The 69,034-nt window shown below is 42.6% G+C and overlaps 1 protein-coding gene across 1 annotated transcript; it reads right to left on the reverse strand.

The window, feature by feature from the left end:
• Positions 1-3,869: 3,869 nt before the first annotated feature.
• Positions 3,870-49,591, reverse strand: MCOLN2 (mucolipin TRP cation channel 2). Its single transcript, XM_065873785.1, has 13 exons — positions 49,436-49,591; positions 42,447-42,620; positions 40,531-40,684; positions 33,138-33,222; positions 32,937-33,033; positions 31,094-31,193; positions 26,053-26,165; positions 24,715-24,864; positions 23,443-23,544; positions 23,214-23,336; positions 8,273-8,479; positions 6,781-6,902; positions 3,870-4,417 (listed from the first exon to the last, which is right to left on the reverse strand). Exons 1-13 carry the CDS (start codon positions 49,586-49,588, stop codon positions 4,381-4,383), a joined length of 1,617 nt encoding a protein of 538 aa, XP_065729857.1. The 5' UTR covers positions 49,589-49,591; the 3' UTR covers positions 3,870-4,380.
• Between the last annotated feature and the right edge of the window lie 19,443 nt (positions 49,592-69,034).

Consider the following 69,034-nt stretch of genomic DNA (forward strand, 5'->3'; position numbering starts at 1 on the left):
CCCTAAGCTGATTCTCTGTCAAGGGAAAAACATGAAGTGGAAATTCGGAAAATGAGGCTCTTCATTGATGGGGGGTAGGGGGCAGGGTGGTGCACAGGGAAGGGGGTAAAGGTGAGCAGCCCAGCTCCAACCTGCCAGCATGACATGGAAATGATATTGGCCAATATCACCAACTACAGTCGTTTAATCTGTGAAACAAAGATGTGAGATGAGAAAAGAAGCCCCACAGCCACTTACTTGCGAGAATAGAAACTGAGAAAAATGGTGCACCCAAAAGTCTGTTAAAAAGTATTCCCACTCAGCTTCACTCTTTCCTTTTGTTACATTTCAATTGTTTTAAAGAAAATGTACAAGGCTGGAATCCTAGTCTTTTCCTAAAAGGCCATGCTTTAATCATTTTGTTAGTCGCTGAGTTACACAGTCCCATCATCAGAATTTGCTACATCACTTGTGAGGCTCTCTGTTAAAAAAATATTGAGAATTTCAAGACTCTGAGGGCAGAGCATTAAACCTTTTCAGATGCACAGGTCACACAGCCACGAAGCTGCCTTTTATCAGTACTGAGAGCTCGGAACCTCTCAATTAGAAAAAAAACAAGGAGGGGAGGCAGAGGTGTTCAGCACGAGCTCCAGCACCAGTTCCCAGGCCATCATTCACTGTCCTTCCTAAAGCGCCTAAGATCCAGATGCTGCGCTCGGGGTTTCGCCTGTGAGGTCCTCAATCATCCTGTCACACAAGAGCGACTTCGTGCATGTTCTACAGTTATGTGAAATTCTAGATCTTTGTCAGAGGAAGACTCTACGTCATTGGAATACCGTGGTCGAGATGTTCAAACTTCAAGTCAGGGGTAGCAAAACAAGATTTGCTCAAGTTACATGAAAATAAAGGTGAACCAGTGAGTAGTAAAATGGGGTCTAGTTATTCAACGTTATTGGAATAAGTGGCCAACACACATGAGTGATACAGATACCTGGAATCGTATCTCTAAGCATCACGGCTCTTTATATCGTCAGGAGCAATCCATGGCCAAGACCATAGTAGCAGGTCGGGAAACATACTTTCCCAATGACTCTAGGGTCCCTGAACCTCAATGATAGTGCTGGGCTATTTTTACAGGGAGGCCCTCGGGCACGATAGGGTGACTAGCTAGTAACCTCTAAATCAAGAGTCCGGATCACTGTGCTTTTCATAAACCTTAGATGCTAAGCCTAGGCCTCCTCGGGCAGGAGAGTGGGTCAGGCAACCCTCCCACGATTGTTATGATGTGAGCCTTCAGCAGGGGTTGGGGACGGTGACTGGAATCTCTTGAAGACCTTTTCCTAAATACCCTTTCTCACCTTTTCACATTTGCTACCTCAGATCAGCACCTGTACCTGACCTGTACTTCACACATTCTGACAAATTTGGTTGAGACAGTGGGCTCCTAGCTGAGGACAGAGGGTCTCACCCAAGGTGAAGGACTGGGGATTCGTGACACTTGTACACCTTGGGGAATTTTACCCTCTCATCAGGACTGACAGCTTTGCCCCTGAAGGCAGGGCATTTAGGCTGTTCATGTCCACAGGCTCCTGTACAACTGTGTGAACTTTAGACACTGAATTGATCACTGCCTCCAGGACAGGGCTGGATATGGGTGTCTACACACTCAGAGTCCTAACAAAGTCCACCAAAAGTGTGTGATGAGCTCACTTCAAAGCAAAGATCTTCCTGGCTGGCCCAGGTGATAGATTTGTACATTTGTAGACCGTGAAAGAAAAGCTTTTTGAAGATCTAACATTCACTGAGCACTTATAAGTCATGCCCTGCTCTACTCACTTTAAATTTGACTCATTTAATCCTTGCAAGCCCCACTTTACAGATGAGAAAACTGAGGCTGGTATGACCTGTCCAAGGAGACTTGAATAGTAGGAGGACAGGTACCCAGGCAGACTAAATGTCTTAACATCTTCACTCCTCCACGATCCCATGGAACCTACTTACAAACGTGGCAGAAAATCAAAAGAAAAGAATGGCTCAAGTTTCAATTCAGTGCCAGGCTTTGCATGAGTTACCTGACTTAAATGCCAATCCCACAGTTTAAGGTTTGTCATCATCACTTAGAAGCAGAAAGTAATTTGCCCACGGCCCCAAAGCTACAGGATAAACTGGGATTTTGACTCAAGTCTGTCTAGATGTCCTCCACGCCCATGATCTTTTCTACCACCCCAAGTCAACAGGCTTAAGGATGCCGCATCTGGCTTTCAGCAAGTCACTGCAAGCCAAGGAGGTACGTTCGAAAAGAACAGGAGATCCCATAATGAAACCAATAGGCAGAAAGAATGTGTCTCCTAACTTTCACAGTGAACTCTCCAAGTGGAGGCCTAGGGAAGGAGAGAAAGTGGATTGTCCCAGATGTGTCTATTAGCGGAGTTATGAGAAAACATTGTTCAATAAAATCCAAATAGATAATACAGTTGGCAAGGTGACAATTGTTTAAAATTATTAGAAAGAGAGAAAACAATGTTTCCACAGATACAGGGTAAACTTGAAAAAAGATTTTTCTTCCTGAAAGGGTTTTGTCCAGTTGGAAGGAAAAGAAATAAAAGGAAACATGAAAGCCAATAAAAGAAAAATATAAGCATAGAAGACCGTCATTAATCTTCACTTCAAATGGTAGTCACAGCGGCATCACAGCGGCAGATTACATAAAAGGCATTAATAGCAATTCTATTCAGAGATAAACGATGTACTGGGGGTATACTCAGAGGTGAATAAGTGATCTAACTGTACACTGATTTTGGAGTCATGGGAATGACCCTAGAACCACGGGTTAAATGGTTCTTAATTTAAAAATTGAGGGCTTCCCTGGTGGCACTGTGGTTGAGAGTCCGCCTGCTGATGGAGGGGACACGGGTTCGTGCCCCGGTCCGGGAAGATCCCACATGCCGTGGAGGGGCTGGGCCCGTGAGCCATGGCCGCTGAGGCTGCGCATCCGGAGCCTGTGCTCTGCAACAGAAGAGGCCACAACAGTGAGTGGCCCACGTACCGCAAAAAAAAAAAAAAAAAAAAATTGAATATAATTCTTGACATTTTTGGTAAGTAGTTTATAACTAAAATGATAATTTTAGCAAAGTGTTTTGTGTATAGACCTGAGTCACCCACCTACAGACTTTAATGGCCTTAACTGGAAGACTTTCCTGGCCTAGATTTGGTGTGGGCACATGAAGAAAGTATGGGGGCATGGAGAGAGGAGTGGGGCACCAGAGGGACTCTGGCAGGGGCTTGGTGGGGAGGAGGATAAAAAGAGGGAGAGCCCTGGGATGAGAGTCCTACTTAATTCAAACCCTACTCTTCACCAGTAAATTTAAAATAGGTGACCCCTAAAATAGCTCAGGTATGAACTAAATCTATGCATGAAGTGATCTTAATCTGAAGTCATTCTCATAAATATTTCTTGAATAACTAGCCCCTATATCTCCTTCACTGCTTTTAAGAAAGTGGGAAATCCCTTTTGGAGACCAGATAGCTGATAGAGATGTGATCCGAATTTTTCACTAAGTAGATGTTAAGAGACAATGCATTTTTAAAAAGTAGTAGGAGTTCCATATGTTATGATAAAAGTTAATTTAATTTATTTGGGAAAAAATACCATCTTCCTTGCTTGACAAGGGTAAATCCCCACCACGGTGGAGTTTGGTTGTTAAAATGAGTGACCACTGCTGTAGTATAATGTCCACATGTCATGTGTGTATAATCAACAATTAGCACAAGTTGTAACAAGGTGTCCAAATGACTGTTTCCAGTTTATCCCACTGACTTTGCCGATAGTTTCATATCATGCTGAGAAGACCACAGGAAAATAAGCCAAGAAATGTCCACCGCAAGAGGTCTTTTTGTTGATTTAAGTGTAATCTTTACAAGGCTTAACAGTTCTCCAGCTTTGAGTGCCTAAATCGTTACTGCACCAATTTCAGTTTTGTGCAGACCATGAATTAACAAATGTCTTCTAACCCAAGAATCACTTTTAAGACAAACCCGTATTTGATGATAAACTCATATCTTCAAATGCATGGCTTTAAATACCGTTGTTTTGCACGCTCTGAAATGTGATTTTTTTCCATCCCAACATTGTGATGTCATAAATTAAAAGACTAATACAGAATTTCACCGGCACTGCTCTATTACACCAATGCCCAGTAGTTGACTGTGGTCTATTCTTCATCATCCAAGTTTATAAAAAGGAAGTTTGAAACTTCAGTTCTATTCAGACAGCTCAGAGCCAGTCCCCTTTCCCACTCCGCAATCAGTATTTTTGGAAGTGCTGGTCCAAGCCATTTGGGGTCCCTCTTCATTGTCACTTGATACGGAGACCTGAACTCGATTATCTTCAGCAGGAGAATTTTAGTTAATAAGCATCAAGTGGTCATCGCTTCCATTCCTGTAATAGAAAGGAAGACAAGGAAAGAGAAAAGAGAACAATGGCTTGAAAATCTTTGAGACAGAACAGGAATACATACTCTATCATGTAGGCATACATAGGTTATTGACACGCTGAGTGTGACATTTAAGAGGAAGAAAACTTAAGAAGGACAATTTACATTATTGGGAGTTTGACTAGACGCTTTTGGTAATTTTGAGGAGTTGTCTACCCTCCATCTCCCTTTGACAAAGCTTCTCAATGGCTAGAACTGCAGATTGTCCTCCTTGTGGTAGAGAAAGGTTAACTCTGCATCTGCTCAACCAAGCACATCTCTCCCAAGAACCAGATCACATTAGAACTAGAAGAGGTTGCAGAGGCTACCTGTTCCACTCTGATGACACTGGAGGAACCAAGAGGTTTAGGAAAGGTCAGGGGACACATTCAGTAATTGGCAGGGTTCAAAACGAAAACTCAGGTGTTCTGACCATCAGGCTAGGGGCTCAGTCAACTATTCAAGGGAGAATCAGTCTGTGGGAGATTGAATCTGTGGTGGTTGCTGGACTGCTTGGTTGAAAAAGAGCAACCCGGCCATACTCCAGAGTAGGTGGAGCTGTGATAGCTGGGTTGTGTGTCATGGGCACTGGAGAGGGGCCCAGACACCAAGTCTTATGATGCCCTTATTCCCCAGGTTCCCTCAGTGAGGTCTGTCTCCAATACGTACTCTCCATTCATAGCCTTCCTCAATTTTATTCCATTCTTAGGTTTCCGGCTGTTAAACACATCCAGGTGTATTTAATTTTTGGTGATTTCAAAGCCATCACTTGTTCCAAGGCCCCAGTACAACCCATTTCCTTCATCAGGCCCTATGAACCTCATTGACTCTCTGCAGGGTCCATCCAGACCACCCTAGGTTCCAGGCTTTGATCTGATTATTCAGCTAAAACTGATCTAGCTGACTTCACCCATGACCACCTTCAGCCACTTCTGTTTTTGTTTTTGATATCCTCTTTTTTCAAAACTTTCAGCATCTTAGTTCTTCAGCTGATTTCCTTTGGTGGACTCTTCTGTTCCATTTAATCCTTTCATTCCTCACGATGGGCAGACCTGCCTCCGCACCAGGCACCCTCTCTACAACCCTTAGCATGTCTTAGGGAAGACTGTCTACTGACGTTGCTCTGTTCTTCTCACCGCTCAGGTCCGATCTTATCACTCAGTCTTCCAAGTTCACTCCTTAAATCTTTCACTCATCCCATATGGCTGCAAAGAAACCATTTAACAACCTCCCAGGGCTTTTTGTGAGGCCCAAAAATCAAACACCAAAACCTATCCATTACTTTCTAGAATTCACAACTACATTCTCAAATGCTTTTTTTTTTTTTTCTTTACAGTTAACTACATATTAGAAAAGCAACTTTGAGAGACTTTCCTTATAATACAAGGTGCCTCCTAGGAGGCAGCTGCCTATAAAGAAAAGTAATTTCCCTTTATCCTTGCTTCCATGGCAACACTTCAATGCTCTGAGAGGATAAACTGTGATTGTAAAAAACTTAACTCTTCTCAGAAGACCTCATTTCATACTTACCAGACATTCTTTGGAAATGCTCCAACATACCATTTCAAATCCCAAGTTGCAGTACGAATTGATTAACGGAAAATACATCCTGCGATTTTAAGTAGCAATTATGTTCTCCCATCTTCCTTCAGGAATCTGGTTTAGAGAATCCTTCTCGAAACACATGAGTAGGGGGGACTTGCAGTTAACAACCCCTACTCCTGACTTCAGATGAAAACAAACATGGGCATAATTAAGAAAATTATCCTCATCTGACCCCCTTTCAAGTCCCCAAGCCACTATGTGGAGGCTTTGCCACTGAGGTCCAGACTATTTTTGCACGTGCACTGATGAATGGCGAGCAAACAGCAGGTGATCAGCTGATTTGTGTTTGCAGCCAAGGACACGTATGGCTTCCTCTCAAGCGGGTTTCCTGCTCTGCTCAAGGAAGGTTATTTGTACTACAGATTGCGAAAAGGGGAAAACACCTTTGACGTTTCCAGAACTCCATCTCTAAAAAGAAGGGCTTTGACCTCTTCCTTTGGCCAGCTCAGTCTCTCGACTTCAGGGACATAGCTCATGCCTTCTCAAAACACTCTCATAATATTCCCAAGAGATTTCAACCATGTCATGTACCTTTCTACCTTGTTCTATAAGAAACAATTCATTTCTAAAGTCAATTACAGTGGGAGGAAAGCAAGGAGGGATGCATTATTTCCTCCAGTCAGCTGATTCCTGAGTGTAGCATTTGACCTGGGAGGACCCTTTGTTAAGGCAGCAGGGCGTCTCATCCCGGGAGCACAGAGACCCGACTGAACACAGTACTGACCTCCTCAGACAGCAGATGCAGGACAGGAAGGCTGATGACTCTTTCTGACACTTCTCTTTGCTACCACACTCCTTCAGGAATTCCTGAAGATCCGTGACAGGAAACCCATTCTGTTGGTATTTCTTTAAAAAGTACACAGTGTTGTTACCTTAGTTACACTGAGAGAAATTGCTTCTTGTCAACAAACCAAATCCATCTCTGCTAAAATAAAACTCTCCCACGTTGCTAGCACAGATCCAAGAACTGACATTAACAATGATCAATCGTCAATCAATCTATCAGTCCCTTGAAAGCCAAGCCAGGGTCACCATGGCTTGAACAGAGAGCCATCCAGAGGAAAACTCCAGAAATCAAGCCATGGTGGGGCAGGGGAGAGGTGTGTTAATTAAAGGAGTGAAGGAAATAGAAGTCTAAAGCTTTCATGTTAATTGCAAGACCAGGTAAGACCTTCTCTTCCCCACACTGCCCATAGAGTCTGGCTGGGAAGTAATCCCTATTTCCTCTACTTTTGTAGAAGTTGGTCACTTAGTGAGGTAGAAGGCAGTAGGTCCCTCCAAGCAGACATAAAGACCCTGAGAGACCCCTCCCCTCACACTTAGTGAGGTCATCCACCAGGTCACCGAGGCTTGGCGCACTCACGGGGACACGGCCGCGTCAAGGACAGGCTCCCACGGTGAGCAGGGCACTGCTCATCTCCCCATGGCCAGCCCCGCTGTGGAGCCAACCACCCATTCCCACAGGAACACGCATCTCCTTGCGCACAAAGTGCTCAGAAGTATTTTCAATGGACTGGCTTCTTCTGAGATAGTCTGAGAAGGGTTCAAGAAGAGGACAACACCCCAAGACATGGGACCCCTGGTTGCTCAGATGCTGGCCCCGAAACAGGATTTTCTGAGCATGACCATCTGCTGCGGAGACACCACTGCCCCCGAGGCAGCAGAGCTTCCTTTGTGCTACACATAAGTTAAATGGACCTAATCTGAAAGGACACACAACCCACCAGGTGGCTTAGGAAGGCAGGAGGCTAAACAGCCACAAAAGCCTTGGCTTTTAAAATGTAAAGGAAACCTGCACCACACGAGCGGCATCCAGTGTATGAGGTATGCCAATATCTGGACATTTGTCAGGATGACGGTCACCCCTTATCACTGAAACTTACTACTCAAAGTCTAAGTTCCGGGACAGGCAGGTACACCTGTCAGTGCCAAGACCAACAGCCCAACTACTTGATTTACCAAACTCAGCCCGTCTTTACCCATTTCCTTTCTCTTTCCCACCACACCTCCAAACCAATCCACTGGGCACCAGGGACAATGTCCTAAATGCATATTTAAATTAACCTCCAGCATCTAAAAAGTTTCTTTTCTACAAAACCTCAAAATCTAAGTAAAACTACAGTATTTTAAGTAAGTAAAATATTATAGTATTTTCCCATGTTCTGATCTATACAGAATTTGCAATCGTTTTTTGGCAGGAAATAATAACTGCTTACCTTAATGGTGTCATAAGAATCTGTAATAATTGCAATGAAAAGGCTGAGAATCATATATATGAAAAGACTGATGAAGGAATATAAATACAGGCGACTGAACAGCCACACCAAGAGGCTCTTCTGCTGGATGTGAGCAAAGGTCGCATACATGTCATCACCGTTGACCAGAGAAAACAAACACTCAGCAACTGTGTTCAGATTTTCAAACTGTGCAGGGGAGACCAAAAGTAGCTTTTGAGACATATTAGCCAAAGAAGCAGAGAAGTATCTAGTTAGCTGGTTTTGTTAAAGATGTTGCTGCCATTGTTATTAACATTCACTTTAGGGAATCTGGAATACCACGCGTAGGAAAGCGTTACTCAAAACTTTCCTCCACACTCACAAAGATCATCTCTTGACACTTCCCTCAGTTTTCTTCCTTTGCACGTTTTATATATTTGTGGTCATATCATCTAACAATTCTGGATCCAGATTCTTCTTTCTTTTCTATTTAACATAGTCTTATGTTATTCATACTTAGCATTTGTTAGATAATGGAACCACTCCTTGGAAATGTCAAATTTAACGATTTCCCTGTTGACATGCCAATCATGTTTGCTATTATAAAGAACAATGCAATGCACGATTCTTAGCATAATGTTTTTTTCCTATTACTGGGTCTAAGCAATTAACTTTTTCTTTTTTTTTTTGGTTGTGTTGGGTCTTCGTTGATGCATACAGGCTTTCTCTAGTTGCAGGCTTTCCCGAATCAGCTGCTCCTTTAACCCTGTCCTGTCTGAGCAAAGACCAGATGCCCTCAGGTGAACTACATGCAGAGGCGGGGTCAAATCCAAAGCTGAACCCCGAGAGCTGTGCGAACATAGAAGAGAAAGGGAAATCTCTCCCAGCAGCCTCAGGAGCAGCGGATTAAATCTCCACAATCAACTTGATGTACCCTGCAACTGTGGAATACCTGAATAGACAACGAATCATCCCAAACTGAGGAGGTGGACTTTGGGGGCAATGATATATATATATTTCCCATTTTCTCTTTTTGTGAGTGTGTATGTGTTTGCTTCTGTGTGTGATTTTGTCTGTATAGCTTTAGTTTTACCATTTGTCCTAGGGTTCTGTTTGTCCATTTGTTTTTTTTTTCTTTCTTTTATTACTTAAAAAATTTTTTTTCTTAATAATTATTTTTTATATTTTATTTTAATTACTTTATTTTATTTTATTTTATCTTTTCTTTCTTTCTTTTTTTCCTCCCTTTTATTCTGAGCCATGTGGAGGACAGGCTCTTGGTGCTCCAGCCAGGCATCAAGGCTGTGCCACTAAGGTGGGAGAGCCAAGTTCAGGACACTGGTCCACAAGAGACCTCCCAGCTCCACATAATATCAAATGTTAAAAATCTCCCAGAGATCTCCATCTCAACACCAAGACCCAGCTCCACTCAACGATCAGCAAGCTACAGTGCTGGACACGCTATGCCAAACAACTAGCGAGACAGGAACATAGCCCCACCCATTAGCAGAGAGGCTGCCTAAAATCATAATAAGGCCACAGACACCCCAAAACACACCACCAGACGTGGACCTGCCCAATAGAAAGACAAGATCCAGCCTCATCCACCAGAACACAGGTACCAGTCCCCTCCACCAGGAAGCCTACACAACCCACTGAACCAACCTTAGCCATTGGGGACAGACACCAAAAACAACGGGGACTGCAAACCTGCAGCCTGCGAAAAGGAGACGCCTAACACAGCAAGATAAGCAAAATGAGAAGACAGAGAAACACAGAGCAGATGAAGGAGCAAGATAAAAACCCACCAGACCTAACAAATGAAGAGGAAATAGGCAGTCTACCTGAAAAAGAATTCAGAGTAATGATAGTAAAGATGATCCAAAATCTTGGAAATAGAATGGAGAAAATACAAGAAACGTTTAACAAGGACCTAGAAGAATAAAGAGCAAACAAACAGGGATGAACAATACAATAAATGAAATTAAAAATTCTCTAGAAGGGATCAATAGCAGAATAACTGAGGCAGAAGAACGGATAAGTGACCTGGAAAATAAAATCGTGGAAATAACTACTGCAGAGCAGAAAAAAGAATGAAAAGAATTGAGAACAGTCTCAGAGACCTCTGGGACAACATTAAATGCACCAACATTCAAATTATAGGGTTCCCAGAAGAAGAAGAGAAAAAGAAAGGGACTGAGAAAATACTTGAGGAGATTAAAGTGGAAAACTTCCCTAATATGGGAAAGGAAATAGTTAATCAAGTCCAGGAAGAACAGAGAGTCCCATACAGGATAAATCCAAGGAGAAACACGCCAAGAGACATATTAATCAAACTATCAAAAATTAAATACAAAGAACAAATATTAAAAGCAGCAAGGGAGGGCTTCCCTGGTGACACAGTGGTTGAGAGTCCGCCTGCCGATGCAGGGGACACGGGTTCATGCCCCAGTCGGGGAAGATCCTGCAGGCCGTGGAGTGGCTGGGCCCGTGGGCCATGGCCGCTGAGCCTGCGCGTCCGGAGCCTGTTCTCTGCAACGGGAGAGGCCACAACAGTAAGACACCCGCGTACCGCAAAAAAAAAAAAAAAAAGCAGCAAGGGAAAAACAACAAATAACTCATAAGGGAATCCCCATAAAGTTAACAGCTGGTCTTTCAGCAGAAACTCTGCAAGCCAGAAGGGAGTCACAGGACATATTTAAAGTGATGAAGGAGAAAAACCTACAACCAAGATTACTCTACCCAGCAAGGATCTCATTCATATCTGATGGAGAAATTAAAACCTTTACAGACAAGCAAAAGTTAAGAGAATTCAGCACCATCAAACCAGCTTTACAACAAATGCTAAAGGAACTTCTCTAGGCAGGAAAAACAAGAGAAGGAAAAGACCTACAATAACAAACCCCAAACAATTAAGAAAATGGGAATAGGAACATATATATCAATAATTACCTTAAATGTAAATGGATTAAATGCTCCAACCAAAAGACATAGATTGGCTGACTGGATACAAAAACAAGACCCATATATATGCTGTCTACCAGAGACCCACTTCAGACCTAGGGACACATATAGACTGAAAGTGAGGGGATGGAAAAAGATTCCATGCAAATGGAAGTGAAAAGAAGGCTGGAGTAGCAATTCTCATATCAGACAAAATAGACTTTAAAACAAAGACTATTACAAGAGACAAAGAAGGACACTACATAGTGATCAAGGGATCAATCCAACAAGAAGATATAACAATGGTAAATATTTAGGCACCCAACATAAGAGCAACTCAATACATAAGGCAAATACTGACAGCCATAAAAGGGGAAATCAACAGTAACACAATCATAGTAGGGGACTTTAACACCCCATTTTCACCAATGGACAGATCATCCAAGATGAAAATAATAAGGAAACACAAGCTTTAAATGATACATTAAACAGGATGGACTTAATTGATATTTATAGGACATTTCATCAAAAACAACAGAATACACATTCTTCTCAAGTGCTCATGGAACATTCTCCAGGATAGATCATACCTTGGGTCACAAATCAAGCCTTGGTAAATTTAAGAAAATTGAAATCGTATCAAGTATCTTTTCTGACCACAACACTACGAGACTAGATATCAATTACAGGAAAAAGTCTGTAAAAAACAAAAACACATGGAGGCCAAAAAACACACTACTTAATAACCAAGAGTTCACTGAAGAAATCAAAGAGGAAATCAAAAAATACCTAGAAACATATGACAATGAGAACACGATGACCCAAAACCTATGGGATGCAGCAAAAGCAGTTTTCAGAGGGAAATTTATAGCGATACAATCCCACCTTAAGAAACAAGAAACATCACAAATAAACAACCTAACCTTACACCTAAAGCAATTAGAGAAAGAAGAACAAAAATGCCCCAAGGTTAGCGGAAGGAAAGAAATCATAAAGATCAGATCAGAAATAAATGAAAAAGAAATGAAGGAAACGATAGCAAAGATCAATAAAACTAAAAGCTGGTTCTTTGAGAGGATAAACAAAATTGTTAAACCATTAGCCAGACTCATCAATAAAAAAAGGGAGAAGACTCAAATCAAGAGAATTAGAAATGAAAAAGGAGAAGTAACAACTGACACAGCAGAAATACAAAGGATCATCAGAGATCACTACAAGCAACTGTGTGCCAATAAAATGGACAACCTGAAAGAAATGGACACATTTTTAGAAATGCACAACCTTCCAAGACTGAACCAGGAAGAAATAGAAAATATGAACAGACCAAACACATGCACTGAAAGTGAAACTGTGATTAAAAATCTTCCAACAAACAAAAGCCCAGGACCAGAGGGCTTCACAGGAGAATTCTATCAAACATTTAGAGAAGAGCTAACACCTATCCCTCTCAAACTCTTCCAAAATACAGCAGAGGGAGGAACACTCCCAAATTCCTTCTACGAGGCCACCATCACCTTGATACCAAAACCAGACAAGGATGTCACAAAGAAAGAAAACTACAGGCCAATATCACTGATGAACATAGACGCAAAAATCCTCAACAAAATACTAGCAAACAGAATCCAACAGCACATTAAAAGGATCATACACCATGATCAAGTGGGGTTTATTCCAGGAATGCAAGGATTCTTCAATATACGCAAATCTATCAATGTGATAAACCATATTAACAAATTGAAGGAGAAAAACCTGATCATCTCAATAGATGCAGAGAAAGCTTTTTTTTTTTTTTTTTTTTTAAATTTATTTTATTTTATTCATTTTGGGCTGTGTTGGGTCCTCGCTGCTGCACGCGGGCTCCCCCTAGCTGCGGTGAGCAGGGGCTACTCTCGTTGCAGAGCATGGGCTCTAAGCACGCCTGCTCCAGTAATTGTAGCTTGTGGGCTCCAGAGCACAGGCTCAGTAGTTGTGGCACATGGGCTCAGCTGCTCCATGGCACACGGGATCCTCCCAGACCCAGAGAAAGCTTTTGACAAAATTCAACACCCATTTATGATAAAAACCCTGCAGAAAGTAGGCATAGAGGGAACTTTCCTCAACATAATAAAGGCCATATATGACAAGCCCACAGCCAACATCATCCTCAATGGTGAAAAACTGAAAGCATTTCCACTAAGATCAGGAACAAGACAAGGTTGCCCACTCTCACCACTCTTATTCAACATAGTTTTGGAAGTTTTAGCCACAGCAATCAGAGAAGAAAAGGAAATAAAAGGAATCCAAATTGGAAAAGAAGAAGTAAAGCTGTCACTGTTTGCAGATGACATGATACTATACATAGAGAATCCTAAAGATGTTACCAGAAAACTACTAGAGCTAATCAATGAATTTGGTAAAGTAGCAGGATACAAAATTAATGCACAGAAATCTCTGCCATTCCTATATACTAATGATGAAAAATCTGAAAGTGAAATCAAGAAAACACTCCCATTTACCATTGCAACAAAAAGAATAAAATATCTAGGAATAAACCTACCTAAGGAGAGAAAAGACCTGTATGCAGAAAATTACAAGACACTGATGAAGGAAATTAAAGATGATACAAATAGATGGAGAGATATACCATGTTCTTGGATTGGAAGAATCAACATTGTGAAAATGACTCTACTACCCAAAGCAATCTACAGATTCAATGCAATCCCTATCAAACTACCACTGGCGTTTTTCACAGAACTAGAACAAAAAAGTTCACAATTTGTATGGAAACACAAAAGACCCCGAATAACCAAAGCAATCTTGAGAATGAAAAACGGAGCTGGAGGAATCAGGCTCCCTGACTTCAGACTATAAGACAAAGCTACAGTAATCAAGACAGTATGGTAGTGGCACAAAAACAGAAAGATAGATCAATGGAACAGCATAGAAAGCCCAGAGATAAACCCACACACATATGGTCACCTTATCTTTGATAAAGGAGGCAGGAATGTACGGTGGAGAAAGGACAGCCTCTTCAATAAGTGGTGCTGGGAAAACTGGACAGGTACATGTAAAAGTATGAGATTAGATCACTCCCTAACACCATACACAAAAATAAGCTCAAAATGGATTAAAGACCTAAATGTAAGGCCAGAAACTATCAAACTCTTAGAGGAAAACATAGGCAGAACACTCTATGACATAAATCACAGCAAGATCCTCTTTGACCCACCTACTAGAGAAATGGAAATAAAAACAAAAATAAACAAATGGGACCTAATGAAACTGAAAAGTTTTTGCACAGCAAAGGAAACCGTAAATAAGACGAAAAGACAGCCCACAGAATGTGAGAAAATATTTGCAATGAAGCAACTGACAAAGGATTAACCTCCAAAAATTACAAGCAGCTCATGCAGCTCAACATTGAAAAAGCAAACAACCGAATCCAATAATGGGCAGAAGACCTAAATAGACATTTCTCATAAGAAGATATACAGATTGCCAACAGACATATGAAAGAATTCTCAACATCATGAATCTTTAGAGAAATGCAAATCAAAACTACACTGAGATATCATCTCACACCGTTCAGAACGGCCATCATCAAATAATCTACAAACAATAAATGCTGGAGAGGGTGTGGAGAAAAGGGAACCCTCTTACACTGTTGGTGGGAATGTAAATTGATACAGCCACTATGGAGAACAGTATGGAGGTTCCTTAAAAGACTACAAATAGAACTACCATACGACCCAGCAATCCCACTACTGGGCATATACCCTGAGAAAACCATAATTCAAAGAGTCATGTACCAAAATGTTCATTGCAGCTCTATTTACAATAGCCAGGACATGGAAGCAACCTAAGTGTCCATCAACAGATGAATGGATAAAGAAGATGTGGCACATATATACAATGGAATATTACTCAGCCATAAAAAGGAACGAAACTGAGTTATTTGTAGTGAGGTGGATGGACCTAGAGTCTGTCATACAGAATGAAGTAAGTCAGAAAGAGAAAACCTAATACCATATGCTAACACATATATATGGAATCTAAAACAAAAACAAAAATGTCATGAAGAACCTAGGGGCAAGATGGGAATAAAGACACAGACCTACTAGAGAATGGACTTGAGGGTACGGGGAGGGGGAAGGGTAAGATGGGACAATGTGAGAGAGTGGCATGGACATATATACGCTACCAAACGTAAAATAGATAGCTTGTGGGAAGCAGCCGCATAGCACAGGGAGATCAGCTGGGTGCTTTGTGACCACCTAGAGGGGTGGGATAGGGAGGGTGAGAGGGAGGGTGACGCAAGAGGGAAGAGAAAAGGGGATATATGTATATGTATAACTGATTCACTTTGTTATAAAGGAGAAACTAACACACCATTGTAAAGCACTTATACGGTAATAAAGATGTTAAAAAAATAAAAAATAAAAATAAATTCCAGAACAACAACAACAAAAAGACAAGGGACAGTATCTAATCTGGGTTTCTAAATGGTAACCACGGCTTGTGAAGATCTCCTAGAATGAGAACAGCCCAGGGCCTGGACGCCAGTGAGAGTGAGTGCAGGGGCCCAGGACTGCAAGGAATCCACAGGAAACTGAGGAGGAAACTGGAGAGAAAGTAAGTCCAGAAGGGGGCGGGGGAGGGATCTCTGCTGGACTCAGTTCTAGACGAGGCGAGTTTGAAGGGCCAGGTAGAAGCGGTGACATGAGGTAGTTAGCTGGAGGCTGACTGAACACGTGACAGCCCTGAAGGGCAGAGCTGAGCAGGGGCCGGTGTGGAATGTCCCCGGAATCCCTCAGCCCCCATCTGGCTTACGTGGTTGACAAATGACTGCCACATCGACTAAAAGCAAACAGCAGGTGCTTAATGAATGAACATCTCTGGGGTCAGAGGGTTAAATATTAGATGAATGCGAAAAACTTCTATGTAAAGAATGATAATGACTTAATAGGCAAAAGGCAATATAGTTTTCAGAAACGCAGATGCAACAAGTTACTGTAGAGTTGTGAACCAATTCTGTCCTTAGTGGTGGGGGCCTATACATCCATCAGGTCAGTAAGTGTGGCTTTGGGGGCAGCCAAGTCCCTCATGAATGTCTCTGGGACATTTCCAGTTGGCAGTCGTGCTACTAGTTCACATGCAACACAATAAAACCTCCTACCACCTGAACCCAGAAAACGTGCTGTCCTTCCAAATTTCCCTATTTCTGTCAGTGATTCCAGTCTCCTACCAAAGAAAAATTACTCCAAAATAATCAAGTGCTTAAAACTGTGTGTCGCTTATATGTGGAATCTAGAATATGACACAAAGGAACCTATCTACAAAGCAGACTCATGGACATAGAGAAAAGACTTGTGGTTGCCAAGGGGGAGGGATGGAGTAGGGGGTTTGGGTTAGCAGATGTAAGCTACTATATAGAGAATGGATAAACAAAAAGGTCCTACTATATAGCACAGAGAACTATATTCATTATGCTGTGATAAACCATAGTGGAAAAGAATATTGAAAAAAGAATGTATATATATGTATAACTGAATCACTTTGCTGTACAGCAGAGATTAACACAATATTGCAAATCAACTATATTTCAATTTAAAAAACACAAAACTGTGTGTTGAATCCATTTATCTTCGCTGCTCTACAATCCAATAAGTTCTGTCTATTCCTATGATGCTTCTCTGACCCACTCTTTCTACTCCATAAAAAAAAAAACAAAAAGGGACTTCCCTGGTGGCACAGTGGTTAAGAATCCGCCTGCTAACGCAGGGGACACGGGTTCAAGCCTTGGTCCGAGAAGATCCCAAATGCCGTGGAACAACCAAGCCCGTGTGCCACAACTACTGAGCCTGCGCTCTAGAGCCCATGAGCCACAACTACTGAAGCCCGTGTGCCTAGAGCCCATGCTCTGCAACAAGAGAAGCCACCACAATGAGAAGCCTGTGCACTGCAATGAAGAGTAGCCACCGCTGGCATGGACTTATACACACTACCAAATGTAAAACAGATAGCTAGCGGGAAGCAGCCGCATAGCACAGGGAGATCAGCTCGGTGCTTTGTGACCATCTAGAGGGGTGGGATGGTGAGAGTGGAAAGGAGACACAAGAGGGAGCAGATATGGGGATATATGTATATGTATAGCTGATTCACTTTGTTATAAAGCAGAAACTCACACACCATTGTAAAGCAATTATACTCCAATAAAGTTGTTAAAAAAAAGAGTAGCCCTCGCTCGCCGCAACTAGAGAAAGCCTGCACACAGCAATGAAGATCCAACACAGCCAAAAATAAATAAATAAATGAATTTATAAAACAAAATACTGTACGTTGAATCCATTTATCTTCCCTGCTCTACAATCTAATAAGGTCTGTCCGTTCCTATGATGTTTCTCTGACCCACTCTTTCTACTCCACTCTGATGTCAACACTTACATACTTATTACAGAAACCTCCAAGGAAGCCTTCTTTACTTCAGCCTCTTCAGCTTCCAGTCCAAGCTGCAGTAAAATCTAAACTTCAGAGAATATAGCCTTCAAGGTCATGTCTCTTGCTTAACAATATTCAAAGTGCGGAGGCAAAGCAGAAATCCAAACCAAGAAGTTTGGAGTAAGGTTCCTCCTTTGTGTGGCCTCATTCCATCCCTTCATGGCAGTATTAACATCCTGTGTGTGCCCCCCTTCTCTCACAACACCCAGACATCTTCTCTGTCTTTAAATCATGGGATTTATTCTCTTCATCTGGTATGTTCGTTGTTGTCTGTGTCCGATGAAGCCAACGTTGAAGGGCCATTTCAAAGTCTGCATCAAGACAGACTGCCCTGGCAGCTCTAGTCTGCTCTCTGTGTCAGTAAGAACCACAGAGGAAACTACTGGTTGGTCTTCTGTTTGTTCTCTACACGCTTCTCTGTACCCCAACCAACAAGCAAACACCAGGTCCTACCCTCCCTACTCCATGGCTGGATGCATGGGGTAAAGTCTGTAACCAAGGGAGAGTACATAAATGTACCCCAAACAAGGATCATGCCCATGGTCTTGCATCAGCAGCAACTCTGAACAGCAGTACTAAAGTCGCTCTCTACAGAGCTCTGGAGGGAACATCCATCCGAGCAAATCACTTATTAATATGCAGATAATTTACCAGTAAGACAGCCAGTTCCCAGACTAAATAGTTTCCATCCCCACCACTAGCCTTAAGACAATGAAATTCAAGTTGGTTTCTATGGATGTCAATTACAACTCTGACAGCACCATCAATAATTCATATTTCTCAGAGTTTCTTTTGGAATCTGGCCAATTCCTTTCTGTAGTGTCAAGAACCCCTACAAGTCTGTGTTTCGGGTTCCAGAATTGCAAGTTGGTGGGCACAAAGCAAATTCATCCCTTAGTTTCCTGTGTAGTTACTTAGAATCAGTCTAGATACAAAATCCATCTCAGCATTAACGTTATTCACCTCCCTCTCCTCTGGGCATGGGAGATTTATTTTAACCCACCAAAAAGTTAAACAGAGACCCAATAAGGTAAGTAATTGGAACATACTCTTATCATTTCGTCCCACAAGAAGTGGCTGTGAGCCAGTTCCAGTGGCCAAAATCCATAATAGAAATCAGCTTTTAAAATACCCAAGGTGGAGAACAGTATGGAGATTCCTTAAAAAACTAAAAATAGAGTTACCATATGATCCAGCAATCCCACTACTGGGCATATATCCCGAGAAAACTCTAATTTGAAAAGACACGTGCACTCCAATGTTCATAGCAGCTCTATTTACAATAGCCAGGACATGTAAGCAACCTAAGTGCCATCAACAGATGAATGGATAAAGAAGATGTGGTGTATATATATATATACAATGAAATATTACTCAGCCATAAAAAAGAATGAAATAATGCCACTTGCAGCAACATGGATGGACCTAGAGATTATCATACTAAGTGAAGTAAGTCAGACAGAGAAAGACAAATACTACATGATATCACTTATATGTGGAATCTAAAATATGATACAAATGAACTCATTTACAAAACAGAAATAGATTCACAGACACAGAAAACAAACTTATGGTTACCAAAGGGGAAAGGCTCGGGGGCGGGGGAGAAATTAGAAATTTGGAATTAACAGATACATGCTACTATATATAAACCAGATAAACAATAAGGACCTACTGTATAGCACAGAGAACTATATTCAATATCTTATAATAATGTATAATGGAAAAGAATCTGAAAAAGAATACGTGTGTGTGTGTGTGTGTAACTGAATCACTTTGCTGTACACTTGAAACACTGTAATCAACTATACTTCAATAAAAAAAAATTAGAGACTAAAAAAAAAATACCCAAGGTAAGGAGAAATACGGTCCTAATGCGCTTCTGGTCTAGAAGGACTGCATTCATAGGAAATTGTTTTTTGGTTCTTACAAGCTTGTAAGTCCTTGGAAAGCAGATACTGTTGTGTCTCTGTTTCTGGTTCATTCAGCAAACTTGCTGAGTCCTTACCATGCTCTATGCACCACACTCAACACGGGCAATACAAAGAGCAATAATCCATGGTCCCTGCCCTCCAAGAACCTGGGCTAGAAGAACCCGACAGAATTTGGTGCACAGTAGACATTTAATAAATATTAAATGAATATCTCCATAAAGGGTCCTCCCAGGTTCCAGAGGAACACAGTGAGAACCCAAGCATTTGTTCCACAAATGATAATTTTGCAGTTGAGCCAAAAAGAACTTTCATTTGAATGAAAACATAACCTGCAATGGCTTATGTCAGAGAATGACATAAAAATTTGCTTCAAGAGCTGGTGCTAAGAACCTCACGCAGCCTTCAGATGAAACGTTTTAACCAGCTAATAGTTGTTTTGAATAAGAGAGGTGCTTGGCTAAAAGCAGAGGCCTTGAAAGCACAAATGTAACACGGGTGCTGCTGAACTTTTACCAGGGGCATCAGCCAAGTCCAACGATTTTTCAGTGCTTTGCCTTCTCATCTGTAAAATGGAGACAATGAACGCAAGACAATGATTTATTCCTCGGAAAGTCCTCGGGGAAACGTCAAAGCCACATGAGAGTAATGTTCCTCCTTTCCTCATCTTGAATTATTAAACATCAACAGTCTCCAGCCCGCCGTGCCCAGACATTTTGAAAGGGCGCTGTGCCAACACCCATTAGTGCTGGAGTCAACATTGGTGGGACACTTCTTGTATTTTTATACTCTTTCAGTTGAACCATTGAAATCCGATGTCTAATCGGAAAATTCGAAGCTGAAATGTGAGATTCCTGCTGCCATACAAACAGCAGAGGGTGAAATTCTAGTTTTCCCGATACCTCCTCTTTAGAGTTTTTTGTTTGTTTTTTTAAAGAAAGAGTTAGCTTCCACACCCAAGCTAGCTGTGGTTCTAGAAATTCTAGAAAATGCTCACTATGGTGCTGTTTTTCAAGGCTCCAGGCAATCCTGAAGGTCCTCTGATTCAACAGATACTGACTGACTGGCAGAACCTGAAAATTCCGACAAGTTGGGTTAATTTGGAGAGGGACGTGCAGGGGCAGTAAACATTTCTAACTTCAGACTCAAAGAAGAAGTAACACAGAGAAGAAAAGCACATAAGTCCGGATCCAGACTGAAGGTTTTCTCATCCTACTGACGAGTGCATTCACTGAATTAACTCAACTCTGCATTTCCGCAATATATCAGCCTGGCTAGAGCTGGGAGACAGAAGCCATAAACAGACCTGCTAGACAACCCCAGAGATACAGTTCTTATCTCTCTACTCCTCGGGGGGAGAAGTGAAAGGCTGGCATTAAGTAAGAGACACAAGTCAAGAGGTGAAACGTCCAATATGGCAGCCACCAACTACAGGTGCTTATGGAGCATCTGATTTGCAGCCAGTCCAAAGTGACATATGCTGTCGGGATAAAATATACACCACATCTCAAAGACTAAGTACCTAAAACAAGGAATGTAAAATATCTCAATGTTTTATATTGCATACAGGCTGAAGTAATATTTTAATTATATTGGGTTAAATAAAATATATAATGAAAATCAATTTCATTTGTTTCTTTAAAAAATTTTTTTAATGTGACTACTAGAAAATTTACAAGGATAGACATGGCTCGGACAGAACTGAACATATGAAAATGCAGTCAGACTCACAAAGCAAACAACATCGTTGTTCACAAGGTAACCTTGATGCAAAGAAATAAGACTGATTACTTGGCTTTCCTCTCACGGCTGATCTACTCTTGAGTCAGACTGAATGCTCTCTTGTAATGGTCTGTTTTAGATAATACCAAGAAAAGAAGAAAAGCCCTACAGGGTATTGCTCAAAGCATGTGTATTAGGGTCAAGCAGACCTGGGTGTGCGTCCTATCTCTGCCATTCACTAACTATACAACCTCAGGAAAATTAACATATTAAGATCGCTATTTTCTGTCAAAGGATATTTCCCCACAGGGCTACTGGAAGGGTTAACCTCGCAAGGGAGGTAAAGAACATGGGCACCATACCTATCTAGCACACAGCACTTCAGAATGGTAGCTAGTTTAGTGAAATTCAAGCAACATTTTCTGAGCACCCTCCAAAATAATGATGGCGTAGGGAAGGCGCAGGGCCACGGAGATAAGGACCACTTGATTCACTGGCCTCGGAGGCTCAGTATTTATGCCGCGTGGTGCAACACTGCCCTCTAGTGGCAAAAATGTGGCAAAGCATCCAGACCATAAAACAAGCGAGGAAGAAAAACGTAAATTTTCCTGGGCACTAAGACAGTTCTCCGGATCAGAGAGATAACATCGAAGAACAATTTTTACTCATGAGTCACCTTTAAAGCAGTGGAATGGAACTGGAAAGCAATAATATTACCAAGATTTACTATTAACCCAGAGATGGGCACTTTGTTGATTATACAGTTTCTCAGGTAGGAAAACGGGTAATTCTCTTTGGACGTACTAAATGAAACACTTAAAGAGGAGCAAGCCTGGGTGCATGCCAAGTTACTAAGATTTATTTTAGTAGGACAATACCGAACGTTTGAGTTTTGTGGACTGCTCGATTTTTGTGAAGAGTTTGTAAACTAGATTCGACCGTGTTTTGTTTAATGCAACGATCAAGGTCAAAACTTAAGGCCGAGCTGTTATACCAGCATCATTATATTTTTACTTCTCTCCTGGTACAGCACCTAAGCCAAGATAACAGTACTCTGGGCTATTGACGAGATTAAATGAGAGAGAAGAGAGAAATGCTTAGTATAGCATCAAGTGTTAGCTGCTATTAGTTTTATTTTTGTTGTTCTGACTGCCAGAGGCCCATGGAAGAAAAACTGTGAGATGCAGTCATTGCTTTTCCTTTTTTTGGTTTGAAAACAAGGCCTACCTCATTTCATTTCCTGCTATATCTTTGAATCAAATTTATCATTTTAAAACAAGAACAGCTGAACATAACTTTGATGTCCTTGAGCTTATGATACTGACTGAAGTCCAACAATCGTTTAGAATTCAGATACTGACCTTTAATAAGGCACTAAGAGGACACTGAAATCAAAACCACCTGCAAAGGCAAGATGTGTTATCATTTTAATCATAAACCTAACATGGTCATTCTGGCCAGTCTTTATCCTCCTCCAGTCTCCTCAGTTAATTTGGATGAAACCCTTAATACTTTGAATTAGAAAGATGTTGTAATACTTTTCCTCATTTAATTTTCATTTTTATGACAGTGATCTCACGTCCAAACACTTCTTACTTGGTGACTGGCTGGGTTCATAGGTGATCCCCTAAGCCAGACCCAGACAACCATGAAACGTGCTTTCTGGTTCCCTGCAGTTCTTGTTTCAATATCCCGAAGCCACTTCAATATCCGGAAAAGGGAAAGAAAAAGAAAACCGATGCAAAGATACATGCTTACTGATGTCCAGGTTACGTGCTGGAGAAACGTGGGATGAAGGTCAGTGCTGGAAACCCACATTTAAGGGTCTCAAGTGCTTCACGTGTAGAAGGAAGAATGAGGCTACACACCTTGTCGTGATATGGTCCTAAGACAATCCAGCCGCAGAAGGTGTAACCCAGATAGATCATACCGGCACACGCGCAGAAGCGAAGAACTTTTGGCAGTGAGGCTTGCATTGTTAAAATGAGCACCTGAAAAACATCAGCACAACGTGGGTGGGGAATTAAAAAGTAGCTACTAGAGCCCAAAGAAATGGACCTCAACCCCAGTGGTGCTACCCAACAGCCACATCCTTACATTATATGCTTGGAAGTAACCCAAGTATCTGATGACGCCAACCCAGACGAAGAGCGTAGATGTTCCAAGCAAAATGCTGCACAGATCGTAATTTGTGAGGTTCTAGGGAATGAAAAGACAGGCATGAGTAAAATATTCTACTCCACTCAGCTTACGAATCTCACTTTAAAACTGACAAGAATGGACCGCCTGCCTCTCTACAGTGATTCTGAGAGTTTTTACACTGAAGAAGGAAATAATAGAGAGCACAAATTCCAAATGTGTTCCTCACTTCCTTTTAGTATTAAGATTGGTTGAACTGAATTCTTGGTCAAATAATACCCTGAAATAGAAATTGCATTTACCACTGACCTAGGCACTAAAGCACATAAACTAATGGTGTTTGTTAAATATCAAACAATACCTTTCAGCTACTTTTGAAAGAACGCTCCAGCGTGATTTGCCAACAGTTCCTGCTCTCAAGGACTCTAACTGAGGAGACGCACACACAAGCGTAATTCTAATACAATACACTGTGTGCAGTGAGAGACACAATGCCGGGCTTGTCATGGAGGGCTTCCCGAGGGCGTGACCCCAGAGCAGTGCTGGGCCTGGAGGACAGGCTAGGGGAGTCTTGCAAGCAAACGGAGAGAGGCTGAACAGGGCCCAGTGCTGAGAGCCTGCAAGACGGGCCAGAGGGGCGGCACTTAAGGGTCAGGGAGAGCGAGGGCGGGAGGGGAAGGCAATGAGGCAGCTGCTGCGATCGGGGTCAGAGAGGAAGACGACCTGAAGGAAGCCGAAGCAGTCAGGGTGGACAAGACGGAGGTACCTCGAGGTCAGGAGGGAAAGCTGGTAAGATTTGCTAGCTGACGGCGGAGCACGGAGGAGAGAAGTCAAGACTCAGGAGACTACATCGACTAAGTTACCCAAAGAGCCAGGAGCCTAGAGGCACTCAAATATTCCTGCCCTTGCGCCACCCATCCGAGCCCCCATCACTCATGGATGGGCACCTCGGCTCTTGACGTGATTGGTTCAGGGGCCAGCTGCTGCTTTTGCAACTTAAACAAAAACAAAGCCCGCCCAAACAACCAGTCTTCTCAAACTTCAGTTTCTATTCTGAAGATGCTGTCAAGTTTCCTAGAGGCTATTCGTAGGAGTATCACCTTCCACAGAACATCCGCTTCTTCATTTTCCCTTCATGAGAAACCAAGTCAGAGGAGGCACTGCATATCTTACAGTATTTGAGACCATCCAGAAGAACAGAAAGAAGGTTTACAATGGGTTGCCGCTTACCTTGGCTTTAATTTCCATTTTTAATATGGATCCAATTATTGACATTAGGTCGCTGATAATCACCAGGATATACCATCTGTTGATGAACTCCCATTGGTCGGCATTACACACACATCGCTTGTACTTCTCCAGGAAGAAATTTAAGAATCTCTGCGGCAAACATTTTAAAAAGCATTTCTTACAAACCACACTGCCCTCTGGAAGGAGAAAAGCGCAAAACAGTGCTCTCGCCTGTCCAAAGACACGGCATTGCCTTTTCCAACATGATGGATCCTCACTTGGAGGGTGGAGATTACAGCCTACACCTTCCTCTACCATCCACCCCAGCTAGAGGTGAGCATTCCAGTTAACTAAGTGACTCAAACACTCAATGCTGTGCTCTCACTCCAACAGACTCTTGTTGAAATAGCTAACACAGAGCACATTCCAAACACTTTACATATTTTCAACGCATTCAACCAGGTGACAACCCTACAAACTAGGCACCATGGACACTTCTTTCCAGAGGAGGCAACTGAGACATGGGGCGGCCAAGCCAGGACTTGAGTGTAGGCAGTCCGGCCCCTGAGCGTGTGCTCCCAATGGGCCACCCCTGCATCAGCAGAACCCAGACCCTGGCTTTGGATTCAGAATGTCAAGTGGCTGGTGGGGTGCGGGAGGGTGGCTAAGAGAAGTGGATATTTACAAAACAAATCGTCACAGGCCAAGCCCTGGAAAAATAGGGCTTTCCTCTACATATGGTGTTCTGATGACTTCCTATGTCCACTGATCCCAGTCTGTATTTACGTACATGCCACACACCAGAATAAGATTTGTGGTGAGCTAGAGTATATATTCACAAGAGCCCTAAAGGGTAAAAAGGTAAAATGAAACTCAGGGAAGAATTTTTAAACTAGTTTAAATAATAGAATAAAGTCTTTTATGCTTCATTATAACCCATTTACCATGCCTCCCTGTTAGAATGAACTCTGATTTGAAGACAAAAGATGAAACCCACACATGTTATTACTCTGTTCTTAAGATCACTCCTGAATTTAAAAGGGTCTCATTTATTCTAGAAGCATTCAAAAGCTTGACCATTCACCACTGTGTATCTGCGCTTATTAGCTCAGGTTTAAGCAGTATAATTGTCTGATACCACCTGACATGCCGGGAGTTTTGACTCACTCTCTACACCCCAGGTTGATAATGCCTCGTAGCGGGACAGTCACTCAAAGGAATCCAGTTCAGTCAAGGGCCCCAGAAAGGGCAGGATGACCCAATGTCAAGGCCCCACTGTTTGGACAAACTGCAGGGGGAGGTCAGGAAGGGAGGGAGGAAATACTGACACACACTTACCTTTCGTAACCTTAGACCCAGAACAATGGATCTTGTGCACAGAATAAGAGATGCCAAGCAAATCACAATGACAAATGCATCAAACACCAGGACATACTGAGTATTTTTCTGAACTGAGAAATGAAAACAGAATTCAAATGTCAAACACACCTTACTTGGGAATAATTTACAAACAAGATGGCAGCTGGAAAATAAGATTAAACGATAAACGCTTCAGCATCAGAAACAAATCACACTGCACTCATTCAGAGGTTCACAAACAAGGTAATCATTCCCTGATGTCGAGTTATACATTTAAAAACATATAAATTCTTAAGAGATGTACTAAAGTGTATTCATAAATATTTACTATAGAGTGGAATTCGGTAGAAGGTGGTCCATTTGGGCTCCATTCAAAAGAGGCAAAACTACTGACATACTCTGAGTTCTTTCACATAAAAACAAACATCAAGTTCTCCATTAATGGGGGAACACACGTTTTAAAGTCCCACCACTCAGAATCCCCATTTCTGCTACTCAACCTTACTCTGTACTTTCTCAGCAAAGAGTGCCAATTCAATACGCTTTTTCTGCATGTGGGAAAAATCACTTCTCAGAATGAAAGTAAGGAGAGCAGTAATCAGATTTTTGCCTTGGAACACAGTAACACAGGGAAGGTACTGGAAGAAGATGAAACTGTAACCTTCGCTTCCCTCAGACTTCACGGTATTGTCCCAAATCCCAACCACGGCTCTCCCTGCCCGGCCCCTGCTCACCCCCTGTGGCCTCATCAGCTGCCGCCTGCTGCTTTCTCCTGGCCCCCACCTTCCCCACCCTGAGGCCACTCTCTTCCTCCTTCCCTGCTCCTACCAGGCGCTGGAGCTCTCTCCCTCCCTCTCTCCTCTCTCTCTTTCTTGCCTCAGGGACTTTGCACATGCTGATCCCTCTGCCTGGAACAGCACCCCTCCCCATCACACATGGGGATTATTCAGCCTTGGGTTTCAGACTGAGTATCTTCCTCCCAAGAACAGGACAATTCTCTAAATTCCCATCCCCATCAGCCCTCCCCCCAATACCCTATCGTAGCCCTGTCCATAAGTATACACACCTACATCTCCATTTACTCCCCTCTGCTTGATGGTCACTGAACTTATAGTTGTGTTTTCAAAGACAGCACAGCAAGGAGCACAGAGACGGTGTGAAATGAAAAAGGACGCGGTCTCTGGAGCCTGAGACCTGGGTCTGAATCTCCAGCCTGCACTCAGAAGCTGTGGAGCCTTGGGGAAGTTGCCTCAGTTTCCTCATCCAAAAAATGGGTAGAATGAAAAGAATACCTATATTATAGGGCTGTCGTGAGGGTTAAATAAGTTCACACATGAAAGCACTTGGAGCAGCCCCATGCACACAAGAACAGCAAACTCAGTGGTTATCATATCATTCAATGTCCATCTCCTCCCGGACATGATTGGCTCTGGGAGGCAGGGACCGGGTGTGTTTTATTCAGCATGACAGTGCCTGTGCTTATGTGTGTCCCCATAATGCTTCAGTACAATTACAGGTAAGTGCAGAGATCCCAGCAGAGCACAGGAAGACCACTGAATAATCTAAGTCAGAACTCGTGAAGGTCTGAGAGAAGTTAGAGGCAGAGAAGGCACACAAAGATGAGGCACAAAGTGGCGAAAGATGAAAAAGAGAGACTTGACCTGGTCTTTAATGGAACTTAGGGAGTAAGGAAGGACTGACCAAGAATGACTCCTTTCTGTCTTGGGTCAACTGAGCTCAGTCTGGACATTCATGACAAGAGCAGACAACTTGGTGGCAGCTGAAACCATGGGTGTGGACACAGCCACTCAGAGAGATGACAGAGCAGAATGCACACTAGGAAGGATGGGAAGGCGGGGGTGGCAATGTTTGGGAATTAGGAGAGGAGATGCACTCAGGAACCAGATGGCGAAAGGCCAGGGGAGAAGGAAGCAGCGCTGGGGACAGGCAACCTTCAGGAGAGTCTAAAGTCAGGGTGTTCCACAGCGACACCTCCACAGAGAAGGCATTTAAGAGAAAGATGGGAGTGTGTCCACAGATTTAGAAATAACAGCGGCGTGAGTGACCATGGCATGGGTGTCTGAGGGCAGCTCATCCTAACCCTAAGTGGGTTAGGAGCATGGCCAGCAAGTAAATGTAATTCACTGAGCGAGTTATTTAGCCTTGCTAAGCTTCAGATGCCTCGGGTACCAAATGGGAGCATAGCTGTACCAGCTTTACGCGCTGTCAGGAAATCAGGTCAAACAATCCCTGTTGAGCGCTTGTCAGTGCCTCGTAGGGAGCACTTACCTCCACCTTTGGCCATTTTATCCTTCACAAGTTTAAGTTATCTGGAGATACCATCTAATGGGTAGGTAAGAAAACAACCTGACCAAAACCCAAGACCATTTTTGGGGGGAGGAGCCATGGAATGAGGCAGAGGGAAGAGGGGCAGTTCTTGGGAAGATGGGACCGCAATCTTAAAAAAATGCAAGAACAGCCTCGAGTACCTTCCTTTCTGACTTATGACTAGAACAAAATTTCTAAGATTACTTGAATTGGGCCTTGTTTACAGATGGGAAAACTGAGGCCCAGAACTAGGAAGATAAACCGTCCCTCCTAACAGAGAAATCAGTATTGTATTGTTTCAATTTGATTTATTGAGAAGACTAGTTTGACGTGGCTACAAAAAGTATCTTATAAACATCATAATTGCTTTCTTCTTCTACTGAAATTATGTTATTCTCACAGGAACAGTTCCTAAACCTGGGTTTGTATAACACTAGTCCAGAGAGATGCCTCTGGAAATGTGGTTAAGAAAATCCTACCCCACCCAGTCCTTCCAGGGTCCTGAGAAGTCCCAAACACACCACCACTGCCGCCTGTGTGACCCTAACCAGGGCTTCCCACACTTACTAAACCCCATTTCCCTGGGACATACGTTTACATCACCCATCAGTGGGCAGTCCTGTCCATCAGTACCTACCTCCTCCAGCTCCCATGCCCAAATGGCTACATTTATAAAATCAAGTTAATGTGAAGATTAGTGGCACACTGGGCATGGGTATTAGAAGTCAGAAAAGGCAACTTCAAGTTTGTATGTAAAAATGCGCACTCCCTTATATTTCAGCTTGAGATAACATAGGTAATGACAAGAAGGAGAGAGAAGCTTCAAGGTAAGCACATGGATGTGAATGAACCTCAGAATGTTTTGCAAATAGCACAAGGATCCCACCAGCTGTCACCCTTGCCTTTGTTCTACTCCCCCCAGAGCCAGGGCAATCAATCCACCAGACAGCTTCCTATACAAGAAAAAAGAAATCCATTTCCTAAGCTGGTTTCCAAACTTCAGCTTTTTAAGACTTGTCACATCATCTTAAATTTGTGCTCTCCTAGTGATGGCGCAGCCCTGGGAGAAGCATATATAAATGTCAGTGCTTCTAGCTGTGAGATTGTGTTTCTCCTCACTGGCCACAGGAGGGAGCCAGAGCGCCTCTCTTCTGAGCAAAGGCGAGGACAGCTCCCCAATATTATAAGGACGCCCGTGGAGAGGAAGGAAACCTTGTCCTGGCAAACGTGTTTGACTGACTAACTTATTTGGTCAAATGACTATACCAAACCACATTTCCTATTTGACAAGGGTTAGCTTTTATCACATAAAATGGCTGCAGCCTACACTAGGACTTGGAAAGACACGTGTCTGACTTGCGCGTTTCTGCTGGGGAGAGTGTGTCTGCTGCGGAAGAATACCCACTTTTAAAGAGAAACTAAAACTGTGTACTCTGATGAGAGGCTGGAGTCAGCTAATGGGACTAAAGAGACAAAACTTCAGGGGGCTTCCCTGGTGGTGCAGTGGTTGAGAGTCCGCCTGCCGATGCAGGGGACACAGATTCGTGCCCCGGTCACAGAAAATCCCACATGCCGCGGAGCAGCTGGGCCCGTGAGCCATGGCCGCTGAGCCTGCATGTCCGGAGCCTGTGCTCCGCAGTGGGAGAGGCCACAACAGTGAGAGGCCCGCGTACCAAAAAAAAAAAAAGAATAGAAAACTTCAAAATCATCGGGACATATTAGGCAACCAAAAAGCAACAGGCCACAAATTGAGTCTAATTTAAAACTAATATAAAATAGTTAGGAACCCCAGGTATTTTACATTTTATTTTGTTCTGATAATCTGGTCAAAGGCAGATTCAGTTAAACAAAACTTGTAAATGAAAGAATACTGATCATCCATCATTAACATCATCCCAACCCCCGCAGTGAGAATGGGGTCTGAGTAGCCCATTTTAGTCTGTGGATCAGGAGGTATTTCCTGAGTAATGACTGAGTAAATGACCCAGGTTTGTCCAGGCTGCTCTCTGGGCTCTGAAGGCCTTGATCCCACTCCACTGTCACAGGCTCAGATCAAATCATACCTTCTCCAAGAAGCATTGTTGGACTCTATGTCTCACTCTGTCCCCATCAAAACAAACCTTTCGCTTTCTTGATCCTCATATCTTCTGTGCCTCCACCACTTACTCCTAGTCAGGACACGCTAGAGATTTTATAAGCATGCCAGTGCCCCTCACGAAGGCGTTTTCTTTCTTTCCCAGAGCGCCTACAAATACTGTGTGCCAACTGCTGTTCTCAGTGCTCTGCTTTACATACTCATTTAATACTCAACATGCTGGAAGGTAAGTACTATTATTACCTTCATTTTGCGGAGAAGGACCCTGAGACACAGAGAGGTTAAGCAACGTGTCCAAGATCACAAGCACAGGAAACAGAACCGAAACTTGAACCCAAGTAGTCTGGCTCCAGAAACTGCTCTTAACCGCTGGGCCACACGACCTCTCCTACAAGGTCTGTAATCAACATTTGCTGTATTGAACAAAAATGCAAAGCTTCGGGGTATGCTTAACAGAAGCGAATGCTCAAAATGTGGTTTTTTGGAGCCCTTTATTCTTATCATCATCCAAATAAAACATTTATATACCCCAAATCCCAAAATGAAGTGATAAAAATCTTCCATAATCCACCATGGGCAAGCATATAACATACTTACTAGATCCGGAGATGTTCAAGTCTTTACATTCCTCGATGTTAGCGTCACTGTCAAAGTAGATTTTGATTTTGCCACTGTGAGCTTTATTGTCAAAGATAATCTGGAGACACAAATTGATGAAGAGGTTACGGCCCAGCAGAAAGTATGACTGGTTAGATCAATTCTGCTTAAAATATCAATGGCATCCAGATAGCGTGCTGATCCAAAGAGAGCTAGACTGATGAAAATGTCCTCATCACATGATTCCTTCACAACTTCCTATTATTAATGAAAAAATGTGGTCCAAAGGGGGAATACATGAAATTCTACTAAAAGCACATTCGGATTCAGAGAAATTCTAAAGCAAAACAGCCAACCAGTCCAAAGAACAAAAATGAGAATTCACCACTAATTTTTGACAAGAGAACACACAGACCTCATTTATTACACTGAATGGAATTTACAAGCATTTGCCTTAATTTAGTCCTTTGGGTATGAAACTCTAGATTTTCACTAGGCTAGAAATTATTTTTCTATTTGCTTCAAACGCTATATATATGTTTTCAGAAGTGCTACATGTGCTTTCAGAAGTGGCAAAGATTGCTCCAGGGTTATTGGTTGAATTTAAGATTTCCAAATGCCCTCAATCTTCCACATTATGTTTCAAGCATTTAAAGTTTATAAGTGAAATATGCAGCGTATTTTAGGGGCTTTCCTGGGGGAAAATGAGGCCTTGAATGCCAGGGCTAGTGAAGTCTGGTCCTAGCTCATAGGTATAGAAATGAGGTCTGTATAGCTTAATTCTCGAATCTCTGGTTTGGTCATAACGATATTCTTAGATTACACTGAGAATGTGTAATGTGCACGTGGCTTGTGCTCAAAGATGTTCAGGCACCTGTGGGTTTAATCATAGATCACATACACGTTCAGCTCTCCAAGCTTTGCCTTGCCTTGAATTTCATAATGCGTTTTGTAATGTGTGGGTCACCCCAGGGAGATTAATCATTCTACTCTCTGGGGGAGACATTCTTCCTTACTACATGTCACAATTTATAATTAATTTTTTTGTTGACTTGTTTTTCTATCTCTTCCACTAGGCTGTAAGCTTCCTGAGGGCCATGGTACCTCTAGAGCATGGCAACTTGCCTGCTGCCTCATAGGGACTCATTGAGCATTCAGCGATTGTTGTTGAATGAAGCACGCTTCTGAATTGCTAAAACAACAGCTACATATAACGTCCAGCTGAGCATTCAGTTCTGCCCATCAAGAAACATGAAAGAAGGAAGAGAGGGAGAGAAGGGAGTGAGGGAGGGAGGGAGGGAGGGAGGGAGGGAGGGAGGGAGGGAGGGAGGAAGGAAGGAAGGAAGGAAGGAAGGAAGGAAAGAAGGAAGGAAGGAAGGAAGGAAGGAAGTCCATGGCACATGCCTGCCCCTCCCAAAATAAAAGCTGCAACAATTGATCCTTTGCAGATTAGCCTTCAGACCAAGGGGGCACTTTCTTCCTTGAGGTTTGAAAACATTTGCTACAACATTTGCAAAGACCTTCCTTCGAAGGTGGGAAAAACATTATAGGCACTTAAAACACAGGTCATAAGCTATTTTTAAAAATGTATTCGGAGAGTAGGAAGTCAAAGTCCACTTTGAAAAGTCTTCTCAACCCCAAAATCTAGTTTTAAAAAGTTGGAATGCGCTTGTATCATTTTTAGAAGTCACGGCCTCTGGACTAACGATGCTATAAAGTGGCATTAAAACTGTTTTAAACACAACTGCATCAAACACATCTATAGGCGGAGGTGCTTTGCACCCTGCACCTACAAAAGGAGTAGAGAAAAATGATAAAATGGCTTAGTAAAATAGACACTTGCCGTATTCTGAAAGATGTAACAGTCTGGTAGCTCTCGGGAATGAATCGTCTGCAGGTCAATGCCTTTGAGATGAAAGGAGATTTCAACTTGCAAGAGGCTGAATGGAAAATATTACAAGGTATAAATTGCCACAGTCTTCCTCCCCTACTCTCCTTTCCCCATCTGCGTCTCCTGGGCAATGAGACTCGAAAGCATATTTACCGATAAAATGCCAGTCTGAAGAATGATGAGTTCTTCCAGTCCTGAGGGTTCTTGGAGAGGGTCTGGAGGTCTAGGTGAATGCAGTCTAGGGCCATAAAAAAACCACAGTGACTGTCAGGCAAGAATCAGATGCTAAAACCAGTGGGCCGAAGTGTGATGAGAGCAGAAGACTCAACAAGTTCCAAAGCATCTCTCCACAGAATACTTATTAATCACAACAGGGAGACCAGTAACTTTACAGTGGGGAACCTAGCAGATCCCACCCTAGCCACGTGGTCAAAGTTAACATCACCAGGATTGAGATAAAGAGACATCATGTGCCTCCTGAAATAACGGACCATTTGTGTGGTATTTCTGCCCCAAATGCGTAACCTCAATCTAGGCACAAAGAAACGGGAAAACTAGGGGCTTCCCTGGTGGCGCAGTGGTTAAGAATCTGCCTGCCAATGTAGGCGACACGGGTTCGACCCCCGGTCTGGGAAGATCCCACATGCCATGGAGCAACTAAGCCCGTGCGCCACAACTACTGAAGCCCGCATGCCTAGAGCCCGTGCTCCGCAGAAAAGAGAAGCCCGTGCACCGCAACGAAGAGTAGCCCCCGCTCGCCGCCAACTAGAGAAAGCCTACGTGCAGCAACGAAGACCCAGCACAGCCAAATATAAATAAATTAATTTAAAAAAAAAAACAACAGGGCTTCCCTGGTGGCGCGGTGGTTGGGAGTCCGCCTGCCGATGCAGGGGACGCGGGTTCGTGCCCTGATCTGAGAAAATCCCACATGCCGCGGAGCGGCTGGGCCCGTGGGCCATGGCCGCTGAGCCTGCGCGTCGAAGCCGGTGCTCCGCAACGGGAGGGGCCTCAACAGTGAGAGGCCCGCGTACAGCAAAGAACAGGAAAACTCAAGGGAGGGACATTCTACTCTTTAAAAATGTCAAGGTCATTAAAAAAAAAAAAAAAAGCCAAGAACTCAATTTTTCTCCAGATTATAGGAGACTAAAGATACATGACAACTAAATGCAATATGTGATTTTGGACCAGGGGGGTTAGGCATGGCTTTTGCTGTAGATAATGTTAGGGCAGTTGATGAAATATGAGTAGGGTCTGTAGATTATAGTATCACATCCACGTTAACTCATGCTTTTGAGCACTGTTCGGTGGTTACGAGGAGCACATTCTTGTTTGGGGAGACGCACACAAGTATTTAGAGGTAGGGGCCTTGTGTCTGCACCTTAGTCTCATAGATTTCAGGAGAAATTTTTTTTATGTAGGAAGAATGATAAGGCAAATGTGGTAAAATGTTACCATTTGGAAAAGTTAGATGAAAGGTATACAAGGACATCTTTGTGCCATTTGGCAACTTCTCTGTTTAGTCCGATACTTTTCCAAAAAAAAAAAATAATAAGAGAAAGAAAGGAACTTAGATTGTATTCAAATAAAAATAAATTATGAGCTGTAAACTATAAAAGAATGATTCCAAGAGCCACACATAAAAATTAGTCTCATTATTGTGTAGCCTAACACCTTAACAGGAAACCGAGGAGGTCTGGAGACAATGAACACCTTTCATGGTCAACGCCCTTCAAGGTCACTCAGCCCTGATGCCAGAACTGGTGTGAACCAGCCTGGCTGACTCTCACCTGGGCTGCTGCTGCCCCCTTTGTGCTGCCTCAAGAATGGAAAAGTCAGGGCCTCCTGCAGTGCCCGACACTCAGTAGGTGCTTGAGAACCCGGGTAGGCCCTATGGCTTGTTCTCTGAGAATCTTCTCTCACAATTTGACTCTTTATTTGCTTATCTGTCTCCTCAACTAGAAGATAAGGTCCTTGAGAGCAAGGGCAAAACTGCTGTGGCCTTTGAACACCCATTGCCTAGTATATAGGACACTCAAAATATGGAGGACACACTTACATTTTATGACAATCAGGCATCCTGGGCCAAAAACAAGGACACGGCGCTGAACGGACAGCTCAACAGCCACAATATTTAAGAGAGGCAGGTGTCAGAGGGGGTGCCTCCCTGTGTTTGGCAAATGGACCATGAGTATCAAGAAACAATTCAATGTTGGTTTTCCTGACTAGGCTTTGATTGATACAGTGAGGGCAGTTGATCAAAAGAAGCTTTTTTTATAGGAAACTAAAGATAGGATGATACAGATAGCAAAAACATACAGGGACTTACTCTCTGCCAGGCACTGTGCTCGGGGCTTTCTAGGTTCTCTCATTTAATGCATCATCCTGTTTAACCCCCCGAAGCAACCTTGTGAGAGATACACTACTGTTGCCATTTTACAGATGGACAAACCAAGGCACAGAGAGGCCAAGAAACTTCCTCAAGGTCACACAGCTAGCTGGTGGCCAACCAGAATTTTTTTTTTTTTTTTTTTTTGCGGTACGCGGGCCTCTCACTGTTGTGGCCTCCCCCGTTGCAGAGCACAGGCTCCAGACGCGCAGGCTCAGCGGCCATGGCTCACGGGCCTAGCCGCTCCGCGGCATGTGGGATCTTCCCATACCGGGGCACGAACCCGTGTCCCCTGCATCAGCAAGCGGACTCTCAACCACTGTGCCACCAGGAAGAAGCCCCTAAGCAATCAGAATTTAAATCCACATGTGCTCAGTTCCAGAGCCTGAGCTCTTCACCAGTACACTGATGAGGCTGACCTCTGAGCACCTATTTCGGAAACTCAAAAGGCCCAGGCTCCCTACCTGACTCATTCACTTATTCAGTAAATATTTACTGAAAGCTTTCAGGGGCCAGGCATTGTGCCAGGCACTGAAGGTAGAGCGATGAACGAGACAGACGAGGTCTGTATGGAGCTCACACTGTAGTGGGGGAGATAAACCAAGAGTGAAAAAATATACACAGGACAATTTCACGGTCTGCACAGTACTGCCAAGACACAGTGAAGTGATGGAGGTTAAGTGGGTGGGGAGGCCCTACCTGAGGAGAACTGTTGGGAAGGGCTCTGAGGCACTGGGGCTGTTTAAACCGACACCTGAGGGAGGAAGGAGACCCAGCTGAGCACAGATCCAGGGGGAGCACTCCGGGCAGGACAAAAGTGAGCATTAAGTCCCAGGCAAGAAAGAGCCTGACTTGTTCAACAAACAGCAAGGAGGCAGGACCAGGGAAGCAGAGGCTTGGAGAGGCAGGAGGGTGGCCGGTCCTACAGGGACTTGTGGGTTTTATTCTAAAAAGATGGGAAGCCACTCGTGGTTTTTAGGCCAGGGAATGAGATGTCCCAATTTAGCCAATTTTTTAAAAAATATCATTCTGGTTGCTGAGGGGCAGGGCAGCGGGTGGAGACCAGTCCAAGCAAGAGTGGCAGCGGCTTGGACTACAGAGGTGGCAATGGAAATGGAGAAACCAACACATTCAAGTTTGGGGATTGAGCAACTGGGAATATGATGGCATGATGTGAAAATGTTGGTTTCGTTTTCCGAGATGGGCAAGAGTAGAAAGAAACAGGTTGAGCCAGGGGTAGGGGGTGGAGGAGGCTTGAGTTGTTCTGTTTTGGACACAGCGGGTTTGAAATCCCTATTAGAGTCACAGCAGGGTTGTCAAGTGACTTGTCAAAGCAGCTGGCTGAATGGAGGAGGAGTCTGGAACTCAGGGAGGAACTGAGCTCAGAGATGCGAATTTGGGTGCAGAGAGAGGGAGGCGACTTCGCAGAGCTGAAAGGGGTGGGCCCTGGTGCTGTGGGAGGCCTTTGGCCGCGGCCTCGCCTCTGCAGCACCGGGCTGACGGGAAGCCTGCTGGAGGTGCTGTGTGTGGAGGTTTGCAGATGTGTGGCAGTGTGAGCGTGTTCTGCTCTGGCCCGTTTCTCCAGGAGGTATCAGCAGCTGGGGCACCGGGGCTCGGCCACAGAGGACCCTGGTGACGGCTGGCAGGATCCAGGTGAGAAAGAAGGGAGACGCAAGTGCCCGAACCGCTTCTGTAAGGGAGTGATACTGATGGACAGAGGTGTCCAAGCTGGTACAGGGGGCACTGAAGGCTGATGGTGATGGACAGTATAAAATGTGTGAAGCTGGTAAAAGAGAGAGAGGTCTGTACGAAGTCAAAGACCGCAGCTGCAGAGTACTGAGCCCGCGCTTCCCAAGCTTCATGTGCGTATATGTCATTCAGGGATCTCGTTAAGATGCAAATTTGGATTCTGCAGGTCTAGGGGGGGCCTGGAGATTCTGCATGTTTCACAAGCTCCTGGGTGATGCCCATGTTACCGGGTTTAGAGTAGCAAAGACCCATGGTCACTAAATCGCTGCATGACCTTGGCCTAGTCACCAAGCTTGACTGAACATCAGTTTCCTCAAATGTAAAGTGAAGGCCAAACTGAGGCTATTTAAGGCCCTTCTACCTTCAACATTCTTATTCTAAAGTAAAGGAAAAGGAAAAAATAATATTTAAATTAAACGTATCTGGGCAAATGACTGTATTCTGAAAGAAGGAGGAATATGTTAAAAATCTGTGTGCCAGGGCTTCCCTGGTGGTGCAGTGGTTGAGAGTCCGCCTGCCGATGCAGGGGACACGGGTTCGTGCCCCGGTCCGGGAAGATCCCACATGCCGTGGAGCGGCTGCGCCCGTGAGCCATGGCCGCTGAGCCTGCGCGTCCGGAGCTTGTTGCTCCGCAACGAGAGAGGCCACAACAGTGAGAGGCCCACGTACCGCAAAAAAAAAAAAAAAAATCTGTGTGCCAGATACTGTCCTAGGTCTTCTTCTCCTGTATTTCATTCATTCTAAGACATGAATTCACTTCGCTGTACAGTATAAACTAACACAATATGGTAAAGCAACTATACGCCAATAAAAATTTTTTTAAAAATGAAAAAAGACATTAAGTTTTTGCACTTTCAAATGTTTATAAAACAGGTGCGTTTTTTAAAAATTGATGACGGATTCAGAGAAATATGACAGCACATGTTAGTTAATGTTACACTATCTGTAAAATTTGCCTTATAAAAGTCTATTTGATTATTCAGATTCTGTAATTGTAATAGGAGAACTACACCTTAGCTACATACACATTCAGAACTCTCTGGAGTCTGCCATACCTCATGCTACAGTCATTGCTAATGAGGCCACCAAGCACTTGGTGGCAGCAAAACCTAAGAACTGAGATTTTTTTTTTAAAGAATGGCAAAAGCCCTGAGTAAAAACATCAAACTTCAAACAGAACAAACTGATATTGGAGTAGCAGCCTCATCACTCAAATGAATCTCATTTACAAGGCAGAACACTCCAGCAAATGAAATAACAACCCTCTCAGAGACAAAGGGAGGGTGGGTTCAATATGTTCTTAAAAGGACAGGTAAAATGATGAAATGGTCATAATGTTTCATGCTAAGCATACGTGGAAAGGAGAAGATAAGAAATTCAAAATCTGCATTATAAAAAGTGAAACACTGTATTAGAATGATATCCATCTAAATGTTGTAAAAAAAAAAAAATTTTTTTAACAAGATTCATTACAGTACCCCCAGTGAAGCTGGACTGTAAAGCTCTAGGTCTAGAGGCAGGGACAGAGGGATATGCCCTCAGCATGAATTAGGGGGAACCCTTAGCTTGAACTGTACAATCAGTCGTGCAACTAAACATAACCCACCAGGAAAGCAGCACACAGGCAGATCTCTGCCCTGAGCACACTGAAGGATGCTTCTCTTAATCATAAAGATACTGCAAAATTCATAAACAGGTAATCTAGAACAGCTTCTGCTGATTAAAACTATAGTGCCACACCAATGAAGTCAAACTCAATCCCTATTTATACCGTCTGCAGGCTTTCTCCAATGTGTCCAAGACAAGAAAGTCTAAAATCCAGTTTCAAGCATTTTTAAGATTATTTTTTACACCTTTTGAATAGATACATCAAAAAGTTCTCTTTGATAAGTTATATTTAATTTAATAAGTCAAAAAATATAATTAGCTTGCTTCAACAGTCTCTCTTAATATAAAGTCAAATTAATAGTCAACTTCTCTCCATTTGGTTAAAAATATTCCATACGATGGAAAGGAAATGACCAAGGACACCACTGTCCAATGGTCAGGGAATAAATCCTGCTTTCTGCTCTGTCTCGCCTAGCCACTGATACTGACTTTGGCCACATTTCTTTAATCAATTTTCCAAGAAAAATCAGTTGAGGGAAACAACATATGAATCACTGGAAAATAGTCGTATGATTCATCCAATTAAGGCTCACATTTTTAAGAGGACAAGTGGCCATGGCTCATTTGGAGCAGAGGGTCACTGCACAAGCTTTCAGCTCCACCTCTCAGTACTCCCAGTTACAGGAACTGCCCACGGCGGGGAGCACAGCTGACAGCGCAGGAGAAACATGCAGGGTGAAACTGGATCAGCCCCTGCAGACTGACTACCACACAGATCTCAGGATAGCAGAGCCTGCAGGGCAATAAGATAAGGGACATTTCAAGGCTGCTGGCCACAGAACCAAGCTACTGATGGGTCTCTGGAAGCAACCTGGGGACCCTGACAAGTGCTGGCTCATGGGCTGTTTCTTTTAGAGTCAAGAGGGTAGGACACATTGACTCATGAAAAGATTCTAAACAGGTAGCCTGTGGGAAATGAATTAGAACCTTTGTTTTACGGGGATGTTCTTCTATTGTATTACCAAGGCACCTTAAAATCGGGTTATAGGAAATATGGTCAAATGAACTCTGGAGCTCTCTTTTTAATAAAACCACTCCAAATTTACACTGCTACTAGGACCCGGATTTCTGACCTGTTAGCTACTTGAGGAGCCATGACTGGTTAATCTCTGCAACCCCAGTTCATAAAACAGGGAGTGCTTTAGGCGTGATAACTGTACACCAAAGATTTGTTGAATGAAAGACAAAACCTCCCGAGCCTCAGGTCAGATACTTTGCATTTATATATGGTATGCTTTTAAATTCTTAACAGAATGTCGCAAAACAATTCTACTTGATTAGATGTTAACTTTTTGCCAATCTCCAAACAGAGAAAATGAGTTATTAATCACAATTCACCTCTGAAGAGCATTAATATATTTAACAAATGATAAAAGCAAGAGTACCCAGCATTTTCACTCACATTATTTCATTTAACAAATACAGTCTCATTTTTTTTCAAAAAGCCTAATCACCCCCTCACGGAGGGAAAAAATTAAACAAACAGGAAACACCTGTGCATTTACCCCCCAAAACCAAAAATCTTGAGTTGCACCAAAGAGATGCACAAATGTTCCTGGTCCTGTCACAGCAGACCCATAGTTTCCTGAGCCAAAGCTCTTTGCAGGCAAACGTTAAAGCCTCAGATAGGTCAGCCGTCACAAAAGCAAAGTTATTTCATTTGGGCTGCCGGCGCACGACGGTGTTTTTTGCTCTTACCACAGAAGATGATAAAGAAATATAATGAAATTATCACTGTATTACCTATTTCAATGTCGCTGTCAATATTTAGCGTCTCATTAGAAGGAAACATGGTCCCTTTCTTGTAATGCTGCTTACAGACTTTTAATCCAATTCTGTTGTCTTCATTTTCTCCATAACCAAGGGTCCCCAGAGATAAATTTCTTAGCTGATGAAACTATTAAAAATAGTTAAATAAAGACATTTATGAGCTTAACAAGTTTCATGAGAAGTTACAGCACATGGAATATACTTTTAGCTATTTTTTATTGTTTGTCTCATATACCTCAGTAGAACTCCCCAATGTAAAACACCACAAGGTAATTTTCTTGGGTTGAACAGAAACACACAGCATCACAGAACTCGAAACTAAAGTGCAGCCAGAGGCTCCCACCCACTCAGAGCCAAAGTCAAGGTCCTGCCTATCTCTCTGAACTCCCAGCCCACTACTGGCCACTGGTTCCACACCCCCACCTCCAAAGCCACACTGACCTCCAGGCAGTTCTGGAGCTCTCTAGGCACACTCCTGCCTGAGGTCTTTGCTGTTCCCTCTGCCTAGAAGCCCAGGTATCTATCTGCAAGGTTCACGTCTTCAGACCTTGGCTCAAATATCACCACCTCCATGAGGCCTTTCCTTACCACCCAAAGAAAACTGCAAACATCCATCTCCAGTGCACAGGCACCAGCAGGCAGTCCAGTCTCCTCCCCTGCTTCATTCCAGTTATCATTTTCAACATACCTCTGAGGACCCAAGCCATCCACACCCACCGCTTACATTAACACAGCTTTACCATCTGCCTATCTGTACTACCAGGGCTTTACTGGTCCCTATCTTCATTAATATGAATTTATTATTCCAGGAAACTTTTGCCCAGGAACATAAAAATTGCAAATAAGTGTATTGTTTACTTCAGGAACATCCCAAAACCTCATTTAAATAGATGATCATTTTGAAGATGTAGTCTAATAACTCCCAAGACTCTCTGAACATCCCCCACCAAAACCCTCATCTTGTTATGCCCACCAATCCTAAACTATTATAGGATGATCTTTACTCAGTTCTTATCCAGCTCCCCTCACATTTGAAAGACATGCCTTAAACCAGACTTCAAAATCTATAGCCAGACTTTGCACTCTACAACCTATGGAGAATGGTCAAGGGACCATCTCTGCTACCACTGTTAGCAGTGAGCTCAGTCTTGCTTCCCAACATGCGTTTGTTTGTTTGTTTGTTTGTTTGTTTTGGTGGTGTTTTCAAGGAGTCAGCATCCTGTACTATATTTTTTACTTCTTTTCATTTGTCTGGCTCTCCCCTCTAGAATTAAGCTCTATAAGGACAGGAGTTTTGTCTGTTTTATTCATGCTATATGCTATATCCCCAATGTCTAGAACAGTACCTGGTACATACTCGGTACCCAAATATTTACTGAATGAGTAAATGAATGAATGAATGAATAAGAAAGAATAAGAATTTCTCTCCTTTAAATATTTTCTTCAGGCCTACCAATCTGGTTTCTCAATACTACCTAGACACAAATATTATCATATCCTACTCCATATTCTTAAAGTTCAGCTAGGCTTATTAATACTAAGACATCAAAATTGAGATGCTAGAATCTTAGATTTGGTCTCTCATTCATCAAACCTTCTGAGATTATAAGCCTACTTTTAGCTATTTGGCTATTTGATCTGCGGTAATCTCCCAACAGTAGCGGGTGGGAAGGGATAAATACAAACATAAATCTTAAAGAAAAACTTAAAATAGGCAAAATCTATTGTGTGGAAATGTAGCTACGGAAAAAGCAATAAACTTTTGGCAGACTATGCAAAACTTAAATCAGAATATGTTAACATATGTATAATTTTTTTCTTTGCTAAGACAGCAAGGTCAAGGATCAACATATTCTCAAAGTATAGGTAAGTCACAACAAAATACTTGCCTGACTAATAGCAAAAAAGATGCTCTCATAGGTGTCCTCTTGAGTATATACACTGCAGCTGTATTCATCTTCATCTACACCGGAATATCCTCTCAAAAACAAGTGCTTAAAAGCAACAGTGTTTTCTTCTTTGAAAGCCACCACCAGCTGGTTACTTAAACCAAAACGAACAAGCTAGGAAAGAAAATCAAACAGAAGTATATGAATTTTACCATTTACCAGGGGAGGCAAATGCCTTCTTATTATCATGAATCCTCACCTATAAACATCAGCCAGAAAAATCTCACTGCTTTGGTTTTCACTAATCATATCAATGTCAAAAAGGAAGCCTTTCCCCCCCAGGAATTACCTCACCAAGCTAAATCAGCAATTCAAAACAGCATAAAATTAGAAGAAATGAGCACTCCTAAGCATAAAATTAGAAGAAATGAGCACTCCTAGAGACTAACAACCTTACTGGCCTTTAATGATGGAGAAGGAGAAGAGGAAGGAGGAATCCAAGTCAGTTATGTCTGAATCCATTTTCCTTTTTCTATAGTTCTGTTATTTTTTCTTTTCAAAAAATTTTTTTTGAAATATAGTTGATTTACAAAGTTGCGATAGCTTCAGACGTATGGCAAAGTGATTCAATTTATATATATATATATATATATATATATATATATATATATACACACTCTTTTTTATATTCTCTTCCATTACGGGTTATTACAAGATATTGAGCACAGTTCCCTGTGCTATACAGTAGGTCCTGGTTGGTTATCTAATTTGAATCTATTTTTCTTACACTTGCATTTCAAATTTATTGTTTTCAAAACTGATGGACATTTGAGCCTTGAACAATGCGGGGGTTAATCCAAGTATAATTTATAGTCCGACCTGCGAATTCGAGGATTCAACCGACCGTGGATCGTGGATCATGTAGCATTGTAGTATTTACTACGGAAATACATCCTCGTATAAGTGAACCTGTGTGGTTCCAACCTGCTATGTTCAAGGGTCAACTGTGCTTAGTAAACCACTAATTCACCTGCTTGACTACTATTGGACAGTTAAATCTAAATGATTTCACATTTAGAGATTGTAAGTATTTTAAAAACTCATAACAATGTTTTGCACGTGGCTTTTGAAGAACATTTTTGAAAAGTGGCCTGTATAGTACTTCCTCCAGCTAAGAGGTAATTGTCGTCAAAGGAATTCAATTCCTCTAGCTCTGCAAGAACTCGTATGAGATTTACACCTAAGAGTTCCTGTCTCCAAGATCTACAGCATCAAAGCACCACAAAGGATAACAGGGGTCACTCCACCTCCATGATGTCCACCCAAACACTGTCACCACGCACCCACCTTCTTGTGATAAAACTCCTACTTATTCCTCCTTATACAGGGTTAGATGCCAAGGGCTCTCTTCACCAGGAGTGAATGTATTCTTTCTGCCCTTTTCTTCTTGGAATCCAACAAGTAGGGAAAATTAGCAGGCACTAAATGTCTACCCCCCAAACCCAGGAAATTCCATACACAAACAACCTCTCTCTCCACTCACACTCAAACTCACACTCTGTCACATACTCTTTCACACTCACTCTCACACACCCTGTCTCACACGTACACCCTCACATGTGCTCTGCTGCTGTCGTTCTCTCTCCTTCTCACATCAACACAAATACAGACACACACATGCCATGGCAGAAGTCAGACCCTTATAAACCCTGTCCCACACACCCTTCCCCATCTACCCACTTTATCTCCTCATCTGCTTTATTAGACAATGAGAGTCCAGAAAACGTAACCCAAACCTTCACCACGCTAAGTCACCAAAACAATTTGGGACTCTGCTATCATGTGTGAAACCAGCAAGTTCAACAAGATGACCTTGACATTTGTGCTACCTGCTGTCACTCCATGGTTCAACTACCAGACCTTTCAGATTAAACAAATGTTAATTTGCACCTGCGAACTTACATGATTTTTTTAGTGATTTGTATTTTTTTTTAATTTATTTCATTTATTTTTATTTTTGGCTGGGCTGGGTCTTCGTTGCTGCATGCGGGCTTTCTCTAGTTGCGGCGAGCGGGGGATACTCTTTGTTGTGGCGTGCAGCCTTCTCATTGCAATGGCTTCTCTTGTTGAGGAGCACGGGCTCTAGAGCGCAGGCTCAGTAGTTGTGGCACACGGGCTTAGTTGCTCTGCAGCATGTGGGATCTTCCCGGACCAGGGATCAAACCCTTGTCCCCTGCATTGGCAGGCAGATTCTTAACCACTGCGTCACCAGGGAAGTCCCTGTATTTTTTTATCTTTTAAATTTTGCCCGACTTTTTAAAAAGGCTAAATAATTAAAAATAGTTACCAGTTTTCAGCAGTTATCACACTCCAGGCACTGTACTAACTGCTTTACACGCACTATCTCCCTTACTAACACAACAATCTTATGAAAATGTTAATACTGTTAACCCCACTTTACATATGTGGAAACTGAGATTTCGTCTCATTACACTGCCCAAGACACCTAACTAGAATGAAAGCCAGGCCTAAATCCAAAGTCATTTTCATTATGTTACAGGAGTTCCATCCGCTGAAGAATCTGACTTTAGGACTCCTGTTAAAGAATTTAGGTGCCAGCTTTCCAGACCTGCAACTATTGTTTGAGAACGTACATAGATGACACTCTTTAGCATCTGAGCCTCACCAGATCACATTCCTCAAATACCGAGTCAAAGGACTGAGCCATTGCTTAACCCAGCTATTCTAAGGAAAATATCAGATAAGAAGCCCCACAACATCCAACCTGTGCTGAAAGCTAAGCAACCAAAGGCTAAAGATTCTTTCAAGCATGTGATGTCTATCAATGGTGCCTGTAGGAACTGCCAGAAAAGGAAAGGTCACGTTGCTTTTCAAAAGCTAAAAAAGTAAACCAGGGAAACAATACACACATGATTGTTCGGGGGTTTTATTAAATACTGACATACAAATGAAAAAAAAAAAACTGGTACACACACATGAATCAAGTTCTTCAGTCGAAGTTTACTGAGTGTTTATTCTGTGCCAAGCAGGGATACAAAGTAGACAAGGTTGACACTGCATAGCGCTGAATAACAGCTCTTATGTCCTGAGTGCCAGGCACTGTGCCTAAAATTTATAACTTGTATTTCTCACTTAATTTGCCAATACCCTCTGAGGGAGATATTACACCAGACTCCACAAGGACAGGGATTTTTCTTTTCTTTTTTCCACTACTATGGGCTCAGGAACTGGAATAGTGGCCATCACAATGTCAGAGTCAAATACCGAATCTGTCCATCCCATTTTATACACCTGCAACCTGAAGTCAGATACTTTATCCAGGTTGAAACAGAAAAGAAAAGTGTGAGAGCAGGGATCCAAACCAGGTTTGTTTGACTCACCTGTTCTCTTGACCACATGGCCTACAACCTCTCAAACTGAAATGCTGCCAACTTAACTCTAGAAGTGGGGAACATTAGAGCCACTCTTCCCACGCTCCTAGCTAAGCTAAAGAAACCCAAAAAGTGAATGGGGAGTGAATAACTCGACCAAGACAGCAGCATTCAATTTGCTGCTATTTTAAGCTACCCCCTTATGTAGACTCAAAGCTCATTACCTCAATTTGGGGAATGAGAGAACATGGAGGTATAATCTCTGCTTGGAACCACCTCCATCTGGCATCAAGAACAGGAAATGTTCTCCATCCTGTTGTTCACAGAACAAGCAAAGATCCACATGTATGGCCCCGAATCAGGTCAGAGGTAGGATTTTCCAAGCAACTCTCAGTAGAGGAGAGAAACCCTGGATGGGGAGATCATGAGGTCCCCTTCCTGCGATGGCAGAACGAAACACCCCCTACAGAGCAAGAGTGAAGAGATGATGGAGGATTGGTCAAATAATTTCATTTTTTAAAAGGGGCCGACAGGGGCTTCCCTGGTGGCACAGTGGTTGAGACTCCGCCTGCCGATGCAGGGGAGGGAGGGAAACGGTTCCCTGGTAGACACAAGAGGAGGATTCTAGCTTAAGGAATAGCGTCCAAAAGAAAAACAAAGGGGTGACAGAAAAGTGCATTCTAGCCCCACTAACTAGATATTAAGATTTGCTGAGGTTATAAGACAGAAAAATAATTACACATTAAGTGCAGCCTGGCAAAGATTGTGAATTTAAGACCTGATTATGAAATCAATGGAGGAGAAAATATTCTGTACCAGGTAAAAGCAAGATACCACTCTAATAATATACAAAGAATATGGGAGAGAAAGAGCAGATCTAGCAAAAGAATGTAGACACCTCTCTCAAGATTATAAATCACTGCAGAATGCAGGGTAGGAATGTCTAAAAAAAAACAGTTTCCTTCCCATCAACCGTGATAAAACAGAACCCATCCCATTAGACTTGAGGATGGAGTGCTAAAAGCGACAGAAAAAAAGGAGGAGGGAAAAGTGGGATTTGAAGGAAAGAAAGATATTTGAGAAATCTGTTCCAATTACATATCACCCAAGTAGCAAAACTTATTAGAAGGACCCTACAGGGGAACACAAGTTTAATCCATCAAAATTTTGTTAGGGGAGGCCGGGTACAGTTACACAAAAAAGTAAATGATCGATTCCCAGAAATATTCTATTAAAAGTGAAATCAGTGATGTGGCCAGCAAGAGGTACTAGTGAACCCAGAAAAAACTACACGTTGAGTGATCAGGCAAGGCTTGCAGGGGAGGTGGACTTCAAATAGCACCTGCATGATGAGGGAGAAAAAGAATCCCTCTGGACTTGGAGAAAAAACAGGGCAGGGATGAGAATCACTGGGTGGGTCCATCTGTCTGGGATGTGGGGAGGAAACAGGAGATGAAAAGCTGCTGGAAAGGCAAGTTGAAGGAGACTGTGGAAATCTGTGAATTTCAGGCCACAGAGTCAAAATTTTGTTCTGTGGAAAATAGGGCTCTACAGAAATTTCTGAGCAGGAGAGACACAATAAAAGCATTCTAAGAAAAAATTAATCTGACGTGTATTGAATGGACTGGTGCATATGGAGATAAAAAAGGTAGGCCTAAGATGAATTCCAGAAGCAGCCTAGTTAACTTATGTGTATTCCTCGAGTGCAAACTCTGAAGATCAACATCTAGAAAGAAACAGTATTTGAATAAGAGTGCAGACTCTGGAGCCAGACTGCCAGAGCTCAGATCCCGGCTCTGCCACTTCCTGGCTGAATGGCCATAGGCAAATTACTCAGCTCTTTTTGGTTCAGTTTCCTCATCCATACAGAGCGGGTAAAAACTGAACCTACCTCATGGATTCCAGTGAGGATGGAATAAGCTAACACACATGAAGCACTTACCGTGCCTGGCACATGGAACGGCTAGGCTACATGTGAGCTGTCAGCAGTGGTAACACATTCACAGCTTATACTCCCAAGACAATGCAGAGCATATGAGGTGCTTCAGACACATTTTTAATTAACCAACAATGTAAGAGTTTGTGCTAGAGAGGAGATAGTGAATATGGCAAAACATAGAGACACAGTTTTGAAGGAAGACTCCATGGGATTTAGTAGTTAGCAGGACAAAAAAGGTAAGTCAAAGAGGGTGATGGTATTTTATGCCTAGGTAAGTTACAATTTTAATAACATTAATAGATCAAAAACTTGAAATGACAGCTGGTTTGGCAAAAGAAGTAATAGGGGAAAAATTAAAATTCACCAAATAGCAAAAGGGGACATTATTTCTCCTTCTTCCAAAAATACTAGCAATGCACCTACTTTATAGGTAGGTTGCGAAAATTAAAACTTCAAAACCAAGAATTAAAATGAAAAAAATTTTCAAAGAAAATAGGCTTCCCTGGTGGTGCAGTGGTTGAGAGTCCGCCTGCCGAGGCAGCCGGTCCGGGAAGATCCCACATGCCGCGGAGTGGCTGGGCCCGTGAGCCATGGCCGCTGAGCCTGCGCGTCCGGAGCCTGTGCTCCGCAGCGCGAGAGGCCACAACAGTGAGAGGCCCGCGTACCGCAAAAAAAAAAAAAAAAGAAAATAGCTAAGCATATACATTTAACACTGGCCCTGCCTCTCATCTTTGTCTCTTTGGAAGTAACTTGTTTACCCTAAAACGTGACGAGCTGGTACAGCACGTCATGCAGTGACAAGACCTCTTTATGAACACAGGATAAAGATGCAACTTCAGTTATGGTAGGAGCCGCCTCTCTCATTTCTAAAACTATATGGAAGTGATTTTTGGAAAGGTATTTACTTTTGTGTTCCAGAAATCACATCTTTACAAACAGTTGTTACACTGATGACAGAATAATTATTTTCCCATGGAGCCTAATATCCCAAATTAGTACTGTTTTTAAAAGGACGCGTGTTTCAAATGTAGTTACCTACAGAGAAGCCTCCCTAAAACTGGTTCAGTAGCACAGGCCCAAAAACTAGATGACAACTGATAATAAAGTAAACAGTATGAATTTAAGCAAAAGGTCCCAGTGTAGTCTTTAGACACTCCTTATAGTGCCTGGGAAAGGGGACGGGGCGTAGGTAAGGTGGGGGCGTGTTTACTTAAGCACTTAGCTACTGATGAAAAGAAAACTTAGCATTCCATAAATCCAAAATCAAAACAGTCCAAAATGCAGATTTCCAAAGTGTATTTATATAAGATGTATTTGAATAAAGATAAAAGATTTCAAGAACACAGATCACTTTGGACTGGGCAGCCTTCACAAGCCCTGTGCCTCATTCAGATATAGAAACCCCACACCCCCTTCAGATCTAGTATTATCTATATTTACAGAATCTGTGAGAGATGACCTCAGAGTCCCTCATTAAAACAAAGTCGGCATCTAAACTGAACTTCGACCTACCACCTGCCCTCCAGAATCAATATAGTTTTACAGGTTTATGAAAATGGGTGTGGCCTTTTCAGGACAAAAGTCAAGTGGCAGAACATGGGAAAACAGTCTCATCCTGGGGTAAGAAAAAGAACAAATGAACAGATAATATAATTTACCTGTGTGGTGACCATGACTATCTTCAAAATCTGCAAACCCATTTTCCACGGAATCTGTTGTCTGGCTCGGAATTTTTCACAAGGGTTCATGAAGTAAAACTTCAGGTCTTCTCTCAGACATTCTTCTGTCACCTCAGAATCAAGATGAGCCATTGCATCTCTGCCAAAGAAGATTAATTTTTAAATACACAAAAGAGCCTGTCCATCAGAAAGCTCCTGATTAATACTTTCCATTCACATGCTTTACCCATTCTTACAAGCAAAACTCTCTCCAGCCAGCGAAGCCCTTTTCACTTTAGAAATCTGAAAATGATTCAGGACCTTCTATCACCTGCCTTTACGTATAGCTACCCATCTTGTTCCAAGTGGCCATTATCAAAATTATAAAAATAGGATTTTGTTTGCAAGACTTGTCAATTCCTACATCCTAACAGATAGCATTCACTTGTCACTGGAGTATTAACAAAAACTAGGTGGGATACTTTGGTGATATGCTAGGTGTGAAATCACAGAAATTTAGTACAGACTAATGGTTAAATTGTTATGGAAATAGAGAATCTCTGTTCTATAACTCTCTGTTCTATAATCCTTGAAAGAAGGATTATGTCTCTTTTTTTTTTGCATGATATATCAGTGATTATAAGATCCCAAATTATAAATATCTTTAAAGTTAAAATAGCATCTCTTAGAGAAATGCAAATCAAAACTACAATGAGATATCATCTCACACCAGTCAGAATGGCCATCATCAAAAAATCTAGAAACAATAAATGCTGGAGAGGGTGTGGAGAAAAGGGGACACTCTTGCACTGCTGGTGGGAATGTGAATTGGTTCAGCCACTATGGAGAACAGTATGGAGGTTCCTTAAAAAACTACAAATAGAATTACCATATGACCCAGCAATCCCACTACTGGGCATATACCCTGAGAAAACCAAAATTCAAAAGGAGTCATGTACCAAAATGTTCATTGCAGCTCTATTTACAATAGCCCGGAGATGGAAAGAACCTAAGCGCCCATCATCGGACGAATGGATAAAGAAGATGTGGCACATATACACAATGGAATATTACTCAGCCTTAAAAAGAAATGAAATTGAGATATTTGTAATGAGATGGATAGACCTAGAGTCTGTCATACAGAGTGAAGTAAGTCAGAAAGACAAAGACAGATACCGTATGCTAACACATATATATGGAATTTGAGGGGAAAAAATGTCATGAAGAACCTAGGGATAAGACAGGAATGGAGGCGCAGACCTACTGGAGAGCGGACTTGGGGATATGGGGAGGGGGAAGGGTGAGTTTTGACAGGGCGAGAGAGAGTCATGGACATATACACACTAACAAACGTGGTGGGGTGGATAGCTGGGGGGAAGCAGCCGCAAGGCACAGGGATATTAGCTCGGGGCTTTGGGACAGCCTGGAGGGGTGGGAGGGGGAGAGTGGGAGGGAGGGAGATGCAGGAGGGAAGACACATGGGAGCACATGTATATGTATAGCTGATTCACTTTGTTATAAATCAGAAACTAACACACCATTGTAAAGCAATTATACCCCAATAAAGATGTTAAAAAAAAAAAAAAAATAGCATCTCTCTATTTATGCCCCATCATATAATTGTGTCATCCTATATATTAGCAAAATTTTGCTTTTACTATTTCAAGGACTCTGGACTCAGAAATGGGCACATGACTCAAGCTAGGCCAAAAAGAACCAATGAAATGTGGTCACAAGACTGTAATTATAACCAATGGAAGAGATGTGGTCTTTCCACTAAGTAGTCCCCAAAATGGGGTGTGCAAAACAATCCACTAGGAGAATAGAAAATATTAGTACTTCCATTTTATTCTTTATCTTAAAAACAAACAAACAGAAAAACGAGCTCTGCTAATAATATAACATATAAAATAACAGTGGTATATAGTAGTATATAATTTATAAATAATATATACACATTGGGGATATGTGCTTAACTTTTACTGTTGAATGCATAAAGAGCAAAGTTTGGGGATCACAGACTTAAAGCATAGAAGTCTATGCTCCAGGAGTCTAGAATTCCTGGAAGTCATCTCACCATCTCACCTGGAAGCCTGCATAGGAGAGCCTGCCAAAATGTGGGGCTAACACAGAAGAACAGTTAAGGTTGCCTAATGACAATGTTTGAGTTCCTGGAGCTAGCTGTGCCTGAAGCCATGATTCCAAGACTTTCAAGTTGAGCAAATAAACACTCTTTGGACCTTAAGCCTGTTTAAGTTTGATTTCTGTTTCTTGAAACAGGAAGCATCTTGATGGTAAGTTTAATGAATAAACTCTATTAAGTTTAGCTGATCATTCAAGTTACTCATTTCTTAGAAAGTTTTTATAATTGGGGGTTTTCACCTAAAATATCTTAATGACATTTTTATATTGACTTAGGACCTATGTTATTTAGCTTGACTAACAAATTTAAAAGAAGCTCAAAGAAAAAATAAAAATAGAGAGACTATATTAAGGCTCATTTTAAGACTTTTTAAGCCTTATACTCAGTTGTTAATGATTTTCTATTTTTAAGTTAATATTTAGACCTCCTATTTCCAGAATTAGTAGGCCAGGTTATTTTGCTGGAAAGAAGAAGGGAGGGAAGGAAGGAGGTAGGGAGGGAGGGAGGGAGAGAGAAAGGAAGGGAAGGACCCATACTGAAAAATGATGGTCACAACCCAGCCCTTTGAGCCTCTTGCCTGGGTGAGCCAGGGAATGTTACACTGTGAGCTTGCTTGGGTTCAGGGGGCTCCAGACTGGAATTGCCCTCGTCTCCTAGCAAACACATGCAGACCTCTCCAGACGCTCATCCTAGGACTTGGGGAGCTCTAACAAATAACTTGTAAAACACGTTGACTAACAGGTGCTAATACATACCAGGCCCACGAAGAAACCAAGTAGCATGAAGCAGTCAACTAATTTCAGAAACAGGGCCAAGCATAGCAGAATCAGACGCAGATTAGAAAACAACCATGCTTACCATATTTAAAGACATATAGGTAAAAATATCTATAAGAAAACCTTGGGAAAAAAAAAAAAATGTAAAATCAATGACCAAAATGAGTCTCATTTCAAAAGAATAAGAAGACTTTTTAAATGTGCTTGCCCTGCAGCTGCTATAGTTACCTCCTGATTTGATCTAACCAACTTACTGAACACTTCCTGTGCTGAGCGATTTTGCTGGGTGCTCGGGCCACAAAGCTGAATAGATGCTCAGCATCCAGTAGGAGAGACAGACTTGTGAGTGCAAATTCACAAGTTATCAAATAGCTCAGTGGCTGCTGTACCATAAGTATACAAAGTATTATGGAAGCAAGGGTCTGCTTCTGGGGAGACAGGTTCAGAGCCAGAGGGGGAATCCCGTAACATGTCCTAATACACGGAGTGGCAGGTGCTACGGAGCACTTGATGAAGAGCATTGATCAAAGGATGCATTTCCAAGAAGAAGGTGGCATCTTATCTGTGCCTAAGAGCCACATCCTCCAATATGAACCTTCAGACCCCTGAGAACATGCCTGTGGAAGCTTCGCGGGCATGTTTGAGTGATACCAAATTCAGCGTTAACCACCATCACCTCAGTGGATCTGGGTTGCTAATTTATGCATCCTGGTGATTCACAATGTCTTTTCATTTAGTAAAATAAAAAGGGCATCTGAAAAGTTGTGATAGAACCCTCAGAATAAAGGCATGGAAACTCCTCCCTGCAACACACCCTCGGCCTCTAGTGTGAGAAACACTGTACTGAAGAAAGAAGAAGTTGTTTCCTGGAAAACAGTGGTGTGAAACACAGGGTAGTAGGTCAAGTGCTTGGTGAACACCTTGTGAGGCAAGCTCTGACAGAGACATTTTCCTGCCTTCCAGGAGCTCAGTCCAGTGGAAGAGAGAGATGTGAAGAGATAAAAGTATAATAAAATGTGTCAAGTGATATAATTGAAGTATGCTTTGAGGGCCCTGGAACAAAGAGAAGGGAATTGATGTAGCCCAATTGCTCCAAGAGGCTTCAAGTAATTCTTCCAGCTGCTGGTTTCCTCAACTAATATGGCCACTCAATGATCAGGAAATGATAACTGCTCTTAATATTACCCTAAGAAACCTGATTAGGAAGGTAAGTCTCGACCAAGAAAAGAAAAGGCAAAGTAGCAGATAATGCACATGGGGATCACTCGCTGTATTAAATTATTTACACTAATTATTTAAAAACCTCCCAAAGTTGTTTACTTAGGTGTTTAGAGAACAGCTGCAGTACTCATATCACTGTGAAGAATAAAAAGAAAAATGAAAAGGCTAGCATGAAAACCTTTCCCCTCAAGCGTGCAGGAGCCAATAGTTGAAATATAGGATGGTACTAGTCAGATGTGATCAACCGATGATACAATGATAAAAATACAGAAAAAAATATTAATGATATTTTGGCTCAAAAATTCTAGTGTCTCAAGGAAAATGCAAATGTGTAAGCTTTCTAAACTCTACATTTCTGAAGGCACTTTACTGCCCCACTCTTCTCAATTTGTGGGTTTTCCCTAGTTCCCCAGTAGATGAAGGGTATTAAACATGGGCATGCAGAGGTGCACACACAACCACACATCTTATCACTATATCAAAAATACAACAGTGCCGAAAAAAAAAAGTGCCAAGTGAAAAGAGGGAACACTAAAAAACAAAAGAGAGACAGGACAGTATCATAAGACTAAAACATTAAAACATTCCTGCATGTGACACATACTTATCCAACACCCTCTAGGGCTGAGCACCGGACTGGATGTCTGGTACAGGAGGCTTGAAAGCTGCAATCACAACTTGGTAAGCAAGAATTAGATCAGCAGGAGGAATATTGCAACTTCCATCAAAAATGATGAAAATCACCAACAGGTTTAGAAAAGGACAGAGAGTTGCTAAGTGGTGGGAACACAACCAGGAGAAGTGACTACACCATAAAAACAGTTAAGGAACAGAAATCCATGAAGATCTAAGTTACACTGATCCATCAATTGCAGGGCAGTCACGCAACTGAAACTGCAGGAAATAAATAAGAGCAATCACGACTCTTATGGATTATTTTTGTTTCACGAAACCATAGGAAACATAGATTTGTATCAGCTTAATAAATGGCACAAATACCCAAATATCAAAGGAAAAAAAACACAGTATTTGTAAGAGTAAAAACAAGATCTGGAATAGAATGGAAAGTCATCCACACAGTGGGCTAAATAAAAGCTAGAGAAGCTGGACTTAGGAAGGAAGCCTGACACTGGTACTGTGGGGAGAAGTCAGGAAGGAAGCCATCAGAGCTACCATCAGTTATTAAGAAAATCTACTCTTTGCCTAGATAATCAGGACTGTGTGATGTCAGCTAATTTTAAGCCTATCATATGACCAAAGGGCAACTCCAGCTTTACCAAATCAATGACCAAAAGAGTCTATGGAAGCTTGAAGTTTTGAAAAAAGCAAAACTGAACAAATTACTGAAAATTCTTAACCTCAAGGAACTTGTGAAGGTTTTTGACCTTTGCCTCAGAAAAATGCACACATCAGTTTCAGTGATGGTACCTTGTTCCCATTAGCACGATCTATTTAGCAAATAGGCTAACCAACTCAGACTGCTACTGATTTTCAGCTTGTATGACCCTTACCCTACTCAAAAAGAGGGATGAAAGTTTGTTTTCTACTGCAGTGGCCTCCAAAGTGGGGTGTGTGCACACAAGTCGGGTATGCAAGACCATCCAATGGGATGTGAGAAGACAGGGCTAGGGCTTCTAATTGTATTAACCAAGCAAAAGTAAGTTAAGATTTACAAGTTTCAATGTATGAATTATACACCTAACATACCCTCATGTGGTCAGAAAGCCAGATGCCTGTATTTTGATTAGGTGCACAAGGCAATCTGGGGGAAGAGTGCAAGTTCCCGAAGTATGGTGCTCTCATTGCTTTTCAGCAGATTCCCGCCACTTAGGGTTTACATAGGCCCATTTAAGCATTTGTTAGAGTATATTATCCACTTTAGCTAACCCTCACAAAATGGACATAAAGATTCTTGCAAATCATTAGACTCCTTGTAGAACTAACGTAAGCCTAAGTTAACATCAAGAAAATGGGAGAGCTAATACTACCCTAATACAACTTTTGTTGGCCATGAGTTAAAAAGAGATGAAAAGCAAATCTGATCCAAAAGGAAAAAAACCCAGATTTATCAAGAAAGTACTTACAGTATTGACTAAATCTACTACTGTTGAACCTTGCCCTAAGTGTATATATTGCACCTAAGATATTAGGTAATGATACTGTGAAGTCATAATGATATTATGAAGTCACTGCATTTAGCATTTTTTTCTTAACATCCTCATCTAACTCAGCCCTTAAAATGTTCATTTTACCTGTTCTATTGTATATATGGTTTTACATACAGTATATAAATAAATATCCATTCAGAGAGAGTAGATGTTCTTTTAACTGGTGGGGATAAGTTATCAAAAATATTTGGGACTAATTCTCTAGTGTTTCAGAACTGCAGCCACACCTGAGATGTGGTTTCTCTTTTGTTATCCCAGCTGATATTATAAACGCCTTAGCTAGAGAGAAATTGGTGTCTGTTCCCCCAGCTCCAACAAATAAATGGAAAATAATCGTGATAGGCAACCCTTCTCCTATCAGGCCTGTATAGGTATCATGTACTGATGTAGTAGCACTAGAAGTAGAATGTTTTTTCTAATCCACAACTAGCACTTCCTAGTCACAGAGGATGGGGCAGGGGAAGCAGGGTGAACCAGTTCCCACATCTGTTCTTCTTCCTGCATCCTCATCACAGTGAACAGTACCACCAGGCTGCCTTCTCGGAACCGACATCTGTGTAGCTCTGCATGACCTGGTCCCACTGTCATTTCACCCCCAAACTTAAGTGTGTACTTCATTTTAAATGGACTATAATGAACCCCTCTTCTGATTTCTGCCCCTTAGGGGCAACCACTTTTATCTGCTTTGTTGATGTTGTTATTTAACATTTCTAAATAATGCCATTTCACTATTTTTTCCTCTTTAGTATATTATCAATTTATATCCTCCTATGGAAAATAGGGATGTAGCTCTTATAGCTGCCCTCCCCAGCCAACACACACATTTCACCTCCCCACTCATTGTCCCAACAAAGTTTTAATAAAAATTTGATAATAAATATTCAGATAAATTAACATTCAGAACTTATGAAGTGAACATGCAAATACTCTTCAGAGTTGAGCTATTAGTACAACTATGATTTTATTTTTATTTATATATATATATATTTTTAATAAATTTATTTCATTTATTTATTTTTGGCTGCACTGGGTCTTCGTTGTTGTGCACGGGCCTCTCACTACGATGGCCTCCCTTGTTGCGGAGCATGGGCTATAGGCGCACAGGCTTCAGCAGTCGTGGCACGCGGGCTCAGTAGTTGTGACTCACGGTCTCTAGAGCACAGGCTCAGTAGTTGTGGTGCACGGGCTTAGTTGCTCTGCGGCATGTGGGATCTTCCCGGACCAGGGCTCGAACCTGTGTCTCCTGCATTGGCAGGCGGATTCTTAACCACTGCGCCATCAGGGAAGCCCCCAGTACACTATGATTTTATATTCTCTCTTATAAAAATTTTTTTCTGGAGTTAATTGCCTTTTTCTCCATTTGCTTGGTTTTCCATATATCAACCAGGACTTTATCACGAAACTCCAGCTGAATCTGCCAGCTCCTTTCAGTACAGTCAACCAAGCTGGGCATCCTGTCAACTCCCTTCTCCCAGGGACATCATTCCTGGAGCCCTCATCCTCCTGTTCCAACTACATGGGTTGCTTTCTAAGCCTTATTCAAGGCCATCAGTTTGGGAATTCCCTTCACCTCCTTCCTAAATTGGATTCAGCATTCTCCTATCAGGCCCATATAGGTATCATATATTGATGTAGCAGCCCTAGAAGTAGAAGCATTTCCTGGATCCCATTTCCACCTGTTTCTTTACTCCCTCATTTTTGTGGAGAGTATCTTTCAATCCCTCCCTGTGAGAGGAAGTCTGGAAGGTAAATTTTGAGACCTCCCATGACAGACACTGCTAGCTGTCACCCAGTGTCTATTCATTCCTCCCTTCTTTCTGATTTTGTCTAAGGCAGGAACGTACTTTTTTTTTTTTTTTTTTGCGGTACGCGGTCCTCTTACTGTTGTGGCCTCTCCCGTTGCGGAGCACAGGCTCCGCGGCCATGGCTCACGGGCCCAGCCGCTCCGCGGCATGTGGGATCTTCCCGGACCGGGGCACGAACCGGTGTCCCCTGCATCGGCAGGTGGACTCTCAACCACTGCGCCACCAGGGAAGCCCCAGGAACGTATTTATACCCAGGACAGAATAACTCAAAGTATTAGAGCTAGACAAGAACTCAGATCATTGTTTTCACACCTGATTGCACACCAAGTCACCGGGGGCGCCTCAAAAGTACTGATGCCCTGCTTCTCCCCTCAGAGATTCTGGCCTGATTGGTATGGGTGCAGTGTGGGCATGGGAGTATTTAAAAAGCTCCCCAGGTGATTCTAACGTGCATCCAGTTTGAAATCCTTACCTTAGAGATTACTTGTTCCTATCTCCTCATTTTACAAACAAGTCAACTAAGGTGCCCTGAGGTTGCGACTTGCCCCCAACCATAAGGATCCAATTTAGAATAAGAATTGGATCCAAGAATCCAATAAGAATCCTTGTCCAGTGTTCCTTCTGATCCCTGAATTAATATTTCTTAAAGGGCATTGGCCTGTAAGATGGTCACGAATGAAGGAAAAAAATGTTACATTCAAATGAACTAATGTTTCCAACATAATTTCTCTTATTTAAAACAGTGTTATACTTTGGCAGACCACAGCATCCTAGTCCGTAAATTCAGGAGACTTCTAAATGTTACTGAAAGGAAAAGGAAAAAGCAAGTAAAGCCATGATGGAATGAATCCAGCATTTAACTTCCTCAAGGTACTTTTGTTCTTCAGATTCTCCACAGCAAACACTGGGTTTCCGTTCTAAACCCGCTCAGAGGGAACCATCGCCGGCTGCAGATTCCAGCGGCCATTTCTCAGGTCTCGGCTTGGTGGCTTGGCAGCACTTGATCCAGCTACCCACCACGTCCCTGGAACAACCTCATCTCTCCACTTCTAGGATATCCCACTCACCTAGTTTGCTTCCTGCCTCACTGGGCTTCTCTGGCTCTCCTTTACTGGCTCCTTTTCCATCTGACTTCCAGATGTCAGAGTGCCTCAGGACTGTCCAGGGCACTTCTATCCTCTATCCTCCCTTCTAGAAGAGTTCATGGAGTTCTGTGTCTTTAAATACTATCCACAGGATGTGGACTTTCACATTTGCACCTCTGGCAAATCTCTCTCTTGAACAGACTCCCTTATCCGACCTCCTCTTTGAAACGCCACCCACATGACTAATAGGTTTCTCATAACAACCCTCCACCCTCTTCTCTGCACATCTGCTCAACGCCTGATCACACACTCTTATCTACATGTTTCAGCTGCAATCCCTCATTCTGTCAATGGTCCTCCACATTGGCTGCACAGTCGACACCCGGGAATTTTTTAAAGGTTTCAGTGTCTGACTTCCAACCCTAGACATTCTGATTTAATTGATGCCTAGGTATAAGCTGGGCATTGAGATTTTTTTTCCGTTGCGGAGCACAGGCTCCGGACGCGCAGGCTCAGCGGCCATGGCTCACCGGCCCAGCCGCTCCGCGGCATGTGGGATCTTCCCGGACCGAGGCACGAACCCATGTTGCCTGCATCGGCAGGCGGACTCCCAACCACTGCGCCACCAGGGAAGCCCTGAGCATTGAGATTTTGATAAGTTTTCCAGGTGATTCTAATGTGCAGCAAGGTACAGGAACTTTTGCTCCAGAGTCATGCTTTGATTTCCCCTTTTCCTCAACCCTCACACCCACTCAATCAAGTCTTCCTCCAAAACACAACATGGAGTGGTCCCCTTCTCTCTACATCTGCAGCCTTCTTGGTCCCAGCAGCAGCATCAACTCTCACCAGACAACTGCAACAGTTTCCCAATTCTCCACGTTAAGAGCCGGAGGGGTAATTCTAAAAGTGTTAAGACAGACATCACTTCCCTACCCCGTATGGCTTCCCCCGCTCTTAGACTAAAATCCAATCCTCTTACCATGGCCTGGAAGTTTCCTGCCCACTCCTTCCCATACCCTCTCTTCCCCTTCCTCACTACCCCACTACACCTCCTTCCTGGCTCTGAGCATGTGCACTTGCTGTTTCATCTACCCCACTGCTACTCCCCCAGCTCTGCATGTCTGGATCCTTCTCACCGTCACGTCTCAGCTCAAGTGGCACCTCTTTAGAGCAGGCTCCTTGATCACTCTATTAAAAGAGGCCTTTCCCACAGCCTCTCTCATCAATTTCCTTCATAACTGAGACTGCAATCTTTGCTGGTCTTCCCTATAAGGGAACTCCATGAAGGCCTGGTCTCACTTATGACTATATCCCCAGCATAAAGCAGACTGCCTAACACATAATAGGTGTTCAGTGAATAGTTTTTTGGAAAAAAGAAATGAGCCAGTGAAAAAGATGACAACCCTAACTATGTGAACTTTTCCTTAGCCGGTACCCATTGAGATCAAATTTTAATAATAAAACAACAAATATAATAAAAACAACAAAACAATAGAAAATCTAAAATAATTGACATGAAAAATTATGTTAAAAATATACTGAAAAGTCTTGCTCAGCCAAGATACATTAGAGGGTTTTAGGTAATTTAGTTGCTTGGTTTGCTGATAAAAACCCTATTTTGTTTCAATTAATATTCCTGAAGTCTTTCCAAAGAATGAATTATTCAATGAATTGTTATGAAAATTTGCAATCCACTGGGGAGAGAGAAAGTTAGAGCCCTCCTTGAAAACAAATGCAAAAATAAAACTCAGACACATTTAAAAAATAAAATTGATAGACGCATAAGATTTAGAATTTTTAAAAATATAATTTGACATGCCTTTCTAAGCATGAGAAAATTCAGAAGCCAATGAAAATAACTGACAGATCTTAACAAAAATTAAGACTTCAAAAAGTTAAAAGACAGACTGGGAAAAAATGTCTACAATATATTTAAGCAGGCAAAAGTTTACTATTCATTACCTGTAGAGAGTTCCAAATTATTAATAAGAGAAAGTCAACTGAATATTTATCCTGTTATATATAAAGGACCCAAACAGGCCAATGAACATTTAACAACAAATTTACTAACGGTCAGAATGGTGAAAATCTACCTATCTTAAATTTTATTTATCAATAACGCAAAAAAAAAACAAAAAACACCTCTATTGAAGGGAAATGTAAATTTTTGAAGGGCACTTGGCAGTAGAAGAGAATGAGATCAGAAGAGTATCTGTGATCTAGGAATCAAATGTCTATGGATTTATCTTACAAGTGTTTAAATAACCAGTCAAAAGGATGGTTACAAAAATGTTCATTGCAAACCTATTTGTAACTCTGTGTTGACTCAAACATGTCTATGACATATTGTTAAATTTTTTCAAAGTTACAAAATAAACACCTTGAGATCTCATTTTTCCGAAAATGTGGACATTGATTTCTATATGTAGATATTTTAAAAGTCTAGAAGTACATAATCCAGAAAAAAAATTTTTGGTAATCTCTGTGAAGTAGTATCATAGGTAATCTTAATTTTCTTCTTCAAGTTTTCCATATTTTCTTGATTTTGGATGATTAACGAATTCTTGAGTTATCATTATGAGTTAAAATAAGCTATTTCACAGAGTCTATTAATACATATCAGGTAATCAAATATTTCCTTGTCCTTAGTTTGTGTGTGGTGGATGGGAAGTGGAGAGTCAGGGGAAGTAAATTCAGAGACTAAAATTCGGTGTTTCTACAGCAATAATCATGTAGGGTGAATGTCCCAGGGCAATCTGGCGGATGGAAGATTTTAGCCCAGTCCCAAACTCCCACATGGGTTTTTTCTTTGTTTTTTCTTTTCACTCCAGTTCCTACAATGAACTGATTTTCTCATGGTTTGCTAATCTCATGAGAGAGAAAAAAATGTTCAGATAGCTCAGGCTCTGGGTAGTTGGGCCCCAGTTAAAGGAAGTTAAAGAGAAGAAAAAAAAGGTCAAAGAAAGAAACCTTAGTTACCTTCTCAGCACAGCTCTCAGAACATAAATGACATGGTCATTCTAATTCTGAGAAATACCCAGAAAAAAGACTGTAGGGGCTTTTCATTTTCCTGTGGAGCCACCCTTAAAAGATGAGCATGTTACAACTTTCAGGAATTTCCCTAAAGACAACTGTGCCACCAAGTTCCTATAAAATCATCTCTCATCACCACTTTGCTGCCTCAGGCCAGCAGGAAAGCAGAACTAGGACTTGACATCTTAAAAGTGCTCGTTCTGAACAAGCCATACCTCCTATGAAAACATATCCTGAAGCATCAGCTCCCTGAATCAGAGAGGAAAGTAAAGCAAAACTCCATTTCTAAGCAATACAGGATTCCAAATGCAGTTAAATCAGGAGAAGATGACTGGAATTATGGCATTCCTTACATTTTGCTTTCTCTAACACTTTCAGTGAGTGCTCAATTTCAATAAGTGCTCGATTTTTCAATAATACTGATGACTCTCCCTAAGGAAAAGTAAAATTAAAAGAAGGTATAAAGCCTATGGACCAAGGGCCAAATGTAGCCAGTAGACTGCTTTTGTAAACAAGGTTTATTGGAACATATAAAAAGTTATAAAATGATAACTAAAGTTATAATTAATCATTTTTCCTCAAACCATTGGATGAGTTTAACTTATCTTTGGACAAGCCCACCTCATTGCCAGTTGGGGAACCCCTAGATGCACACTATCTCTAGTAATTCCCTCTAGTTGCTATAGGTGACAGGATTTTTTTAAAGCTCACCCCTTAAATTGTGGGTCTTCTGGAATTGTACCAAGGACAATTTTCCAGAATCTTTAGCCTTACTAGTCACCAATTCTTGCCTGACAGGATTTTTTAAGCTGAAACCACTAGATGTATTCAAGGGGAGATAACAAAATACAACCTTCAAAGGAGAAAAAAGGAAGCAGTCCCCCCAAATGAGGAGAAAGAAATATCTATGGGCAACATACCCCGAAAGCTCTCTCCTCACACCAGGGAGGAGAAAATGGGGTCCAAGCTCAAAACAGAGTAGAAAGCTCAGCTAGGGTTAGGCTGAGGAAAGTGGGAAGGAAAAACCCCAGAAGATTGCCAAAGCAAACAAATATGTAAACAGACCAAAACATGGCTTTACACATTTGATACTGAAAAGAATATTGCAGTTTGATAAAGAAAATGAGGTCTGGAAATAAGATTACTTTTCTCTATGAAGCCCAGAACACATGATGTAAGAGCTCACTGAAGGGTGATCTCATTCTTGGGAACTGACTGGTGGGGCTTGGACTCCAGGCCTCAGCTAGAGAGAACAGCCCAGCCTCAGAGAAGACTCCACATTTAATTTTCATAGCCAAAAAGGCTTTCTTTGGCCACAATTTTGGCCACTTTAAAAACTGTAGCCACAGGAAGACACCTGTTTTTTCATTAAGTTTCAAAAATTGTCTTATTCTGGGTTTCACTTCACTGAGACCTAGCCAAAGTGATTAGCTGCTATATACAATCATCCCTGACTTTCAGTTCTGTATTCTCTGCCATTCTGTATAAAATTTGTCTCCCTACTTCTTCCTACTTGCTTCATTAAGACATGTTATATGCACTATTTTATTGTTAAAAACAACACATTTTATATGCTCCTCCTTGGGAGAAAAGAACATGGCCCCCTCAAACACTTCATCAGGATTTACCCGTTTTTATGTGCAGGAGACTACATACAATTGGCACTATTACGATGGCCTCTGCATGGAAATGGTCAGGAGACGTGTGGGAAATGTGCCTGTTTTTAAAGGATCCAAGCCACAGAACCTGCTTTACAGAAGGTTTGCTAAAGAAGAAGGGAGAGTTCAAGTAATGGGAGTTTAACTCACCTTAAAGTATCTAGAGGAAGATGAGCTAAAATCTCGAGAATGCTGACTCAACAGGAAGAAGCTACCAGATTCCCCCAAACTTGTGCTGTGTGGTTACTGCATCACAGAGATGGTGAGCGGGTCCTGAAGTGTGAAGTCCACATCCCACGTCTGGGACACAGAGATGGTGAGCGGGTCCTGAAGTGTGAAGTCCACATCCCACGTCTGGGAGAACCATATAGTTGATTCCCTCAACATCACGTATCAGAATTTGCATCCTAACATCCATAGGCAACCTCTCCTACCTCTTTCTTACGGACTTATTCCATTCTCAGTGTGTGACGAAACAAAATCCTGTCTTCCACTGGTACTGTACAACCGGACATATGTATATTTAAAATTAGAATCCGTTCAAAACCTACTTATGTGCACACCCAAGTGTGTTTCCTCTACTCTAAGAATGGTAGCTTCTGAAGATACTCACTGGACGTGATAAAACCATTTAAGTCCTGAGGAAATGTGCTAAGAAAAAACCTAAATTCAAGTTAAAAAAAAAAAAAGTTGATACACACCATACCTACCATAAGCACAAGCCTGTTTATCAGCAAAAGATAGTAAATAAACCCAGGGTCAATTTGCTCCCTACCTTTTAGGACAGTGATTTTAGGGCTACGGTAGATGGAAGCAGTGTATAACTTCTCCCCCTCTGCTCTATTAAAAATAAACACTTAGCATTAAGAGAGATGCTTTATAAATTACACGATACCCAGTCATTTTGATGTGACATTCACAGGTATCCAGTTGTCCAAAGAAGCTGCACCAAAGTTTTGTCTTCTAATTCAAAATTGGTCTGTCAAAAGTCTAAAAAACATATACCACAAAAAACATATAAGTCTTCGTTAAATACTTATCTGGACAGTGATCAGAGATCAAATAAATCTTCCTCTTGAATTCTGGCTTTCCTTGCTAGCGTTAAGTTCATTTGTATTTAATATCGAGAGAGCTATGCAGGAAAGTCTCCACGCTATTTTAAGAAAGCTCAACCACCCACCGCTGTGTTTTGCGAGCTTTAAGACGGGAGCGAAGGCCTGTTTGTACGCACTACCCGCCCCCGCTCAGCTGCACGGCTGGGTGCTTGGAGTTTCGACCAACAAGTTGGGGCCCACTGGCAGCGCCACCGGGCTGAACTGTACGCCTTTTCATAAAGGCAGAGGAGTTGGGGTTAAACACGCTATCACCCTCCCACCTGAGGAAAAGGCCTGTTTGTTCCGGAAGGCAAAGCCCAGCCTGATTTAACTAACTGCAAGCAGTTACTATAAGCAAGGCAGCAAGAAAGCTCTAGTCTAGAACAGGAAAGCCATCCACTTGATGAGGGTTTCTCCAGAGTCCAATACCCAGAAAGACACAGCTCAGGCGCCTCACCTGACAGTTAACCTGAAATCACCTGGTCTTTCCTCTGCTTCCTGGCCTGGGGAAAAGGACGGGGCTACCGGGCCAGGCCTGCGCCTTCAAAACTTTCCACGACTCTCGGGATTCGGAGCAGGAGAAACCGTTCACTGCACGCGTTTCAGCCTTGCCGGGAACGCCTCCCCCGAAGTCGGATCCCTCCTAGGCGGGCCCCCCTCCTCTTAGCGCCTCTCTCTTACCCTTCCTACCAGCCGCCAGGGGCGCGCAGACCCCGGCCCTCTGGCAGGCGCGGCGAGTCGCGGGGGCGGCTGGCCCCCCTCGGGCGGCGGCGGCGGCGGGCTGCCGGGCGGGTCGTTGCGCGCCGGCGAGGAAGGGGCTCGCGGCCGGGCGTTCCCGCCCCGCCTCGAATCCCCACCTCCTCCCAGTCGCCTCCCGCCCGGGCTGAGGAGCCTGAGGAGAGCGTCTCAACTTGGTGCCCTGGGGCACTTTTTCCTCGAGTCAGCGAGCTGGCCTCTGTGAGCCCCGGGAGGCAGGTGGAAGGCGGCGGGCGGTGGGAGATAGAGCAGAGGTGCGCACGTCAGGAGACCCGTGGAGGAAAGCAGCCCGGGAAGGGGGTGGCGGTGGGTGCCAGAGGAACGGCCGTGGGATGGAGGGGGGGCCCCACGGCTATCGCCCCTGGGGTACTGACCTGCACTGAGGCCCCCGGGACGGACCTGAGGCTCTGCTCCACACCTGCAGGTCCAGCGCCTCCACGCCACGAGCCATGGTGCTGCCCGGAGCGACGGGGGAAGGAGACCTCCTGGGTGGCGGCCGAGCTGTAGGGCCGGGTAGAAGCGCCTTCAAAAGGGGCCCACGCGGTGGAACACTGGGCTGCCGGTGCGCCCTCCACACCGCCCCCGGGCGGCCGGGCTGTGCACTCCCAGCCCTGCGGGGCTCCTGACTCTACATTCTTTCCTTGATTTCGGCATTCTTTTCTTGTTTCCTACATCCATTCCTTTGCCCATTTTAAAAGTCATTTGTATTTTGATGCGTTCAAGACACAGGCCATATTCACTGAATGCCAAGCCTAGGCCTGAGTACTGTGGGCACCGAGATAAGAAAGACCAGATCCTTTCCCTCCAGGACTTCACGTTAAATGAAAAGTTCATTCATTTTGACGTGTTTTTATTCTGAAGTGCACGATCACAAAACTGTGACAAGGGTCATGCTTCGGAGATGTTAAAAGTGCTACGGGCGCACAAGGGAAAGAGAAACGAATCGCTGTTAGCTCGCGCGGGGAAGCTGGCCTCCTGCGCGGGGAGTGAGTGTCCACGTGGCCGGGGCGGGCACAGAGGGACGGCGCAGACCTGCAAGACCCGAGCTTTGGGACTCGGTAAGCCCACGTGCTGGTCTGCAGCCACTGCTGCTCTTCCCTTCCGGAACTTCAAAGGAAGACGCCTGTCGGAAACGGGACATGAATCTTAGAGATGAGGGTCGCGGTCACTTACCCAAATGCCACTTTCAGCTGTGGGTGATGTTGACTTGGAAGTTCCGACGAGCCAATAGCCTCTTTTCCAGGGAGGCCTATTCCTATTGGTGGCAGCAGCAGCAGCAAAGTCCGCAGAGTTCCAGGCTGTTTCAATCAGCAAATGTTTAAAAGTTCTCCGGGTTTAACAAGGCAAAGAATATTCTGCCAGGTAATTATTTTAATATGCATCTCCAGGTAGAAGCAGTTGGAAATACATAAGGTATATAAAAGCATACATAACTGACACCCCTGTCCACTGAAAGACAAACACACGACTCAAAAGTTGTGAGTTAAGTTTTATTCAAGGATCTTACTGAGGACTAAAGCCCTGCAAACAGTCCATCAGATAGCTCCCAGTAGCTGATGCGAGGTAAGGGAGGAGCCAGGATATGCCTGAATTTTTTTGCTGTGGGAAAAAACAAAACAAAACAAAAACATGTCCTGGAACATCCAAAGATTACTGCTAATCACAAAGAACAGACATATCAAGTTAATGATTTTAGTGCTTTTCTATGTATGAAAAGAATCTGGGGTCACTGAAATTTTCCCTTAGATATGCATCTTAACTATCTAGGTGCAAAGCCCAGAATGCTCCCTAGTTTTCTCCATCCTGAATTCCCCTCAGGGGGCACTGCCCATGGGCCACTGTAGTGGCTAATGGCTTGATCCTTGTAAAACTGAAATGGCAGGCAACATTTTTTTCTTTTCTTTTTTTAAGATTTATTTTTTTTAATTAATTTATTTATTTTGGCTGTGCTGGGTCTTCGTTGCCACATGCAGGATCTTTTTAGTTGCGGCATGTGGACTTCTTAGTTGCATGCATGCGGGATCTAGTTCCCTGACCAACAATCAAACCCTGGCCCCCTGCATTGGAAGCGCGGAGCCTTACCCACTGGACCACCTGGGAAGTCCCAACATATTTTTTCTTTACGCCCCCTTTTGAAAGTCACTTCCAGTAGGCTATTAGGCAAATGCCTTATTTTAGAGTCCATTTCATCAGAGATGTCCACTGGGTACAGACAGGCTTGGAAGTTCCCATTTGTGTAGTCACAGTCCCTGCAGGTGGGTGCCACGGTGGCATGGCTCCTTTTTAGAAGAAAAGGAGAGGAAATGTTACAGCACTGTTCTTGTGGGAAGGATGTGGACTCTGGTGTAAAGAGGCAAACTGTGACTTCATTGGAGAGTGTTGGAGGAAGCATAAGAAATATTATATTTATACATATAGTATATATAGATACTATATATATTATACATATAGTATCTATATATACAATTTTAATGCTAAAGAATTTTTAAGCCTTTTTAATTCAAAGAAAAGCCACTATAAAGGGACAACCCTTAACTTCAAAATACTAGGACTCCACTAGGGACCACAGTCCCTTTAGAAGGGGATTGTAAACTGGGATAACATTTTTTTGTATCAGCAAACTTCTCGTTATAAGTGTTTTTTAAAGGCAGGGCAATTCTACTGAATAACTTACCAGTGGGTAGTTAAAAGGAAAATCCATTGTCAACGTTGCATTTATTAAGAACATCTACCATGTACAAGGACCCTGTGCCTGAGCCCCACTAGGTACCAAGGTTGATTTATACGTTATCTCACTGAATGCTCAGCGTTCTGTGTACTGTCATCTCCCTATCAAAATGAGGACATGGGTTCAGAGAGGTTTAAGTTACTTCCCTGAGGTCACCCATAGAATATGTAGTAGGTCCTAGATCTGTATTCAATCTTTCAGTTTCCTAAACCTTTATTCTCACCACACCACTACACTGCTAAGACATGATCTCTAACCACTGCTACACTTCAGTAGCTCTCCTAATTTGGAGCAGTTTCTGTAAACATTTTCACATCTGTAATAATCTACAACTAGTTTCGCAAAGTAGAGAAGAGATACGTGTACATAAATAACTGTAATTGGTGATGCATATATTGTTGATAGACATAAAAGTATCATTTAAAAAATAAACCGTAGGTAAGTTCTTATAAAACACTATAGAGGGAGAAATAGTTGTAAAAGGCAGCTCTAAGTATCTCAGATTTGAATGTGCACATGAAACGCCAGGGGATGGTATTGAAACGCACTCTGATTCAGTGGGTCTGGAATGGGACTTGAGGGCTTGCATTTCTAACTAGAAGATGTTGCCGGTACTGCTGGTCCACTCACCACTCTTTAAATAGCAAGGCTCTAGGAAAGATTTCACCTGCATGTTTGAGGGAACTGGGGATGGGGAAGAGGGGAGGAGTATGAGACTTAAGGATAGTTGAAGTCAGATCGTTGAAATTTGTGAATATCACACATACTAAGATATGAATTATAGTTTCTAGGCACCAAATCTAACAATTCTAAATTAGTAAATTAATTCACAATAGGTATTATGTTTCTCACTTTCAAAAAATCATTTGTTTATGTCAAAGATCCTGGCTCATTTCTCACTGGGTGGTAATAGTCATTGTTTTGTGCTGTGCTTTGTTCCTTTCAAATGTCTATGTTCTGTTCTGTACATGACAGTACAAAGAGTTCTGTACCCTGATTCACATTTATAATGACCAATAACCAAATAACAGAAGAATCTTTTGCTCAATAATGTACTCTAACATGGAAGTTTAAACTTACAAAGCTTTTTCTTGAATTTCTCTAGCAGGTTGCCTTCATATAAAACTTTCAC

Source organism: Phocoena phocoena, chromosome 1, assembly GCF_963924675.1.
Source record: "Phocoena phocoena chromosome 1, mPhoPho1.1, whole genome shotgun sequence".
NCBI classification, from domain to species: Eukaryota; Metazoa; Chordata; class Mammalia; order Artiodactyla; family Phocoenidae; genus Phocoena; species Phocoena phocoena.

Excerpts from the sequence above, each read along its gene's own strand:
- MCOLN2 (XM_065873785.1), bottom strand. The coding sequence starts at position 49,588 with ATGGCTCATCTTGATTCTGAGGTGACAGAAGAATGTCTGAGAGAAGAC. Across the intron at positions 26,166-31,093 it reads CTTGAACATCTCCGGATCTA|TTCAGAAAAATACTCAGTAT; the intron begins GTAAGTATGTTA and ends TTCATTTCTCAG. Across the intron at positions 8,480-23,213 it reads TAGGACCATATCACGACAAG|TTTGAAAATCTGAACACAGT; the intron begins GTGTGTAGCCTC and ends TCCCCTGCACAG.